General features: G+C 41.3%; 2 protein-coding genes across 2 annotated transcripts; one reads left to right on the forward strand and one right to left on the reverse strand.

Moving 5' to 3' along the window:
* Positions 1-25,881: 25,881 nt before the first annotated feature.
* Positions 25,882-26,214, forward strand: LOC124267307 (legumin B-like). Its single transcript, XM_046702226.1, has one exon. It carries the CDS (start codon positions 25,882-25,884, stop codon positions 26,212-26,214), a length of 333 nt encoding a protein of 110 aa, XP_046558182.1.
* Positions 26,215-35,555: 9,341 nt separating this feature from the next.
* On the reverse strand, positions 35,556-48,796 carry LOC124267308 (mucin-2-like). Its single transcript, XM_046702227.1, has 3 exons — positions 48,737-48,796; positions 37,128-39,188; positions 35,556-35,576 (listed from the first exon to the last, which is right to left on the reverse strand). The coding sequence occupies exons 1-3, from the start codon at positions 48,794-48,796 to the stop codon at positions 35,556-35,558; spliced, it is 2,142 nt and encodes a 713-aa protein (XP_046558183.1).
* Positions 48,797-72,089: the final 23,293 nt, after the last annotated feature.

Below are 72,089 nucleotides of genomic sequence, written 5' to 3' on the forward strand. Positions count from 1 at the left end.
GCTGACCTGGTAGTGTGCATAGAACACCACGATGACCTGGTAGTGTATAGAACACAAAGATGACCAAATAGTGTGTATAGAACACCAAGATGATCTGGTAGTGTATAGAACATCAAGCATCATTCAATGTATCAACAGTATTTCATTACAACATGCTCAACGAGCGTGGTAAGCCGGACCAGTTCCTCAAGTCGAGATGATTACCATTCAACAGTATGTCAAAATTAACAAAATACTATTATTTATCCGCACTGTTTAAAGGTGATTCATTTACACCCTCACTGTATGTTTCTGTGGTAGTGAAATGACAACGTCTATGTCCAAACCTAACCCTCCTCCCTCCCGAGTATTCCACAATAGGCAGTGTCCATCAATCACCTCAAACTTTATATGTAAAACAACAGGTTGTTGACGTTAGTAACACAATGTCCATTTGACCTCTGACCTGTCTCAAATTTGGTCAAGACGTGTTATTGTCGAGCAAACACCCTTGCCTTCCGGCGTTATAACGTCCGTCTCATAGAATATGCTTTTTTACAGGCATTTGCCTCATAAAACTGCTTGTAAATAAACATATTGTTGAATAATTTAACACCGAGATCAACAGCACGATAACACCTGCAGTACACGTAGAGACACTAAGTCACGCGATCAAACCGCCTGGTGCAATGTCTGACATTTATCGTCTGCTGGTATTGTCGATGACGTCAGACGTCAAAACATAACCTGTAAACAATGAACGACTCACGACCTCAGTCTACCCTTCGTTGTAACCTCCCATCACCATGGACAATATGACCATTAGTCACCTATGTTTCATCTGTCCGAACTAGGTGGTGGATGACCTCTGGTGGACAAAGACCTTGGCGTGAGGAGATAATGTTTAACTGTGCAGGAACCAACTTGTCCAGCCTGTCTGCAATCATACGAAGTGTTTTATATTAGACCTGGGGCAGTTTTTATTAATTTCGATATCTGTGGTAACTATGTCCCGGGGATTATTGTCTGTACAATCGCTGTCATTGACATTAAACCACTGGCCCCGGGATAACCTGGAGGGAATCATCGGTGGGGAATAAAGCAAGAGAACAAGTCGATCAGTCATGTGTTTTAATATCACTGACATTTTTAATTGTGTCAACGCATGAAGGTATACATACTGCCTTGTCGTTTTGAGAACTCTGTAAATGTCAGTACCATTCGCTGAGAATGTCAATGATGAACTCAATTATCTCCTTATGCAATAAAGTATTTTTATGCCATGACCCAGAACACATCAGTGCAAGTCAGCTGTGTTACTCAGTATGTATGCCAGAGTCTAATACACAGTAAAATATATACATCTAGTCAACTACGGTTGTATCGAACTCAAGGTAACACAAACCAGTGTTTCCCAAAGACTTCCTACGGAAGCGTCCTAGTGCCACAGTCTGAACTTTTTTATCGCCTAATTAGGACTTAGCTATCTCCCAATTAGGTGATACTATCTAATTAGGAGATAGCTAAGTCCTAATTAGGAGATAACAAAATTCAGACTGTGGCACTAAGACGCTTCCGTAACTTCCATAGTAACGTTATATACTCTTTCAAAATATTCAGGTCTTTAAAATACATTACATTTGCATTTCTGCACAGTTTGGCCTTAAAGGTGCAATGAAAACACACAAATTTGAGCTAGGTTAAACAAATCCTTTTCCGAGTACAAGATGCTGAAGGCACCAACCCCAGTTCCGCACCGAATGTCACCTATTTGAAAATATCGTTTAGCATAGATTATCATATTAAAAGACAGAACCAAATATTGAAAAATATGGTCAGTTCAATTACACGTTTAAAAAACACAAATCTTACCAAAAGAATCATCCAGTCACAGTTGTCAGATGATTCTGTCTGCACTGCAATAACATTGCTTGTTATACTTTGGAATCTGATTTGGTGTAGTATAACTTTAAAGGGGCCACTAAGGTTAGTTTGTTTTAAGCGTAGTTCTTCATATGCTTTTCGGATAAAACATACAGGTGGCCTGGACAGAAAACCCCAGTTCGTTATAACTATCAGTTAGTTATAAGCATGTCTGTAAGTTATGAAACACGTACTTCACTGTACATTTTAAATTTTGCATCACTATGCAAAATGGATGGTTAATCATGCTAGAGAGTGTGTATTCAGTTTCCACCATAAAACATTACAAGACGGAGAATTTGTATCCAATTTCAGCCACAAAACATTACAAGACGTAGAATGCGTATTCCGTTTCCACCACAAAACATTACAAGACGGAGAACGCGTATTCCATTTCCACCACACAAAAATCATTACAAGACAGAGAATGCGTATCCAATTTCAACCACAAAACATTACAAGACTATGCAAAATGGATGGTTAATCATGCTAGAGAGTGCGCATTTAATTTCAACCACAAAACATTACAAGACGCAGAATGCGTATTCCGTTTCCACCACAAAAGAAATCATTACAAGACAGATAGTGAGTATTCCGTTTCCAACACAAAACATTACAAGACGGAGAGTGCGTATTCATTTTAAACCACAAAACATTACAAGACAAAGAGTGCGCATTTAATTTCAACCACAAAATATTACAAGACAGAGAATGCGTATTCCGTTTCCACCACAAAAAATCATTACAAGACAGATAGTGCGTATTCCGTTTCTAACACAAAACATTACAAGACGGAGAGTGCGTATTCAATTTCCACCACAAAACATGACAGAGAGTGTCATTCCCCATTACAAAACACAGAGTGCCTATACGCTTTCTACCAAAACAAATTTACAGAAAAAATGGCATAATATAATTTTTGTTTTACTACAAACATCAGAATAGAAAATATGTTAACCTATTCTTCAAGACATAGAAGAAAGCGGAGCAGTAAGTGTCTACACAGTTCCCATATATTCGATAAGTATTGTACTCAACAGACTTGTAACTTCGTTAAATAGTAGCGGTTACTTGTGTAGGATTGTTCATATGTGACTTGATACATGACATTATTTTAGGGACTATATGTTAGCCTACAGTTATTCCGCCAGTTCACCTGGGGTAGGATACATAGATGACACAATACAAGAATACGGTAAGCCAAGTAAACCCCTCGTCCAAATTGCTTTCTGACCTTGGAATGCATTAACCGCATTCCAACGACATGCGCAATAATGTGTAAGAGGGCGTTGCCGACGGTATCTCGTGGGATTCTGACCGCTCGAAGCAGCTACCAACCCATCCACGGCAGTGTCAACAGCTAACACCATCGTCTACGACGTGCAACAAGTAACGTTGCATCATCCGCCATCCGTTGAAATCGTTGAAAGTGCAGAAGCATGGCGTACTGACGACTGTGACACACTGCTTTGGGGAAGTCATGGAGTGTTTCCTGTATGACTGGTCGTGCTCGATGGGGGCCACACAGTCAACAGCATTAGCCCTGTCGGGGCATCACAAGGATATATCATTGCCTGCTTTTGTTACTCTTCTTGACCGCAAAACCTGGCCCGGTTTTCTTGCTAGAATACCAGGCATAAACGTCGAATTAGTGATGCAAGCTGCAATAAAGAAAGAAAGAAAGGAAGAAAGAAACATTGTAGTGGATGTTGACATTTACAGGGCTGTGCATTCTGAACATAACACGTATTTCTAATTACCTAGTCTGTCTCACGGTCCCTGAACAACATCATTTTCCTACAGCCTAGAGAGAGAGAGAGAGAGAGAGAGAGAGAGAGAGAGAGAGAGAGAGAGAGAGAGGGGGGAGAGCGTAAGAGAGAGAGAGAGAGAGGGGAGAGTATAAGAGAGAGAGGGGGAAGAGTGTAAGAGAGAGAGAGGGGAGAGTAAGAGAGAGAGAGAGAGAGAGAGAGAGAGAGAGAGGGAGAGGTAAGAGAGAGAGAGAGAGGGGGAGAGGTGTAAGAGAGAGAGAGAGAGAGAGAGAGAGAGAGAGAGAGAGAGAGAGAGAGAGAGAGTGTGTTAGTTACAAGCTAATGTCAAACAGTTTCAGGTGTTTTACGGAACCAACAGCAATTGAAGTTTTAGTTTAATAATTTGTGTCAACGTTGAAGTTATTTGAGTCAGCATCCAAACGTTTGTGCCTATTTTGGTCGCTGTTTACGTCACGATGTGTAAAAACAAGGCACGGCAAAAAGCTCAGGGATTGCTGAGTGTATTTCAGCTTCGTTAGGGCCTCGCCATGTCAAGAGAACCATATACCTACCTATTAATATGTCCATCTAGTTACGGTGTGGCCTAGTGGTTAAAGCGTACAATGGGTACAATGTGTGAAACCCATTTCTTGTGTCTTGTGTCATATTGCTGGAATATTGCTAAAAGCGGCGTTAAACTAAACTCACTCACTCATTCTGCCTATCTACTCTGTTCTACCCGGTGTCCTCCCATGTGGGTATGTTATGCCTGGATGATTGTTTAGGATAAGGTGATGTGGGTATGTTATGCCTGGATGATTGTTTAGGATTAGGTGATATGGGTATGTTATGCCTGGATGATTGTTTAGGATTAGGTGATGTGGGTATGTTATGCCTGGATGATTGTTTAGGATAAGGTGATGTGGGTATGTTATGCCTGGATGATTGTTTAGGATTAGGTGATGTGGGTATGTTATGCCTGGATGATTGTTTAGGATTAGGTGATATGGGTATGTTATGCCTGGATGATTGTTTCGGATTAGGTGATATGGGTATGTTATGCCTGGATGATTGTTTTAGGATTAGGTGATATGGGTATGTTATGCCTGGATGATTGTTTAGGATTAGGTGATGTGGGTATGTTATGCCTGGATGATTGTTTAGGATTAGGTGATATGGGTATGTTATGCCTGGATGATTGTTTAAGATTAGGTGATATGGGTATGTTATGCCTGGATGATTGTTTAGGATTAGGTGATGTGGGTATGTTATGCCTGGATGATTGTTTAGGATTAGGTGATGTGGGTATGTTATGCCTGGATGATTGTTTAGGATTAGGTGATATGGGTATGTTATGCCTGGATGATTGTTCGGGATTAGGTGATGTGGGTATGTTATGCCTGGATGATTGTTTAGGATTAGGTGATATGGGTATGTTATGCCTGGATGATTGTTTAAGATTAGGTGATATGGGTATGTTATGCCTGGATGATTGTTTAGGATTAGGTGATGTGGGTATGTTATGCCTGGATGATTGTTTAGGATTAGGTGATGTGGGTATGTTATGCCTGGATGATTGTTTAGGATTAGCTGATGTGGGTATGTTATGCCTGGATGATTGTTTAGGATTAGGTGATGTGGGTATGTTATGCCTGGATGATTGTTTAGGATTAGGTGATATGGGTATGTTATGCCTGGATGATTGTTTAGGATTAGGTGATGTGGGTATGTTATGCCTGGATGATTGTTTAGGATTAGGTGATGTGGGTATGTTATGCCTGGATGATTGTTTAGGATTAGGTGATATGGGTATGTTATGCCTGGATGATTGTTTAGGATTAGCTGATGTGGGTATGTTATGCCTGGATGATTGTTTAGGATAAGGTGATGTGGGTATGTTATGCCTGGATGATTGTTTAGGATTAGGTGATATGGGTATGTTATGCCTGGATGATTGTTTAGGATTAGGTGATGTGGGTATGTTATGCCTGGATGATTGTTTAGGATTAGGTGATGTGGGTATGTTATGCCTGGATGATTGTTTAGGATAAGGTGATGTGGGTATGTTATGCCTGGATGATTGTTTAGGATTAGGTGATATGGGTATGTTATGCCAGGATGATTGTTTCGGATTAGGTGATATGGGTATGTTATGCCTGGATGATTGTTCGGGATTAGGTGATATGGGTATGTTATGCCTGGATGATTGTTTAGGATTAGGTGATGTGGGTATGTTATGCCTGGATGATTGTTTAGGATAAGGTGATATGGATATGTTATGCCTGGATGATTGTTTAGGATTAGGTGATATGGGTATGTTATGCCAGGATGATTGTTTCGGATTAGGTGATATGGGTATGTTATGCCTGGATGATTGTTCGGGATTAGGTGATATGGGTATGTTATGCCTGGATGATTGTTTAGGATTAGGTGATGTGGGTATGTTATGCCTGGATGATTGTTTAGGATAAGGTGATGTGGGTATGTTATGCCTGGATGATTGTTTAGGATTAGGTGATATGGGTATGTTATGCCAGGATGATTGTTTCGGATTAGGTGATATGGGTATGTTATGCCCTGGATGATTGTTCAGGATTAGAGTGATATGGGTATGTTATGCCTGGATGATTGTTTAGGATTAGGTGATGTGGGTATGTTATGCCCTGGATGATTGTTTAGGATTAGGTGATGTGGGTATGTTATACCTGGATGATTGTTCAGGATTAGGTGATATATAGGTATGTTATGCCTGGATGATTGTTTAGGATTAGGTGATATGGGTATGTTATGCCTGGATGATTGTTTAGGATAAGGTGATATGGGTATGTTATGCCTGGATGATTGTTTAGGATTAGGTGATATGGGTATGTTATGCCAGGATGATTGTTTAGGATTAGGTGATATGGGTATGTTATGCCTGGATGATTGTTCAGGATTAGGTGATATGGGTATGTTATGCCCTGGATGATTGTTTAGGATTAGGTGATGTGGGTATGTTATACCCTGGATGATTGTTTAGGATTAGGTGATGTGGGTATGTTATGCCTGGATGATTGTTTAGGATTAGGTGATGTGGGTATGTTATGCCTGGATGATTGTTTAGGATAAGGTGATGTGGGTATGTTATGCCTGGATGATTGTTTAGGATTAGGTGATATGGGTATGTTATGCCTGGATGATTGTTTAGGATTAGGTGATGTGGGTATGTTATGCCTGGATGATTGTTTAGGATTAGGTGATATTGGTATGTTATGCCTGGATGATTGTTTAGGATAAGGTGATGTGGGTATGTTATGCCTGGATGATTGTTTAGGATTAGGTGATATGGGTATGTTATGCCAGGATGATTGTTTCGGATTAGGTGATATGGGTATGTTATGCCTGGATGATTGTTCAGGATTAAAGTGATATGGGTATGTTATGCCTGGATGATTGTTTAGGATTAGGTGATGTGGGTATATTATGCCTGGATGATTGTTTAGGATAAGGTGATATGGATATGTTATGCCTGGATGATTGTTTAAGATTAGGTGATATGGGTATGTTATACCTGGATGATTGTTTTAGGATTAGGTGATGTAAGGTATGTTATGCCTGGATGATTGCTTTAGGATTAGTGATGTGGGTATGTTATGCCCTGGATGATTGTTTAGGATTAGCTGATGTGGGTATGCTATGCCTGGATGATTGTTTAGGATTAGGTGATATGGGTATGTTATGCCTGGATGATTGTTTAGGATTAGGTGATGTGGGTATGTTATGCCTGGATGATTGTTCGAGATTAGGTGATATGGGTATGTTATGCCTGGATGATTGTTTAGGATTAGGTGATATGGGTATGTTATGCCTGGATGATTGTTCGAGATTAGGTGATATGGGTATGTTATGCCTGGATGATTGTTTAGGATTAGGTGATGTGGGTATGTTATGCCTGGATGATTGTTTAGGATTAGCTGATGTGGGTATGCTATGCCTGGATGATTGTTTAGGATTAGAGTGATAATGGGTATGTTATGCCAGGATGATTGTTTAAGTTAAGAGATGTGGGTATGTTATACCCTGGATGATTGTTTAGGATTAGGTGATATGGGTATGTTATGCCTGGATGATTGTTTAGGATAAGGTGATGTGGGTATGTTATGCCCTGGATGATTGATTTAGGATAAGGTGATATGGGTATGTTATGCCTGGATGATTATTTAGGATTAGGTGATATGGGTATGTTATGCCCTGGATGATTGTTTAGAGATTAGGTTGATATGGGTATGTTATGCCTGGATGATTGTTTAGGATAAAGGTGATAGGGTATGTTATGCCTGGATGATTGTTTAGGATTAAATTGATATGGGTATGTTATGCCTGGATGATTGTTTAGGATTAGGTGATGTGGGTATGTTATGCCCTGGATGATTGTTTCGAGATTAGGTGATATGGGTATGTTATGCCCCTGGATGATTGTTTAGGATTAGGTGATATTAGTATGTTATGCCTAGTTGGTTCATTTAGAGATTAGAGTGATGTGGGGTATGTTATGCCCTGGATGATTGTTTAGGATTAGAGTGATATTGGTATGTTATGCCTGGATGATTATTTCCAGATTAGGTGATGTGGGTATGTTATGCCCTGGATGATTGTTTAGGATTAGGTGATATGGGTATGTTATGCCTGGATGATTATTTCAGATAAGGTGATATGGGTATGTTATGCCTGGATGATTGTTTAGATTAAGAGTGATATGGGTATGTTATGCCTGGATGATTGTTTAGGGATAAGGTGATATGGGTATGTTATGCCTGGATGATTGTTTAGAGATTAGGTGATATGGGTATGTTATGCCTGGATGATTGTTTAGGATAAGGTGATATGGGTATGTTATGCCTGGATGATTGTTTAGGATTAGGTGATATGGGTATGTTATGCCTGGATGATTGTTTAGGATTAGGTGATATGGGTATGTTATGCCTGGATGATTGTTTTAGGATTAGGTGATGTGGGTATGTTATGCCAGGATGATTGTTTAGAGATTAGGTGATATGGGTATGTTATGCCTGGATGATTGTTTAGAGATTAAAATTGATGTGGGTATGTTATGCCTGGATGATTATTTAGGATTAGGTGATATGGGTATGTTATGCCTGGATGATTATTAGGAGAGATTAGGTGATATGGGTATGTTATGCCTGGATGATTATTTAGGATTAGGTGATATGGGTATGTATGCCTGGATGATTGTTTAGAGATTAAGTGATAGTATGTTATATTGGATATTTGTTTAGGATTGAGGTGATGTGGGTATGTTATGCCTGGATGATTATTTAGAATTAGGTGATATTGGTATGTTATACCTGGATGATTATTTAGGATAAGGATGTGGCATGTTATGCCTGGATGATTATTTAGGATTAGGTGATATGGGTATGTTATGCCTGGATGATTGTTTAGATGGAGTGATATGGGTATATTATGCCTGGATGATTGTTTAGAGATGAGGTGATATGGGTATGTTATACCCTGGATGATTGTTTAGGATTAAAGTGATATGGGTATGTTATACCAAGATGATTATTTCAGATTAAGGTGATATGGGTATGTTATGCCTGGATGATTGTTTAGGGTATGTTATAGGTATATTATGCCTGGATGATTGTTTAGGATTAGGTGATATGGGTATGTTATGCCTGGATGATTGTTTAGGATTAGGTGATATGGGTATGTTATGCCTGGATGATTGTTTAGATTAGGTGATATGGGTATGTTATGCCTGGATGATTATTTAGGATTAGGTGATATGGTATGTTATGCCTGGATGATTGTTTAGGATTAGAATGATGTGGGTATGTTATACCTGGATGATTATTTAGGATTAGGTGATATGGGTATTCTATGCCTGGATGATTGTTTAGGATTAGGTGATGTGGGTATGTTATGCCTGGATGATTGTTTAGGATTAGGTGATATGGGTATGTATGCCTGGATGATTGTTTAGGATTAGGTGATGATGGGTATGTATGGAATGATTATTTAGAGATTAGGTGATATGGGTATATTATGCCTGGATGATTGTTTAGAGATTAAGTGATATGGTATGTTATGCCTGGATGATTATTTAGGATTAGAAGTGATATATTATGTTATACCCTGGATGATTATTTAGGATTAGGTGATATGGGTATGTTATGCCTGGATGATTGTTTAGGATTAGGTGATGTGGGTATGTTATACCTGGATGATTGTTTAGGATTAGGTGATATGGGTATGTTATGCCTGGATGATTGTTTAGGATTAGGTGATGTGGGTATGTTATGCCTGGATGATTGTTTAGGATTAGGTGATGTGGGTATGTTATGCCTGGATGATTGTTTAGGATTAGGTGATATGGGTATGTTATGCCTGGATGATTGTTTAGGATATTAGGTGATGTGGGTATGTTATGCCTGGATGATTGTTTAGGATGGAGTGATATGGTATGTTATACCTGGATGATTATTTAGGATGGTGATGTGTTATGTTATACCTGGATGGTTCATTTAGGATGTGAGGATGATGTGGGTATGTTATGCCTGGATGATTATTTAGGATAAGATGATATGGGTATGTTATGCCTGGATGATTCATTTCGGATAAGGTGATAAGGTGGATTATGTTATGCCTGGATGATTGTTTAGATTAGGTGATATGGGTATGTTATGCCTGGATGATTGTTTAGGATTAGGTGATATGGGTATGTTATGCCTATGGATGATTGTTTAGAATTAGGTGATATGGGTATGTTATACCCTGGATGATTCATTTAGGATTAGAATGATATGGGTATGTTATGCCCCTGGATGATTGTTTAGGATTAGGTGATATGGGGTATGTTATGCCTGGATGATTGTTTAGATTAAGTGATGTAGGTATGTTATGCCTGGATGATTGTTTAGGATTAGGTGATATGGGTATGTTATGCCTGGATGATTGTTTAGGATAAGGTGATATGGGTATGTTATGCCTGGATGATTATTTAGGATTAGGTGATATGGGTATGTTATGCCTGGATGATTGTTTATTTAGGATTAGAGTGATATGGGTATGTTATGCCTGGATGATTGTTTAGGATTAGGTGATATGGGTATGTTATGCCTGGATGATTGTTCAGGATTAGGTGATATGGTATGTTATGCCTGGATGATTGTTTAGGATTAGAGTGATAATAGGTATGTTATACCCTGGATGATTATTTAGGATTAAAATTGATATATGGTATGTTATACCTGGATGATTGTTTAGATTAAGTGATATGGTATATGTTATGCCTGGATGATTGTTTAGGATTAGGTGATATGGGTATGTTATGCCTGGATGATTGTTTAGGATTAGGTTGATATTAGGGTATGTTATGCCTGGATGATTGTTTAGGTTAGGTGATGTGGGTATGTTATGCCCGGATGATTGTTTAGGATTAAAGTGATATGGGTATGTTATGCCTGGATGATTGTTTAGGATTAGGTGATATGGGTATGTTATGCCTGGATGATTGTTTAGGGATTAAGTGATGTGGGTATGTTATGCCTGGATGATTATTTAGGATTAAAGTGATGTGGGTATGTTATGCCTGGATGATTATTTAGGAATTAGGTGATATGGGTATGTTATGCCCGGATGATTGTTTAGGATTAGGTGATATGGGTATGTTATGCCTGGATGATTGTTTAGGATTAGGTGATGTGGGTATGTTATGCCTGGATGATTGTTTAGGATTAGAGTGATATGGGTATGTTATGCCTGGATGATTGTTTAGGATTAGGTGATGTGGGTATGTTATGCCTGGATGATTGTTTAGGATTAGGTGATGTGGGTATGTTATGCCTGGATGATTGTTTAGGATTAGGTGATATAGATTATTTAGGATGGTGATGTGGGTATGTTATGCCTGGATGATTATTTAGGATTAGGTGATGTGGGTATGTTATGCCTGGATGATTGTTTAGGATAGAAATTGATGTGGGTATGTTATGCCTATGGATGATTGTTTAGGATTAGGTGATATGGGTATGTTATGCCCTGGATGATTGTTTAGGATTAGGTGATATGGGTATGTTATGCCTGGATGATTGTTTAGGATTAGGTGATATGGGTATGTTATGCCTGGATGATTGTTTAGGATTAGGTGATATGGGTATGTTATGCCCTGGATGATTGTTTTTCAGGATTAGGTGATATGGGTATGTTATGCCTGGATGATTGTTTAGGATTAGAGTGATATGGGTATGTTATGCCTGGATGATTGTTTAGGATTAGGTGATGTGGGTATGTTATGCCTGGATGATTGTTTAGGATTAAGGTGATATGATGGGTATGTTATGCCTGGATGATTGTTTAGGATTAGGTGATGTGGGTATGTTATGCCTGGATGATTGTTTAGGATTAGGTGATGTGGGTATGTTATGCCTGGATGATTGTTTAGGATTAGGTGATGTGGGTATGTTATGCCTGGATGATTGTTTAGGATTAGGTGATATGGGTATGTTATGCCTGGATGATTGTTTAGGATTAGGTGATGTGGGTATGTTATGCCTGGATGATTGTTTAGGATTAGGTGATATGGGTATGTTATGCCTGGATGATTGTTTAGGATTAGGTGATGTGGGTATGTTATGCCTGGATGATTGTTTAGGATTAGGTGATGTGGGTATGTTATGCCTGGATGATTTGTTTAGGATTAGGTGATGTGGGTATGTTATGCCTGGATGATTGTTTAGGATTAGGTGATGTGGGTATGTTATGCCCTGGATGATTGTTTAGGATTAGGTGATGTGGGTATGTTATGCCTGGATGATTGTTTAGGATTAGGTGATATGGGTATGTTATGCCTGGATGATTGTTTAGGATTAGGTGATGTGGGTATGTTATGCCTGGATGATTGTTTAGGATTAGGTGATATGGGTATGTTATGCCTGGATGATTGTTTAGGATTAGGTGATGTGGGTATGTTATGCCTGGATGATTGTTTAGGATTAGGTGATATGGGTATGTTATGCCTGGATGATTGTTTAGGATTAGGTGATGTGGGTATGGTATGCCTGGGTGATTGTTTAGGATTAGGTGATATGGGTATGTTACGCCTGGATGATTGTTTAGGATTAGGTGATGTGGATATGTTATGCCTGGATGATTGTTTAGGATAAGGTGATGTGGGTATGTTATGCCTGGATGACTGTTTAGGATTAGGTGTTGTGGGTATGTTATGCCTGGATGATTGTTTAGGATAAGGTGATGTGGGTATGTTATGCCTGGATGATTGTTTAGGATTAGGTGATATGGGTATGTTATGCCTGGATGATTGTTTAGGATTAGATGATGTGGGTATGTTATGCCAGGATGATTGTTTAGGATAAGGTGATGTGGGTATGTTATGCCTGGATGATTGTTCGGGATTAGGTGATATGGGTATGTTATGCCTGGATGATTGTTTAGGATTAGGTGATGTGGGTATGTTATGCCTGGATGATTGTTTAGGATTAGGTGATATGGGTATGTTATGCCTGGATGATTGTTTAGGATTAGGTGATATGGGTATGTTATGCCTGGATGATTGTTTAGGATTAGGTGATGCGGGTATGTTATGCCTGGATGATTGTTTAGGATTAGGTGATGTGGGTATGTTATGCCTGGATGATTGGTGCGGGTTATGGTAGAGTCCATACAGTTTGTTTAAACACAATGATGGTAAAATTCACATATCAGTAACAATACTCGTACTTCCAACTATGACGGGCAGGGTGCACTGCTGGTCTTCTGGTAATATAAGATGTAAGAGTCTGGATAGTATCTACCTACCTACCTACCTATTTTCTGTTGCTGTTATGCGGTCATCAAAAAGATCCATTTCTACTGACTATTGACAATGCATAATTTTAACAGGTCATGGTAGATTCAAGTGAGAGCTAGGATTGTAGTTTAAGAGCTGAGTACTCTTTGTGAACACACTAAGGGTTCAGTGCTATTCTAAGTCTGACCAACTTAACCAATTTAAGTGACATCTGCCCTTAACTATTAGGATATAGAGAGCCTATATTCCTGACTGGAATAACGACCAGGCAAGCCAGTGCACTTGAAGTGGAAACGAGCTGTTTGATGTGCTCAGGGTTCAATGTAACCCGCGGTTGTTGCATATTTGTAGTAAGGTTTAGACTGGGAGACATCAGCTCTTGACAAAGTGTTCCTTCATTAGGCTGCGGTAAGCGATTGACGCCTACAGCATATGTGCTGCGCTGAAGGCGGCCTGCGTCGCCTAAGTCTGTTGTGTTTGAATTGTGATCAGTGTATAGTGCGTGACATCTCCGGCCCATTTATCATCATCATCATCATCATCATCATCATCTAGAAGGCTGTAATTATGCAACCAGAATTATCACTAGTTAGACCAACATCTAGCCTCTGAAAAGAACACATTTGACAGAAAATATATTATATCCTAAATTATATTAATAGTGAGCCCAGACACTTTCTTCATTTTCAGAATCTAGACTTGGCACACATTCTAGACTTGCATGAGGTGTATTGGTATATATGTTTCGGGGTCTGTACGAGTGGGTTTAGTTTTACGCCGCTTTCAGCAATATTCCGGCAATATCACGGCGGGGGACACCAGAAATGGGCTTCACACATTGTACCCATGTGGGGAATCGAACCCGGGTCTTCGGCGTGACGAGCGAACGCTTTAACCACTAGGCTACCCCACCGCCCCGCATCGCAAGTCGTTAGAAGCAGTAGTAGTATTTGTAGTAACAGTAGAATTACAGGGAGGAAACAAGTCACGTTGTGCGTATTATTTATAATAAAACATATCCATTTTCAAGTCAGATGTCAGTCAAGTCAGGTACAAGGAATGTGCCGTTTTGTCACGAAGCCGCGGGCTACAAGCGCCTTGTGTAAGGATTGCAAGGGTGCTTCGCTCAACTCGTGGTCCTCAGCGAATGATTTGTATTGTATCGATTTAAGAGAGAAGTCAGACTTTCGTGAAAATGTTACATAGATAACAATAAAACTTTTATCCTTATACATTCCCATTGTAGCGCCTTGAGCAGGCATATCTGTCTGGATTGCGCGCATTATAAATGCACATTTATTATTTATTTATTATTATTAAAATGAAGTGGCATCTTTACACCTCAAACCATGTTCTGAAATAGAGATAACAACTTTTTATCTGTTGAGATATATAGTTCTAACATTATATCTTATTATGGATAGGGGCGGTGGGGTAGCCTAGTGGTTAAAGCGTTCGCTCGTCACGCCGAAGACCCGGGTTCGATTCCCTACATGAGTACAATGTGTGAAGCCCATTTCTGGTGTCCCCCGCCGTGATATTGCTGGAATATTGCTAAAAGCGGCGTAAAACTAAACTCACTCACTAATGTGTGACCTGTCTAATTGGCGTCAGAAATCATATTTTCGTGTGGAACGGTGGTCACTGAATGAGTTTATTCACAGTTTAAATATGAACTTCGCCTGGAGCCCTACATAACAGAATTAAAATATAAACACCTAATCCGTGCACTTATCAATTTTGTATTTCGAATAACAACTTTAAAGTGAACATGTACAGACTTAATGAGGGATGCCCCAAGTACGAACTACTTGTGTTCACTATGATGCTGCAGAAACAGAAAATCATTTATTCTTCCGATGTGACAAATATCAGCAGAGACAATTACTTCTAGCAACTACAACATATTTACAACGACACACTAACCCAATGCCTACAGCTGTTGCCATGATGTTGCACCAGGATATCTGAAAGAACTTCTCCAGAAATATACTTCATGCAAAAACCTGAGATCCAATGATCAACTTTTATTTACCATCCCCAGGACCAATCTCAAATCCTTCGGCCAGAGATCATTCTCATTCTGTGCTCCTTCTCTCTGGAACTGTCTTCCTTTTGATGTCAAAACCTCCCCATCTTTAGCTGTCTTCAAGTCCAAACTTAAAACCCATCTCTTCTCCAAGTACTATCCTTGATACCTGCGCTTTGAGCAACCGCAACGGATGGAAAATAGCGCAATATAAATGCACTTATTATTATTATTATTATTATTATTAATGCAATCCAAACAAAAAGAAGTTTATACTGCACCGCATTATTTTTACATTATGTTTTCAAAGTAAGATCCCAATACAAATTATTGTTGCTCCAAAGATTGGGCAAGCCCTCAAAACTATTTAAATATAAAGCTTTGCAACCTATCGGGCTTACACGAAAAAACTGGCTTGCTACACACATGCATGAGGCCTATGTTACGAAATGAAACTTCTGTCTGTCTGCCAATGTTTGCCGTAAGATGCGACAAACAGAATTGGGTGGTCAAGCTCTCTGGTTGATCGAGGTCATCTATCCAGATTTCGTCTATCAATGCTCATGATATCAGTCACTAGATAACCTTGTCTAGGTTCAATAATTTACAGACCGCCCTCATATAGCTGGGATATTTCACACAGCAACTCAAAAAACAAAACAAATCGAATCACGCCTTTGCAAAATCTAAAAATAGAATCCCACTTCTCCTGAGGAACTCCGGAGACACGTTGCCCTAATCTCATTAGAGAATAATAACAGCTTTGTCAGTATAGTATGTTGGCGAGCTTGCGTTCATCAAACGTGGTTTCGTTTGAATAACATGGCCGAAATCGAAGTTTTGATTCGCGCTGATCAATATACGACCAGCGCACATGAAATACGCACGTGGTCCACTTCTCGGGAAACACCTGATAAGATTTAATCAGCGACGATGATTGGCTAAGATGTTTGATTGACGTGATCATAGCTCCTCCCTATGACATCAACAGTTCTGATTCAGCGTGCTCGGCTCGTGGGTGACGTTGGATTTTAAGCACTGTCCATTGGCTGACGAAGAGACTGGGTTATAAAAGCAGACGAACTGTTTGGGTTTGTCAGACTTGACATTCGCTACGAGATATACTAACTTGACAGGAACAGTCAAAGCTTAGTTACAGACAACAACTTCGATGGTTTTAAATCTTACCAAACAGCCAGTCATGGACGATGAAACATTCACAGACATGAAGAGGTCCAGGAGGAACGGAATGGCGAACATATTTGATGGTATCGATCAGGAAATCCTCGAGCGGCTGGGATGGACCCACGAAGCTATTGAAAAAGCCGAGAAAAGTTTCGGAAGGCAAATATCCAACATGTCAACATCATCAACAGAAAGTGATGGTGTAGAAAGTTCGAACGAGTCTCTCAGTGGTTCGGACACGGACACGCACATGGACTTAGTGGACAATTTCCAAGAATTACTCCCTAATGCCCCATCTTTACACATGAAGACTCAGAATATCAGCCTGTTCTCCTACACTACCAACATGGAACTGACCAACTGCTTATCCAACAGGAGACGGAGAAATGGCCTTGCCGATCTTTTCGAAGCCCTCTCCTGTGCACCAAAAGCAAGTTTTTGTGAAGCTGATCCAGACGTCGCCACCCACCCGATCTGTTACCAGGGTGAAGAGATGTCTGTATAACTGAAAAAATGCGGAACTGATGAACCGATGGTGAAATGTGCAATAGGTGTGAGTTCACGGTAAATCCTGGAACTGTAAAGGTGTTTAAGGTGTGCGGAAAGTCGTTAAGGTAAACCAGCCCTGCTCACAGGACGCGCCTTTTCGATGAGTCGTGACGTCACGAAAGGCCATCCCAGAAATCCACACGTTTCGGTGTAAACGACAAACTAGAAGTGGCTGGCAGATTTACAACGTGTGATTCAACAACGAATCCAAGGCACTTACCAGCGCAAACATTTCTCTACTGAAGTGTGCCCATATCGTGGAGACATCTTCCGCAGATGATACAGACATTTTTGACAATGAACATTTTGGATTTCAAGTGTTACAAAGCAGTGGAATCTTGTTCATGTAACTATAAACCTTCTGTTCAAAATGTCAAGTTGCTGTTGAGAGAGTCCTTTGTGACGCAATGCCTGTGTGCCTAGATGAAATCCAGTGACATTTAATTGCTCAATTGATAGCGTGAGTAGCTTATAAGGACAGTATTATTATTCAAAGCAGAGACCAAGCCTGTTCTTTTGGGTAATTGTTTGTGTCACATGACATCTGACACGTCTATACATAACTTATTCCTGAGATATATTTTTGGTTACTTTTACTACCATGTAATATATCACAAAATATGTATTTTAAAATACACAAAATAAACGTATGAAATGTATTTTTAGTTGAATGTTTTTTATCACAATGGATTAGTAGGGTGATGTGAAATGCGCTTCACGTTGCCTTCAAGATTATTGTACTAAGATAGTTAAGATGCTGGTTGATGTCCACACGAATGCTAGCTTTACCGTGCGGGCTCAATGAAATATGGGCGGTGGGTAGCCTAGTGGTTGAAGTGTTCGCTCGTCACACCTAAGACCCGGGTTCGATTCCCCATATGGGTACAATATGTGAAAGCCCATGTCTGATGTCCCCCGCCGTGATATTGATGAAATATTGCTGAAAGCGGCGTAAAACTAAACTCACCCACTCACTGAGATATCATGTCCCTGTTTCATTATACAGACCCCGTTCTACCAGTACTTGTTTTGTCCTCTTAATACCGAGCAGGAAACAACAAGTGCCATTTTACAACACCAGTTGGTGTCACGCGTCCACGGCATCGAACCAACGATTGTCCAATCTGGGGGCAGATGCACTATCCACTAAACCACGAATCCCGTAATACTAAATTATTATGATTTTTTTTTTACACACGTATATGTAAGTGAGTGAGTGAGGATGATCGTGACCTGCTCAAATCTTCCCCAGTCAGTTTTACTCGTTGATTCCCAGGATGAGTGAGTGAGTGAGTTTAGTTTTACGCCGCTTTTAGCAATATTCCTGTAATATCACGGCGCGGGACACCAGAAATGGGCTTCACACATTGTACCCATGTGAAGAATCAAACCCGGGTTTTCAGCGTGACGAACGAACGTTTTGACCACTAGGCTATCCGACCACCCCCACATTCACATTTTAAGATAGCTTTACCTCCTCGGTGAGATATTGGGTAAACGTTCATTCGTACTCTAATTGAATAATACATCAACGCCGAATCTTGCTGACATATGTATGTGTATATAAATAGTCTACACTCAAAGGAAGGGCCCTCAGCGGAACCCCGGAGCAGTGTGTAAAGCGCTGAGGATAGCTTGACATTTCCATATTCCCTTCGTCTTGCAGGCGATATTATGGGTCAGTTGCCACAAGAAATGAGAGACTTCTGAAACGGAAAACTAATTGTATAATTATACCAAAGTACCACATATTTAAAATAGCTGTTGTGTCGTTAGAAAGTATGTGAAATACCGCACTGTGTTTGGCATTCTTTGACACATATTTGGTAGTATTCAAGCGTTAGCTATTCATTCGTTGTACAGGTTAAATTCGTTGTATAGGTGATATGTCCAAATATGGCTGATTGACTGAGTATGGTTTTACGCCGCTTTTAGCAATATTCCAACAATATCACGGCGGGGACACCAGAAATGGGCTTCACACATTGTACCCATGTGAAGAATCAAACCCGGGTTTTCAGCGTGACGAACGAACGCTTTTGACCACTAGGCTATCCGACCACCCCACATTCACATTTTAAGATAGCTTTACCTCCTCGGTGAGATATTGGGTAAACGTTCATTCGTACTCTAATTGAATAATACATCAACGCCGAATCTTGCTGACATATGTATGTGTATATAAATAGTCTACACTCAAAGGAAGGGCCCTCAGCGGAACCCCGGAGCAGTGTGTAAAGCGCTGAGGATAGCTTGACATTTCCATATTCCCTTCGTCTTGCAGGCGATATTATGGGTCAGTTGCCACAAGAAATGAGAGACTTCTGAAACGGAAAACTAATTGTATAATTATACCAAAGTACCACATATTTAAAATAGCTGTTGTGTCGTTAGAAAGTATGTGAAATACCGCACTGTGTTTGGCATTCTTTGACACATATTTGGTAGTATTCAAGCGTTAGCTATTCATTCGTTGTACAGGTTAAATTCGTTGTATAGGTGATATGTCCAAATATGGCTGATTGACTGAGTATGGTTTTACGCCGCTTTTAGCAATATTCCAACAATATCACGGCGGGGGACACCAGAAATGGGCTTCAAAAGTTGTACCCATGTGGGGAATCGAACCCGGGCCTTCGGCGTGACGAGCCAACGCTTTAACCACTAGGCTACCCCACCGCCCCTCCAAAAATGGAACTTTGGCAGGGATCATTAGAATGGATGATCAGACTGTTCATATGGAATAGGAATTTTGACGATACTAAGACGAGCTGGATCGGGACTCTGTAATTAAATGACTTGACGTACAAGGTGAAGAAAGCTAATTCCACGTATACTTACATATGATGTTTTACGCCTTTGAAAGAATGAAAAGAAAACCAATATAAATGTGTACAAGGTACATATCTATTTGTAAAACGTTGAAGCACTTAACCACCAAAACGAATAATACCTTCTCCCATGTCAACATCGTCGCTAGATAGGGACGATGGGGTAGCCTAGTGGTTAAAGCGTTCCTTGGTTCGATCCTCTTCAAGAGTACAATGTGTGATATTGCTGAAATACTGCTAAAAGCGGTGTAATCCCACTCACTCACTCACTCGTCGAAGGTTCTTCCATATAATTTATTACATTTCTTTTCGAAATAGCTGATAAGGATAAGTAGTTTAAGATGATGTTTAGCTGGTTCCTATATATAAAGAGTGAGTGAGTTTAGTTTTACGCCGCACTCAGCAATATTCCAGCGATATGGCGGCGGTCTGTAAATATTTGAGCCTGGACCAGACAATCCAGTGATCAACAGCATGAACATCGATCTACTCAATTGGGAACCGATGACATGTGGCAACCAAGTCAGCGAGCCTGACCACCCGATGCCATTAGTCGCCTCTTAAGACAAGCATGAGTTACTGAAGATCAATATTCTAACCCGGATCTTCACGGGTAATAAATAAAGAACAACAACAAAAATATACAAATACGTCAGTCGCCGATCGTCATTCGTTTCAGAATGGTTTCGGATCCTGGTGCTGCTGGAGCGTTCGAAGATATTCGAAACATTTTCAATTAGCGGTGGGGTAGCCTTGTGGTTACAATGTTCGCTCGTTTCGCCGAAGAATCGGGTTCGATTCCCCATATGGGTACAATGTGTGAATCCATTTCTAGGTTCAAGCGACGAAAAATAATATTCAGCCACTATCGCTCAAATGAATGGGGTTGGTGGTTGTAGAAGTTGTTCAAATATTTAAGCCCACATTACAATAAAAGATACCTACCTTCAAACATGTAGCCTTTATACATTACCCCAAACCCTGCTTCCTCAATATCAGGGGCGGTGGGGTAACCTAGTGGTTAAAGCGTTGGCTCGTCACGCCGAGGATCCGGGTTCGATTCCCCACATGGGCACAATGTGTTAAGCCCATTTCTGGTGTCCCCCGCCGTGATATTGCTGGAATATTGCTAAAAAGCGGCATAAAACTAAACTCAGTCAGTCAGTCAGTCCTCAATATCAAAGGTTGGTTGTTAATTTTAATTGTTATAGTTGGAAGATACAGTGATCAGAGAAGTAACAGTCAACTTGAACAGTCAATCTGGAGCCACGGTCGTAGAGGCAGTGTTGCGATCAGAAATAGTGATCAGCAGTAGGGGTAGTAGTACTACTGTCAGGAATACTACTACCAACAGTACTAGAAGTTGCCGTATTAGCGGCAGGAATAGCCACCAACTGTAACAGTAGTTGCAATATTGCAGTCAGTAATAACCATCAACAGTATAGCAGTAATATTAAATTACATTTTGACGTCATTCCACTGTCGCTCAGGAATAGAGCGATGTGTACCAGTTTCAAATATAAGACTTTGATACTTCGTTTCATTTGACATTTTCACATTTAATTTTGATATTAGAAAATATTATCAATACTTTGAATGTAATTGAAGTAGTTTATATCCTCGTAACTCCCCATGAATGGAGAGTTACTCGGAGATTACCCTCTACGTATTACTTTCAGGAAAAGTCATCAACAGTAGAAGTAGTAGCAATATTACAGTCAGGAATAACCATCAGCAATTACAGTAGTAATAGTATTACTTTCAGGGAAAAAACAGCAGTAAAAGCAACAGGTCATGCCAACATTTACGTCGACCTAACTATACCTCATCAGTATATTGCCATTTTGACTTTGAATTTGCTTTTCGCAAAGATTTGTTATGAATATGGAAAGGGTTTTGTCGCTTCTATTTAATTAGATGATTACAAAGAAGCATTACGGGGAAAAAAACAAGTCATCATGTACGTGTACCTAAGTATAGTTCATTAAAACATCTCCATTTTCAACGGGCGGTGGGGTAGTCTAATGGTTAAAGCGTTGGCTCGTCACGCCGAAGACCCGGGTTCGAATCCCCACATGGGCACAATGTGTGAAGCCCATTTCTGGTGTCCCCCGCCGTGATGTTGCTGGAATATTGCTAAAAGCGGCGTAAAACCAAATTCAGTCAGTCAGTCTCCATTTTCAAGATGATGTGGCCCGGGTTCGATCCCCACATGGGTACAATGTTTGAAGCCCATTTAGGGTGTCCCCCGCCGTGATATTGCTGGAATATTTCTAAAAGAGGCGTAAAAATAAACTCTCTCACTCACTCTAGATGACGTACTATTTCACTGACAGGAATCCAGAAATAAACTGTTTAATCATTACTTGAAGCCGTGGGATACAAGCGCTGTGTGTAAGGATTGCACGGGTGCTTCGTCCAACTCTTGCTCCACGTTGACTCACGTATTGATTGCTATGAGTCAAGTATGATCTAAGACATACGGGTGTGGCAATGTTACACATATATAAGCAATAAAATGAAGTGGTTTCTTTAAAACTCAAACTATCTACTGAAATAGAGAAAATTCTTTGTATCTGTTGTGATATATATTTCTAACATTATTACATTCAGTGATTCTGTTTAAACATTACCATTCTAATTATACCATAAAATTGTGTTTAAAAATGATATTGCTTGGCGTCATACGGGGGGTTTTCCGGGTGGAAAAACAATCAAAATAAGGTAGGGCACATACGCAAAACGAACGGTAGATTACACACTTGTTCCACGTTGCGGCAAAATCTAAAAATAGAATCTTGCGCAGCCTGACGAAATCCGGATAAAGTTGACACCGATTTTCAACGAATGCTAAGCAGCTAGGTAAATATTCTGACAGTGTAGGGGCGTATGTCGATTAGCATGCATTCAACGTAGAGGTATTTGTTTGGAGGTGCAGTAGAAATCAAATTTCTGCTTTGTATTGATTGTGAGCTGAGGCGGAGCATAAAGGATATCCACGTGGTCTTCTAGGGGAAAACCCGGATCAGATTTAACCAACCGCGTTGATTGGCTGACAGGTTCTGATCGACATCAATAGAGCTCCGCCCAATGACGCAAACAGTACTGATTCAATGTGCTCCGCTCGTGTGTGACGTCAGCTGTTGAAGCACTGCCCATTGGCTGACGAAGAGACTGGGTTATAAAACCAGACGAACTGTTTGGGTTTGTCAGACTTGAGTCATTCGCTACGAGATATACTAACTTGACAGGAACAGTCAAAGCTTAGTTACAGACAACAACTTCGATGGTTTTAAATCTTACCAAACAGCCAGTCATGGACGATGAAACATTCACAGACATGAAGAGGTCCAGGAGGAACGGAATGGCGAACATATTTGATGGTATCGATCAGGAAATCCTCGAACGGCTGGGATGGACCCACGAAGCTATTGAAAGAGTCGAGAAAAGTTTCGGAAGGCAAATATCCAACATGTCAACATCATCAACAGAGAGTGATTGTTTTGAAAGTTCGAACGAGTCTCTCAGTGGTTCGGAAGTAGGCACTCAATTGGACTTAGTGGACAATTACCAAGAATTACTCCTTAATGCTTCATCTTTACACAAGGATCAGATCAGTCCATTCTCCTGCACTACCAACATGGAAGTGGCTAACTGCTTATCCAACAGGAGACGGAGAAATGGCCTTGCCGATCTTTTCGAAGCCCTCTCCGTGCACCAAAAGCAAATTTTTGTGAAGCTGATCCAGACGTCGCCACCCACCCGATCTGTTACCAGGGTGACGGGGTGCCTGTATAACTGAAATGCAAGGCTATCAATAACACCGATGGTGAAATGTGCAATCTGTGTGAACAGACTCTAAATCCTGGAACTGTTAAGAAACGGATTCAAAGGTGTGAGGCATGCTGAACGTTGAAACAAAGAACCAGCTCGGCTCACCTGACGCACCTGTCTTGACGTCACGAGGGGCCATTCCGAAATCCACACGTTCCGCTGGGACATTCACGGGCAGATTTACAACGTGTCTCAACAAAGAGTCGAAGACAATTACAAGCGCAAACACGGCTATATTGAACTGTGACCTTTGCAGTAACTTTCAAATATCGACCAAGCGTACAAAGGGCGATGGAATGTTTTTTTCTCTATATAAACAATGATCATTGTGATCAAGAAGATAACTGAGAGTGCCCTGTGACGCAATGTCTGTGCCAAGAAGAAATCCAGCGACCAGTGACATTTAATTGCTCAATTGACAGAGTGAGTAACTTGAAAGGACAGTATTATTTCCAAAGCAGAGACCGAGACTTAGCTTGTTCTTGGGTTCCTGCTTGTGTACGTGACATGTGACACTTCTCAGCATGACCTGTCCCTCATATATATATTTTTGTTACTTTTACTACCATGTAAAATGTTTATACTATTTATTGCATTTTGAAATACACACAAATAAATGTTTGAAAAGTATTTTATCTCAGTGTTTTTGTAACATATGTCTATGCTATGGCGAACTGTTCATGTGTTATAGATTTGTACACACATATATGGACTTCCAGCAAGATTCGGGTTTAATTAGAGTTCTATTTCCTTGGTGTGATGTTGGGTAAACATTTAATCTGTCATTTTCTCTGCAAAAATGATAACCTAATCTTGCTGACATATATGTGTATATAAATAGTCTACACTCAAAGGAAGGGTCCTCAGCCGAACCCCGGAGCAGTGTGTAAAGCGCTGAGGATAGCTTGACATTTACTTTTTCTTCATCTTGGAGGCGATGTAAAGGGTCAGATGTCACAAGAAATGAGACATTTCTGAGACGGAACTATTAATTGTATTATTAGACCAAAGTGACACAATTGTGCCAGTTAAATCTATGAGATATGGTACAGGTTCTTTTTCTCAAATATGTCAGTATATGTAGTGTCTTGCACTACACAGACCACACACACGTACACAGAGACAGAGAGAGAGTCACAAATGGAATGTGTGACTCAGTTTTGTAGTGAGATAACGAGGGACACTGGAGGTGAAGGAAAGGTTAAGAGAAAGGAGGTATACCAAACTATTACAAAACATTACTTACTTTACACTTTCCAAACAGGCAGAGAGACACAGAGATTAATATATACATTACTGTGGTTAAATGAGTTTACGCGCTCACTGTCTTGTGTAAAAGTTTTGTACAGAGAGAGAGCGAGAGCGAGAAAGAGGAACAATGCTCTATATCTAAGAATGACTTGTAATTTCCTGGTTGTCACGGTCCACTAGATGCGAACTTAGCCACGGTCTATTAGATGGGAATATAACCTGGTAGCGTGGGAGACCGGGTTGAGTTAAGACTCCACTGTGTGGCATGCAGAGTACGGGGATCAAGGTAGTGTGTGCGTGTGTGAGAGAGAGAGAGAGAGAGAGAAATGAGACACAGGACGGACGAGAGCCGGAGAAGACGAAATGAGACACAAGGCGGGGGAGACAAATGAGACACAAGACGGTGAGGAGGGAGAAAAATGAGACACAAGACGGGGGAGGAGGGAGACAAATGAGACACAAGACGGGGGAGGAGGGAGACAAATGAGACACAAGACGGGGGAGGAGGGAGACAAATGAGACACAAGACGGTGGAGACAAATGAGACACAAGACGGGGGAGACAAATGAGACACAAGACGGGGGAGGAGGGAGACAAATGAGACACAAGACGGGGAGGAGGGAGACGAATGAGACATAAGACGGCGGAGACAAATGAGACTGAAGACGGGGGAGGAGGGAGACAAATGACAGACAAGACTGGGAAGGAGGGAGACAAATGGGACAAGACGGGGGGAGGCAAATGAGACACAAGACGGGGGAGACAAATGAGACACAGATGACAGACGAGAGACGGTGGAGACACATGAGACACAGACGAGAGACGGGAGACACACATGGGACACAGAAGACAGACGAGAGACGGAGGAGACACATGAGACACAGAAAACAAACCGGAGAGACGGAAGAGACACGTGAGACACAGAAGACAGGTGAGAGACGGAAGAGACACAGAAGACAGACGAGAGACGGAGGAGACACAGAAGACAGATCGGAGAGACGGAGGAGACACATGAGACACAGAAGACAGACCGGAGAGACGGAAGAGACAGAGACAAGTGAGAAACAGAAATGACTGGAGATACACGGAAAATGAGTGAGATACGATTGAGATGGGAGCGAGACACTGATATGTAGGGCGAGATAAAGAGGAGACGAGAGAGATACAGAAGAGCGAGATAATAGAGGGGAAGAGTAAGAGACAGAGGAGACGAGTGAGACACAGAAGAGCGAGATAATAGCTGGGACGAGCAAGAGACGGAGCAGACAAGTGAGACACAGAAGAGCGAGATAATAGAGGGGACGAGCAAGAGACGGAGCAGACAAGTGAGACACAGAAGAGCGAGATAATAGAGGGGACGAGCAAGAGACGGAGGAGACAAGTGAGGCACAGAAGAGCGAGATAATAGAGGGGACGAGAAAGAGACGGAGGAGACAAGTGAGACACAGAAGAGCGAGATAATGAAGGGGACGAGCAAGAGACGGAGGAGACAAGTGAGACATAGAGACGTAGAGACAAAGCAGAGGGATATCAAGTGAGACACAAGTCTAGAGAAATGAGCGAGATAATGAAGGGGACGAGCAAGAGACGGAGGAGACAAGTGAGACACAGAAGAGCGAGATAACAGAGGGGACGAGCAATCTTGAGACAGAGGAGACGAGCGAGTGATACAATGAGTGAGATACGATTGAGAACGGTGAGACATTGAAATGAAGGCCGGGATGAAGAGGAGACGATACGTAGAAGACGAATGAAATAATGGGGACACTCTCGTTGCCATTTATAAAAAAATAGCTATCTGATATTTCTGCAAAGTCTATTGTTTTGCTTTGCAGAGGGAGAGATGAATCGTATATACGTTAAATTTGATTTATCGCAGATTGCAGCAAACCTTTCGACGAGTTTATCTTCCGCTCCTCCGTCAAGCGTCTTGTGGATGCATCAGATCGATATTCTCCAGGCACTTGGTGTATTTTTAACAGCCCGGGAAAGAACCCGATAACCTACAGCAACAGCCTGCTTAACCACGGACATGTCATCGGTTTACGTCCACACAAACCAGAAATTGTGTGATGTTGCATTTTCAAAATTCAACACTAACGAAAGGTACAGTTGTCTCTTTGTTACAAGGGGCGGTAGGGTAGCCTGGTGATTAAAGCGTTCGCTCGTCACGCCGATGACCGGGTTCGATTCCCCGCATGGATACAATGTGTGAAGCCCATTCTGGTGTCCCTCGTCGTGATATTGCCGAAACTAAACTCACTCACTCACTCACTCGCTTTGTTACACGTGTCTCGAATCGGTAAAAGCGCAGCAAACAGTACTCCAGCAGTAACAATTTAAGCATTTGCTTCACAAACAGGTGATTGATATCATGAACAACGAATCTTATCGTGGAGATACACGGACAAGCGATCAATGTAATCGAAACAGATCACTAAATCAGTTAAAAAGGTCCACTTTTACTGACCGATCTAGTTGTCATAACAACCGGTTTATCCCAAACATTGTCCAGAGACTATTACTGAGTAATGACGTCTATTAGTCTCGAATCGCTTTATAACCTTAACGTACATAAGACGCTTATCCCTATTGTTAATCCTTATGGCCATAGCATTACCGTCAATCAGCCAGAATGAACTTTGTACCTCTGTCACACAACGGTTCCAATGTTAATGCAGAAGAAGAAGAAGAAGAAGAAGAAGAAGAATTTATTCTAGTATCTAGCGATATATGATGTCTTTGCGTACATACATACAAGTAAAACAGCACGGCCAACTAGGGCCTATTAGACACCATAGTCATTACATTCAATATCTGGTAAAAGCACTATGAGTGCTAAAATAAAACATGCATAAAATTACTAAATATACATTCTTAAAATATCAGATAAACACATCACGTTGAAAAATCAATTGAGGTAGGAATGGTGAATGATAGTCTACATTAATACAACTCATATGATAACAGTGAGATATATATTGCATATACTTCTCTCAATAACTGCACATGTTCAAAGAGAAAAGCGTTCTACATTTATACATATTCGGATTATGACAATACATTTTAGGCAGATAGAAGTGTCTTATGTTCTTATAGTAATTACATGTTAAGATAAAATCATATTCATCTTCTATCGCCCATTTCTGGTGTCCCCCGCCGTGATATTGCTGGAATATTGCTAAGAGCGGCGTAAAACCAAACTCAGTCAGTCAGTCATCTTCTATCCCCAAATTACAAAAAAGACAGAAACGTAAGCTCAAATCTAACCCCATCCATTTTCCTTCATTAATTTTCACCCGTTCTCAGTCTTACCAACATATTGTGCTGTTTTCTATCTGTTAGAAGGGTGATGAACGTCTCAGGCTCGATAAGGCTTTTACACTGTCTAAATGTGCTGTTTCTCGAGCTATTTTCTATAGAACTGTTCCACGATTGCAATTGTTGATTGTTGAATATTATATATATTGGGGTGTAGGCTGGGATATATGTATATCAACTGCAACTTGCTTAAACAGTTCTTAAAAGACGAATGTATCGGCAACACACTGGGCAAAACTCTTAATCATTCAAATTCTTTTGTCTCTGATGTTCTTACTCAGTGCCGATAAAGCCCCACTGTATTCTACCTATATAATTTGAAATGCCGCTTTCCCGGCTATATAATTAATCCATCCGTACGATTCCAAATACATGTACGTGGATGGGCAGAAAGAGGAAGATCGCCATACTGTCGTTGTTGATGATACTGACTGACTGACTAAGTTTGGTTTTACGCCGCTTTTAGCAATATTCCAGCAACATCACGGCGGGGGACACCAGAAATGGGCTTCACACATTGTACCCATGTGGGGAATCGAACCCGGGTCTTCGGCGTGACGAGCCAACGCTTTAACCATTAAGCTACCCCACCGCCCCTTGTTGATGATAGCTTAACGAGTTCGATATTAAAATTCTCCTGAATAAAAGAATATCATTTTCTTATTTTATTCTGTAAACTGGACGCATTATGTCCTTTCACCGATTTCCATATAGCCCTTCAGAAAGGCAGCCATACGAGTGGGCAGAAATTACACAGGCAAAAACAAGCAAACATAAAACTGTTTAATGAGCTCCAACAAAACAAAAACATATTTTCATAGAAACCCACGCAATCGATGTTTAAAACTGATAATAAGCACCTACACTTCCACGCAGCAATAAAGTGTTACATCCGCATATTAATTTCACCACCATCCTACAGGTAACTCAGACTTCCCTTCAACGTAAACCTGAGTCACACCCCATACTTCACACATGACGCACGTCACGCCGTGGTACAACTTGTGCGGCTCAAGCGATTCTCATTACTCTGTTATGAGTTCCCGTCGGCTCTGTGGGTCACTAGCACACATTTGTAGCCTCGGGTAGAAACACGGTTGAACAATGTTGAAGTAATTACGACCACATTGATTGCATCGCGAGGCTTGGTACCCGTTGGAGCGTGTTACGATAATATTGTATGTAATCTGAAAACCAGATTGTAAACACCATTTGCAAGCTATCGCTGTGTCAGATTCTATCGTTCCATATATTTGTTGTTCCCTGAGATTGAATGACGTCAATGGTTGTGTGCAGTGTCCTATCTGCCGTACCCTATTATATAATGGTGGAACATCTTACGTCTTATCTTCAGGGCACAGCTCGTGTATTCGTCAGCGTCATTAATCTAACAACTTTCCTTTGATGCATGCAACTGCAGTTACTGAGTCATATCCGTTCTTGATTTAATGCATGAACAATGTTTTTCTTTTTGGATTTATGGATAAATATTGGTTTCTGTTCAGAACTTTGTTTATACTGTTCTACCTGCATGTTGATTACATCTGTACGTAGGTGTACCATAAGAAAGGTGTACCACCAGCTCATTTGACATTTACATGTTTATTTTTTCAAAGCGATAACGCCTCTTATGCAAGTTGTATATGTCTTACTGGGGGGGGGGGGGGGTGGTGGTGGTGGTGTGTGTGTGTGTGTGTGTGTGTGTGTGTGTGTGTAAAGCGTTCGCTCGTCAGACCGAAAACCAGGATTCGATACCCGACATGGGTACAATATCTGAAGCCAATTTCTGGTGTCCCCCGCCTTGATATTGCTTTAATATTGCTAAAAGCGCCGTAAAACCATACTCACCCCTCATTCACTCACTCACTTAATGGGGTGGGAGTAGACAAGTGGTTAAAGCAGTGGATGGCGACGGAAAAACCTGGTTTGAAGCTACAAATGAACAGGTGTAATTGTATTGCCCTTACATGTCTTTACTTTCTTGTGTCCCTACTGATAACAGTGAGTGAGTGAGTTTAGTTTTACGCCGCACTCAACAATATTCCAGCTATATGGCGGCGGTCTGTAACTAATCGAATCTGGACCAGATAATCCAGTGATCAACAGCATGAACATCGATCTGCGCAATTGGGAACCGATGACATGTGTCAACCAAGTCAGCGAGCCTGACCACCCGATCCCGTTAGTCGCCTCTTACGACAAGCATGGGTTACTGAAGGCTCATTCTAACCCGGAACTTCACGGGTCACTGATAACAGTGCATGGCATGAACACATCTATTGACATGTACATCGTATGTACAACATTGTTCAGGGTGTCGGGTAGACATAGTGTACAATGCAACCTTCACGGTCATTTATTGACATGTACATCGTATGTACAACATTGGTCAGATTGTTTGTTGCTTAACGCCTCACTCAGCAATATTCCAACTACACGACGGCGGTCTTAGTAAATAATCGAATCTGGATCAGACAATCCAGTGATGAACATCGATCAACTGGGATACGATGGCATGTGTCAACCAAGTCAGCGAGCCTGACCACCCGATCCCGTTAGTCGCCTCTTTTGGACAAGCATGGGTTACAGAAGACCAATTCTAACCCGGATCTTCACGGGTGCACTGGTCAGTGTTTTGTTAGTGTTGGAACATTGGTAAATCTTCACGACGCCCTTGTATCATTGTAGCGCAGTTGGCCTCCGGTTCAAAATTGATAAAGGGGCCGAGTTGAAACACATTCAGTGTGAATTTCTTGAGATTGCCGGCTGTTAACAATCTGATTATATTATCTTGCAAAGAGTTTGCATTTTCCGAAAAATAAATTTATATTCATGTAAAAAAATTCAGTTTCATATACGAAATATACACATGACTTTCAGTCGCCAGACTTTTGATGATATTATTGCTAATTTTCAGGAAATTTTGAAACCTACTCATTTCCGCGTTGAACTCATTTCCGTGTCATAGATGTGTCACAATAGTCTTCTTTCATCGCCACAGCATATAACGGTAAAACACATGACCAATAGGCCTGTCATAGTTGTTTACCGTTACTGCAGTTCCGATGAGTTGGAGTGCATGACTCATTGATTAGTTAAATTCTCTTATGAGAACAAAAAGAAACATATCTTTATCAAAGAACAAATAAAGATTATTAAATTAATTGTAACAGATTATAGGGGTTTAACGGTTGGTGTGTGTGGACAACTTTGATTATTTCTGTTTAAGATATTTCAGTGGAAACGATCCCAGAACTGCTTGAAGATATATTCTCCTGTCCAGACAAAACATATCCACAGGCTGCCAACGACGGAAACGTATAGTACCCAATCAATGAATTTTTTTAAAAACACACTGGTTACCGAATTACATCGCAACCTAGGTTGTAGACTAATGTTTAGTCTCTAAATATATATAATTTTGATAGTAACAAACAAACCCATTTATATTGAAAAGGAGCCCTAGAGAGGCCAGAGATTCAGAACCTGAGGAAATCTAGACTTGCTTTATTTAGTGCTTTAGCACTGCAGAGAGGGCTTGGCAGTAGGGAAAATGATGTGGTTCAGGGACTGTGAGACAGACTACCTACGTTGTTACAGATGACGGTCTGCGTACTCAAGATGACGCAGGCCTGTGCACTATCAACTACTGGCGAAAGCTATTTTTCCAAGGCGAAGGAAAGGGTAGTCATTAAACTATTAAAAACATATAAGTCTGTCTGGAATATTTGAAATAATGAAATCGATATTGAAATGACATTTATTAATATTGCGAAACACATGTTAGAGCTTGTAAACAGTATTTGAAAACTTTCTATATTTGGTTCATTTATAGCCTGAGTTCGTAAAGTATTCGACCGGTTTATTATACGGTCCCCGTTCCTTTACTGAGTTATGTAAAATAAGAAATGTCAAGTGAAGTAAAAGCTGAGACAACAACACTGAACTAAATATCAAAGGCCATTGAATATTAAAATTAAATGTTTGGGTCACAGCGAAACCAAGAAGGGATGTATAAAAAACTCAGATTACAATGAACAAATTGTGTTATCGAAATTTCGAATAAAGTAATCATAGTCATGTATAAATATCCCTTTAATCTTCTAGAACTCTCCGACATTAATCGCTCAGTCGTGACGGCTAAACCGGTTGCGGATTATCGAGGTTCAAAACACAATGAAACCTCGTTTTTCCGACAGGGATTATTAAGGCCTTCCATTAGAAATGTCAGCCATTTTCTGTAGTTAGGGCTGGTCACCCAGAATGCTTTTTATTTATCCAGATTGTTTCTCTTTGTTATAATCTTGATTTAGGGTGTTTCACTAAACACCTGGGACCGTGGCCTAGTGGTTTAAGCGTTCGCTCGTCACATCGAACACCCGGGTTCGATTCCCAACATGGGTACAATGTGTGAAGCCCATTTCCCCCGCCGTCATATTGCTGGAATATTGCTAAAAGCGGCGTAAAACTAAACGCACTCACTCACTCACTAAAAATCTGAAAAATATTAACGTATAAATATAAATGCCGAATTAAAGGTAAGGAAGGTGTTGACAAGAAATAAATTGTCTAGACGGAAGTATTCAACAACACACGCTGAAGGTTTTTATAAAACGGCATGCTGTGTTTCGGATTTGTTTTTCGAGGAAAGTGGTATTAGGTTCCTGTTTGGGTTTTCTGTATGGCACACTTCCTTCTTCCTGAATTTTGACAGTTAATCGTGGCATAATTCATGGTCGGGTCATTGAAATAGCAGAATCGTTAATAGTGGCATGATTTATGATGGGACCATTGAAATATACTGAACTCAATGCAAAATATCATAAAGAAACAGGGACTATACTTTGATAGACTACATTGAAACACATGAACGAGGATATATCTCTACTACAGTGTCTCTCATGTATTAGACCTATTCTGGAGCTCGTAAATCACGGCTTTAATAACAATTGTAAAGATCTTTACCATTTTTGGAGAACATTAACAAACGAATGTCTTCTCATTTCTTCTGAGTGGTTGGGTAACCTAGTGTATAAAGCGTTCGCTCGTCACGCCGAAGACCCGGGTTCGATTCCCCACATGGGTACAATTTGTGAAGCCTATTTCAGGTTCCCCCGCCGTGATATTGCTGGAATATTGCTAATAGCGGCGTAAAACCATACTCTCTCGCCCTCTCTCCTTCTTTCTCTGTGTTGTCCCGGTTTGGTGACAATGGCGGAGTCGTGTTTGGGTCATGCGACAACTGGGTGAGTCATGTGACTATCGAATGAGTCATGTGACCTGAACGTCTTTCATCTGCTTTGATGAAGTGGTTTAGTCACAACACGACAAATAGAACGCTGTACTGTTGTACCTGTATGTGTGTATTGATCTGTACCTGTGTACTCGTTAGTCCTTCTTTGTACCAGTGCGTCCGTGTATCTGTATTCCTGTATCTCTGCATATGTCTGCCCGTGTGCCAGAGTACCTGTATTTGAGTAATATCTACCAGAGTTCAAGAGCTAGTGTATATTTCTACCCGTCTACCTGTATGTACACATGTGCCCACCCGTCTACCCGTGTCTAGATCTACCAATATACCCCAGCAACTGTACCAATGTCTCTGACCTTGGGAGTAAACACACACCTATTCAGAGTTGATTTACATATAATAGAATGTCATGCTTATGTATACAACACTTACCACCCCATGCTTAACAAAGAAACTGCGTGAACTGATAATTACAAGAAGAAACCGTGTTAATGTCACAACCACAGGGCAGATTATAATGTGTTTCTGTCATATGCATGAAGTTATACGTATGCTGTGTTTTTTTGTCTGTCTGTTGTTTAACGCCGCACTCAACAATATTCCAGCTATATGGCGGCGGTCTGTATATAATAGAGTCTGGGCCAGACAATCCAGTGAGCAACAGCATGAGCATCGTTCAACGAAGTTATGATACGATGACATGTGTCAACCAAGTCAGCGAGCCCAACCACCCGATCCCGTTAGTCGCCTCTTACCACAAGCATGGGTTGATGAAGATAAACATGTAATACCAAACATGTAAAAGTCGGTACTTGTTGTTTCCCTGTCCGAGTGGCTTTAAAAACAATCCAGTGATCAAAGCATGAGTCGGTTATGCTATACTTGTTTCCCCTGACCACCCTATCCCGTTAGTCGCCTCTTACGAGCATGGGTTGATGAAGATAAACATGTATCCAAACAGTGATCAGTGGCTTTAAAACAATCCAGTGATCAACAGCATGAGAATCGATTTATGCAACTGATATACTATGACAAGTGTCAGCCAAGTCAGCGAACCTGACCACCCTATCCCGTTAGTCGCCTCTTACGACAAGCATGGGTTGATGAAGATAAACATGTAATACCAAACATGTAAAAGACGGTGCTTGTTGTTTCCCTGTCCGAGTGGCTTTAAAAGGGTGAAACATGGACTGTCCAAATTTGAGTCAGTAAAATGTATCTGAGAGGGGTATCAATAATAAACATATGTTGTTTATGGAGTAGCATATTATGAAATTGACATTTATTTGGACCACTTTAACAAACAGACCACTCATAAACACACATTCACACAAACGCACACTAACACGCACATAAATATACATTCACACATACATAAACACACATTTACACACATATACACATACATTCTCACACATACATAACACATATTTACACATACATAAACACACATTTACACATATATAACACACATTTACACATACATAAACACTCGTTTACGCATACATAACACACATTTACACATCCATAAACACGTTTACACATACATAAACACACATTTACACATACATAAACACACATTTACACATGCATTAACACACATTTACACATGCATAAACACACATTTACACATGCATAAACACACATTTACACATGCATAAACACACATTTACACATGCATAAACACACATTTACACATGCATAACATACATTTACACATGCATAAACACATTTACGAATCCATAAACACACTTTCACACACACATACACACTCATTTACACACTTTCACATGCATAAACAACACATTCACACACAGAAAGATACATCCAGACACAAACTCGTTCACACACGGACATAAACACACTGTCAAATGCACAGAAACACATATTCACGCACACAAACACACACACACACACACACACACACATAAACACGTCGCTATGGGTGTAAAACATCATGATTTTGAGACAGTGTCAACTTTCATTCACAACGATTTTGCCTCATTTTATACATACACACCAGTTGGTTACTGGAGAGATTCCCCTCCCACAGCAGGAGAAGGGTCGACATGTGTAGAACACAGAGTCGAAACGCCCTACACACAATCGTAGCAGTGAGTCATCCCGCGATACTCAGAAACGACAATGAATAATGTACAAGCACCTGTCATTAGTGGAATTTGACATGCACATGCTGAAGACACGTCAGCGCTTATTCAGGTCGGGGAATTCCACATTTTGGGGGAAACGTGACACCGGGAAGTGAACTCATCTGTGACCTATAAAGTTTTATCTAAAGGGGAAATAGACAATACATGCATGGCAGTTGGCGATACTTCCCTGGCGACAAGGACTCAGTTCTCGATGTATGTTATTGATGGGGACAGTATAACGGGGAAATGCAATTTTGGGGAAGTGTAATACGATAACAACGAGTGCATGTAGACGTGACACTGCCTGGTGTAGACAGGACGTGGTAATGAGACACTGGTGGCTTCGTAGAGATTGTGATGTAACGGTATTAACAGACACATGCGTAGTTTTCGTATTGTAATGTAGTTATGTTATGGTAAGTGTATGGTGGTGGTGACGGTGATGTGGTGGTGACGGTGATGTGGTGGTGATGGTGATGTGGTAGTGACGGTGATGTGGTAGTGGCGGTGATGTGGTAGTGACGGTGATGTGGTAGTGACGGTGATGTGGTGGTGACGGTGATGTGGTAGTGACGGTGATGTGGTAGTGGCTGTGATGTGGTAGTGACGGTGATGTGATGGTTACAGTGATGTGGTAGTGACGGTGATGTGGTGGTGGTGGTGATGTGGTCGTGGTGGTGATGTCGTGGTGATGTGGAGGTAGCGGTGATGTGGTGGTGACGGTGATGTGGTGGTGATGGTGATGTGGTAGTGACGGTGATGTGGTAGTGACGATGATGTGGGTGGCGACGGTGATGTGGTGGCGACGGTGATGTGATGATGATGGTGATGTGATGATGACGGTGATGATGATGGTACGGTGATGTGGTGACGGTGATGTGATGGTGACGGTGATGTGTGGTGATGTGGTAGACGGTGATGTGACGGTGATGTGGTGGTGGTGGTGGTGATGTGGTAGTGACGGTGATGTGATGATGTGACGGTGATGTAGTAGTGACGGTGATGTGGTGATGTGCCTGACTGACTGACTGGGGTTAGGTAGTGGTTTTACGTTTTTTGAGTTTGATGTAATTTACGGATGGTGGTGATGGTTGGGCGGTGACTGGTAGCGGTGGGGTTTTACGCCGCTTTTGGTGACGTTCCAGCAATATCACGGCGGGGGTGACGACCAGAAACGGGCTTCACTCATTGTACCCATGTGGGGATTGATGAACCCACGGTCTGGGGTGACGAGCCAACGCTTTAACCACTAGATGTGGTACCGACGGAGATGTGGTAGTGACGGTGATGAGGTGGTGACGGTGATGTGGTATCGGTGGTGATGTGGTATCGGTGGTGATGTGGTAATCGGTGACGGTGATGTGGTAGTGACGGTGATGTGGTAGTGGTGGTGATGTGGTGGTGACGGTGATGTGGTGGTGACGGTGATGTGGTAGTGACGGTGTTGTGATGATGACGGTGATGTGATGATGACGGTGATGTGGTAGTGACGGTGATGTGGTAGTGACGGTGATGTTGTAGTGACGGTGATGTGGTAATGACGGTGATGTGATGGTGGTGGTGATGTGGTAGTGACGGGGATGTGGTAGTGACGGTGATGTGATGGTGACAGTGATGTGGTAGTGACGGTGATGTGGTGGTGACGGTGATCTGGTAGTGGTGGTGATGTGGTAATGTGTGAGCGCTGTGGTTGCGGTAGTGGTGGTGGTCGTTGTGGTGATGTGGTAGTGATGATGTGTTAGGGTTGTGGTGGTGGTGGCGGTGATGCGGTGGTATTGTGGCGGTGGTGACGTGGTAGCGGTGGGTAGTGTGGTTGTGGTAGTGATGTGCATGGTGACGTTCCGGTGATATTGTGGGGGTGTTTGTGGTGGAATGGTGATGATGTGTTGTTGTGCTGGTGACGATGATGTGGTGGTGACGGTGATGTGGTAGTGGCGGTGATCTGGTAGTGACGGTGATGTGGTGGTGACGGTGATGTGGTAGTGATGGTGATGTGGTTGTGACGGTGATGTGGTGGTGACAGTGATGTTGTACTGACGGTGATGTGGTAGTGATGGTGATGTGGTGGCGACAGTGATGTAGTAGTGACGGTGATGTGGTGGTGGCGGTGATGTGGTGGTGACGGTGATGTGGTAGTGACGGTGATGTGATGGTGACAGTGATGTTGTAGTCACTTTGATGTTGTAGTGACGGTGATGTGGTGGTGACGGTGATGTGATGGTGACAGTGATGTTGTAGTCACGGTGATGTGGTAGTGGCGGTGATGTGGTGGTGACGGTGGTGTTGTAGTGACGGTGATGTGGTAGTGATGGTGATGTGATGATGACGGTGATGTGATGATGACCGTGATGTGGTAGTGACGGTGATGTGGTAGTGACGGTGATGTGGTATCGGTGGTGATGTTGTCGTGACGGTGATGTTGTAGTGACGGTGATGTGGTAGTGGCGGTGATGTGGTAGTGGCGGTGATCTTGTAGTGACGGTGATGTGATGGTGACAGTGATCTGGTAGTGACGGTGATGTGGTGGTGACGGTGATGTGATGGTGACGGTGATGTGGTGGTGATGGTGATTGGTAGTTGCGGTGATGTGGTAATGTGTGAGCGCTGTGGTTGTGGTAATGGTGGTGGTAGTTGCGGTGATGTGGTGGTAATGATGTGTTAGGGTTGCTGTGGTGGTGGCGACGATGCGGTGGTGTTGTGACGGCGGTGATGTGGTGGCGGTGGGTGGTGTGGTGGTGATGTGGTGACGTTATGGTGATATTGTGGGGTTGGAATGGTGATGATGTGGGGGTGGAATGGTGATGATGTGTCGTGGTGGTGGTGGCGGTGATGCCGAGGTAGTGGTGGTTTTGTAACGATGGTGATGATGTGGTTGTGTTGGCGGTGTGGTTGTGGTAGTGATGTTGTGGTGATATTGTGGTGGTGTTGTTGTGATGGTGGCGGTGATGCCGAGGTAGTGGTTGTGGTGTTGTAACGGTGGTGATGATGTGGTTGTGTTGGTGGTGTGGTTGTGGCAGTGATGTTGTTGTGATATTGTGGTTCTCTTGTTGTGGTGGCGGCGCTGATGCCGAGGTAGTGGTGGTGTTGTAACGGTGGTGATGATGTGGTTGTGTTGGTGGTGTGGTTGTGGTAGTGATGTTGTGGTGATATTGTGGTGGTGGTGTTGTGGTGGCGGCGGCGGTGATGCCGTGGTAGTGGTTGTGATGATGTGGTTGTGTTGGTGGTGCGGCTGTGATAGTGATGTGGTGGTGTTTGTGGTGGGATGGCGGGGAGTTGATGCCGTGGTAGTGGTTGATGATGATGTGGTTGTGTTGGTGGTGCGTCTGTGATAGTGATGTGGTGGTGTTTGTGGTGGGATGGTGGTGACGTGACGGGGAGTTGTGGTAGTGGTGATGTGGTTGTGATGAAAGTGATGTGGTGATGGTGTGGTGATGGTGTGGTGATGTGGTAGTGGCGGTGATGTGGTGGTGTTTGTGGTGGGATGGTGGTGATGTGACGGGGAGTTGTGGTAGTGGTGATGTGGTTGTGATGAAAGTGATGCGGTGATGGTGTGGTGATGGTGTGGTGATGTGGTAGTGGCGGTGATGTGGTGGTGTTTGTGGTGGGATGGTGGTGATGTGACGGGGAGTTGTGGTAGTGGTGATGTGGTAAGTGTGGGGCAGTAGTAGTTGATTTTTTATGTACAAATGTAATTCCCCGTTTTTAACTTAAACCGTTTGTTCCCCTTCTGTCAGTTGAAAAACGATTTGTGACTAGTGCCACCGATGAGGAAAGATACGCCCCCGACCCCCGACCCCATTTTCTGGAATATCTGGTACCACCACTGTTTGATAGTGGTTCATCAACGTATGGTTTGGTTTTACCAAAGATTCCTTGTGAAGATTGAAAGGATGTTGTTGCTTCATAGTAAGAAAGAACTGGAGAAAGGCAGCATAAGAGTGTGAAAAAGTAGGGAGAAAGAGAGAGCAGAGAGTAAGATTTTCGAGAGAGGAGAGAGAAAAAGAGAGGAGAGAGAAAGATTGTGTGAGAGTGAGTGAGTGAATTTGATTTCAAGCTGCTTTTTGCAATATTCCAGCAATATCGCGGCGGGGGACACCAGATATGGGCTTCACACATTTTACCCATGTGGGGAATTGAACCCGGGTCTTCAGCGTGACGAGCGAACGCTTTACCCACTATGCTACCCCATGCCACCGCCCCTGTGTGAGAGAGGAGAGAGAGAGGAGAAAGAGATATTGGGTGAGAGAAGAGGGAGAAAGAGAGTAGGAGAGGAGAGATATATTGTGAGGAGGGAGAAAGAGGGAGTAGGTGAGGAGAGAGAAAGATTGTGTGAGGGAGGCTAGAGAAAGAGTAAGAAAACGATGGATACTGAGATTGAGAGAGAGGGGAAAAGAGAGAGAGGGGGTAAAAAAGGATAAAGAGTAAGAGAGCGTGTGAGAGAAATGAGAAGAAAGGTGTGAGGGATTTATGTCTGTATATATATATATATATACTGAACCGCAAAAGAAACGCAAGTTGATTTAGAAATGTCAATATTTCTGAATCTGTGGAACAAACAATCTTAACTCTACGAAAAAACAACAGACAAGTGATTGTTGAAGAAATGAGTCGTGATCTCTGGTGAAAACAACACTCAAGTTTACTGTAAAAGCATATGTTATCACTCCACCCTCACACACCAAAAATGTCATGAAACAGTGTGTCAATCAGTAGCGCGTGTGACCACCATTGGCTGCAATGCAGGCAGCACAACGACGTCTCATCGAGTCAACAAGTGTCTGAAAGAAGGCTTGGGGAATTTGATTCCATTCCCTGACCAATCTGGCTTCCAAATCTCTAAGGTTTTGAGGTTGAGCAGCTGTCTGTATCCGTCTACCAATTTCATCCCACACATGCTCGATTGGTGCCATATCCAGGGACAGAGAGGGCCAGGGCAGTACAGCAATGTTGTTCCCTCTGAGGAAGTCCATAGAGACCCGTGCAGTGTGAGAACTAGACTAAGGCTTAGTCTCTGAATATATATAATTTTGATAGTAACAAACAAGCCTATTTATATTGAAAAGGAGCCCTAGAAGGACCAGAGATTCAGAACCTGAGGAAATCTAGACTTGCTTTATTTAGGGCTTTAGCGCGGCAGAGAGGGCTTGGCAGTAGGGAAATTAATGTGGTTCAGGGACTGTGAGACAGACTATGTGAGAACGAGCATTGTCCTGCTGGAACGTCTGGAGCTGAGGTTGGGCCTGGAATAGCGGTACAACGTGGTGTTGAAAGACCTGGTCTCTGTAGACTACAGCAGTCACACGTTGACGAAACACGTGTAAACGTGTTCTGTGGTGGTAGCTGAAGCCACCCCATACCATGAGTCTTCCACCTCCTCAGCGGTTAGCTTCCACAACACAACAGTTGGCGTAACGTTCATTACGTCGTCTCCATACACGTAATCGGCCATCGGCGTGGGACAAGTTGAATCTGGACTCATCAGAAAACAATACTTGTTGCCATTGTTGACGTCGCCAACGCTGGTGTTGTTCCGCCCGCTGTAAACGATTTTGGCGGTGACGTTACGTCAGAATCGGTCCGACGTAAGGACGGCGACATCTGATCCCTGCTGCCCTCAGACGACGACGAACAGTGTCTGCAGAGATGTGACGTTGTGGCCCTTGAATGGTTGCAGCTGTCTGTGTTGCTCGTTGCTGTCGGTTACGCAGATGAGTAACCCGGATGTGACGATCTTGCGCTGGCGTTGTTACCCTGGGACGTCCTGAACGTGGTCGGTCTGGAACATTACCGGTTTGACGATACCTTGCGGATAGTCTTGTGATTGTTGTCACGTGACATCTGAAGTGCCTGGCCACTTTAGTTGGTGTGGATCCTGTCTGCTACATTCCAACGGCGATTCATCGTTGCTGTTCAGTTAGACGTGGCATGTTTTCTCCGCGTTGTCACAGTCAATTTTGTATTCTATGGTGTTTTTGAATGACCTGCCTTATAAAGCTTCAAACTGGAGTGAAATGCACGCATTTTTGTGTGAAACACAAAAACTTCATGCAAAAAACACGAAAAACATGAAAATGATTGCGTTTGGGCAACTCACACACACCCTCCCCCTTTCACTCTCACTTACACATTCTCTCTCTCTCTCTCTCTCTCTCTCTCTCTCTCTCTCTCTCTCTTACTCTCTCTCTCTGTCTCACTCACCCTCTCTACTCTCTCTCTCTCTCTCTCTCTCTCTCTTCTCTCTCTCTCTCTCTCTCTCTACTCTCTCTCTCTCTCTCTCTTACTCTCTCTCTCTGCTCTCTCTCTCTCTCTCTCTCTCTCTCTCTCTCTCTCTCTTACTCTCTCTCTCTTCTCTCTCTCACTCTTCTCTTATTCTCTCTCTCTATTCTCTCTCTCTCTCTTTCTCTCTCTCTCTCTCTTACTCTCCCTCTCTCTTACTCTCTCTCTCTCTCACTCACTCTCTCTCTTACTCTCTCTGTCTCTGTCTCACTCACTCTCTCCTACTCTCTCTCTTTCTCTCTCTCATTCTCACTCTCTCTTACTTTCCCTCACTCTCTCTTTCTTTCTCACCCACTCTCTCTTACTCTCCCGCACTCTTACTTTCTCACTCATTATCTCTTACTCTCTCTCTCTCTCAGACTCATTCAATCTTCCTCTCACTCTCTCTCACTTGTATGTGTGTGTGTGTGTGTGTGTGTGTGTGTGTGTGTGTGTGTGTGTATGTGTGTGCGTATGTATGTTTCACACTTTCTCTCTTACATCCCTTCTCTCACTGCCTATACCTCTATTACTTATGTTTTAACTCTCAAACAATCTCAAATAATAACCGTTTAACTCTCAAACCCTCTCAAAGAATAACCGTTTGAACTTTTACTCAATATCTATTACTGCTTCACGGAATTGCGAAACATTATACAGCTTTAAACAGACATATACTATTTTCAAAAACATCCTTCAATATTAGGTACCGGTTGGTATTTGTTTTCATTTCTCCACAAGACCCCAAGCGAATGTAATCGTATTTCTATGAAAATGTAATTATTTTGAGACGTACATGAAATGAGAGAGGGGTATATTGTTACAAGAGTTCAGGGAATGCGATAAGCAAGGACCCTCTCAGAAGAGGCTGTAACGCAGCTAAGGAGAGCTATGTAGTTTCATGACGTCACTGGCTGCATAATAGAGCAGTGGGAGATTTCGACACGCAACTCGCCTCACGGAATTCAAAATCACCTGAGATCGACGTGCGTGGCTACAACAACGCGTCCTGTATACATCCAAGATGATTTATATGAGAAAAATGAATAAAAATCCATCGCCAGGCGAACATGGATCGAATAGATTCGTGGGCATGTCTGCAGTAAATGTTCAACTCATGTTTCATTCGGAGCATTGACGCAAATGATTCAAAGATGCGTGATGGGAATAGTCATGTGAAAATGAAATATAAACATCGAATGAGCAAATTTTCTTGAAATAATGCAAAAGGTTACAATGGCAAATGTGAAACGGATTTGGTTTCATGGAACCCGTGTTTTGTGGAAAGACTTCCAAACAGAAATGGAACATATTCACGTCCGTCACTAACAGTATGGTATTGTTTTGTTTAATTTTTTTGTTAATCAACTGTCATGAAAATGAACTTATACATCTGTTTTTGACGTTAGCTGAATTCAACTGTTATTCGTTGATTCTGTATTTATTTGACACGAGAATAGTGATAAGGGAGTGAGTGAGAGAGTGACTCTAATTTTACGCCGCTTTAACAATGTTCCAGCAATATCACGGCGGGGGCTTCACACATTGTACAAATGTGGGGAATGGAACCCGGCTTCAAGGTGTTTCGTGCGAACGCATTAACCAATAGGCTACCCCACCGCTCTTTGCAATAAGGGACTCGTTGTTGTCATTTTTAAAATTACGTGTGCAGTGTTTTACCAACTAAAGCAAAATGAAAGAATCGTGTTGCTCTGAACAGCTTAACGCAGTATATGTGAGCAGGTGTGTGTATGTAAAATATATTGACAATAATATCGCAATGGTTGTATCACAGATCCTGTTGAGATTTATCTTCGGCAACCCATGTTTGACGTGAGAGGCGACTTACGTGACAGGGAGGTCAGACCCGTTGAGTGAGTGAGTTTAGTTTTACGCCGCACTCAGCAATATTCCACCTATATGGCGGCGGTCTGTAAATAAATGTGTCTGGACCAGACAATCCAGTGATCAACAGCATGAGCATCGACCTGGACAATTGGGAACCGATGACATGTGTCAACCATGCCAGCGAGCCTGACCACCCGATCCCGTTAGTCGTCTCAAGCATGGGATTCAGAAGGCTCATTCTAACCCGGATCTTCACGGGTCCCAGACCCGTTGACTTGGTTGATGTATATCACAGTGTCCTATAAGCCTAGATTAATGTTCATGATCTCAATCACTGGATTGTCTGAACCAAATTCGATTATTCACATAAAGGTGACATATAACTGGAATAACACTGACTGCGGTGTCAGACAAGACTGGGTCTTAAGCATTGGTTGCTGAAGATCAATTCAAGATGAAATCAGGATGGTTAGATTAACGTTTAACAGTTACTGACGAGTACGAGCATCTTGAATTATTGTTTCAAAGCAGCTTCAGGGCGGTGGTGTAGCCTAGTGGTTAGAGCGTTCGCTCTTCACGCCGAAGACCCTGGTTCTATGACCCTGGACAATGTCTGAAGCCAATTCTCGTGTTCCATATATTCAACATTTTGCCTTTTTTTTATTTTACAAAATTTACAAAAATGTGTATGATTCATGTTAGGAATAAAGTTACAGATATACAAAAATAAATAAATTATACATATATAACTTATAGTAACCAGTAATGGGCTTCACACATTGTACCCATGTGGGGAATCGAACCCGGGTCTTCGGCATAACGAGCGAACGCTTTAACCACCAGGCTACCCCAACGCCCCGGCGTACATGGAAACTGTTTTGACTTGGATTCAACACATGGTCAAACGGTCAAAATAGCTTTAATCGCGTCAGTGCGTATTTGTATTCAAAAGTAATGCATTGTTAACTTTAGTTTAGGGGAAAATTACCGAAAGAAATTGTTATAATTTTTTTGTTATGAGAAAATTATTTTCAAAAAAGTAATATGTTCACAATCTATTCCACACTGACGCAACACATGTTGTCGAAATATTCAGTGTTGACTTGCCATATGATCTCGTCATTTCAATTCACCCACATATGAATAAAAGTTCAATTAGAAGAAAAATATATTACGAAGGAATGGGAGCTAATAGGTAGCTTGGTAAACATTCAGTTGTGCCGTCATCGTGGAATTGAAAACAAGATTCGTACCAACCCTGTTTCCTTAGTCATGAAATGAAGCAAATTACAGTCATGCCGCATTGAAATGTACACGATACGTGCTAATAACGCACCATCTAACTTGATTTCATATCTGAGAATCAATAACCTGCCCCAGATAGTCGACGATGTCGTTCAGCTTGTTTTCCCCGTGCGTAGCCACGCACAATTTCCGTTCTCTTCCTGGCGTAGTTTGGCGTCATGTTTACAACATTACTGAGTGCCTGTCAATCAAAGTTGGCAAAATAGGATCTTCCTTTACAACTCGTATAGTAGTATGGCTAACACCGCAAGTTGTTGGGAAATAGTTTGATTTGGGGAAATGGGGTTTCTCTCAGATAACAGGCTACTTTTGTGTGTGTTTACACTATTAGAATAAACACTATACTTCTGTCATCACACTACGCTGCACTACACTGCACTACACTACACTACACTACACTACACTACACTACACTACACTGCACTGCACTGCACTGCACTACACTGCACTGCGCCGCACCGCACCGCACTACACTACACTACACTACACTACACTACACTACACTACACTACACTACACTACACTACACTACACTACACTACATTACACTGCGCCGTACCGCACCGCACCGCACCGCACCGCACCGCACCGCACCGCGCTACGCTGCACAGCAATACACTACACTACACTACACTACACTACACTACACTACACTACACTACACTACACTACACTACACTACACTACACTACACTACACTACACTACACTACACTACACTACACCGCACCGCACCCCACCGCACCGCACTGCACTACTACTCAACACTACTCTACACGACACTACTACACTATTCAAACACTGTTTGTGTCCTAGTTAGTTAATTTGATGTCTATTTGGTAAATATGTTATGTGTGTGAGCGTGTGTGTGCATCTGTGTCGGTCACCAGTGTAAACATGACGTTTTCATATAACAAGATGACAACCAAGTTAACCAAGTCATGTCAACAGAACATTTGAACTATTAGTTCTACCAGAATTTAAAATTTTATAATAATATATTGTTATTATCTTGAAAAACGTTGTAGCAGGTATACAACAGGGGGGATACAGCTTTTTGAGAAAGGGGGTACACAGTTCATTTTCACGCGTTTTCACGAGAGTTTCAATGGTCATTTAATAAACTTTCAGGACAAAGGGGGGTGCAGTGGTGCGCCTATGGATCCGCCTAGGTACAACAGGATCTCTCTCTCTCTCTCACACACACACACACACACTCTCTCTCTCTCTCTCTTGGCGGACATCAACAGAATCCATAATGTGTACTCATATCACACGGTGAAGCCGGACCTCTGTAGTGATGTGGTCAGGTTATATTTGTGGACAGCCCCATCGCTACGTCAAACACTGAAGATCCGTCACATTACACGTGGTCAGTCATGTGAAGAGATAGGCGGAAATACGGCATCTCCGAGCAGGCGAACACTCAATAGTCCTCAGACAGGCTTAGGTTTCGTGGCTGTTTATATGCAGGGCTTGTTACAAGTATTCTCGACTTTTTCTCCTCTCGATATAGACTCATCGAATTTCTTTTTAATCATGACATGGATCTATATGCTTTAGCTTGGTTGGTTGGTTGTTGTTCAACGCCGCACTCAGCAGTATTCAAGCTATATGGCGGCGGTCTGTAAATAACCCAGTCATCAACAGCATGACCATCGATCTACGCGATTGGGATAAGATGACATGTGTCAACCAAGTCAGCGAACCTGACCACCCGATCCCGTTAGTAGACATTCTAACGAAGAGACACGCTGTATTGAGAGTGCGATATTTGAGGTGCCGGAAGCGCCCTTCAAATCTTAAACAAAACTGACGTGCATTTAGATAGTAAGATCTGGTTACAATTAACCGACGACAACAAATATTACTGATCCTAGTCAGCTACGCTTGTGGAGAGTGTATCAAAAGTGCATAAGAAAACCTATTTTTCAAGGTAACACATCTTGAGTGGACTGGAGACTTACTGGACAATAGAAAATTGTATATGTACCCCTCAAAACAAGTTGAAGAACACTAACTTGTTTTAATGTGCTAGTTACTCTAGTTACGACGGATTAAATATAGTCATATTTTCTACTCTTGCATTCTTTAACTTCATTTAAGTTTATATTATTATGTTCCGCGTAAACAGGTTAACCTGTGTGTTTATTGACTCGGCGTGTCATTATTCAATATTCATTTCATAAAGGGCCAAATGCTGGCAGCGACGTAACCATCAAAACCTGGGTTAGAATTGGTCTTCAGAAACCCATGCTTGGCGTAAGTGGCAACTAACTGTATCGGGTGTCATCTTATCCCAATTGCGTAGATCGATGCTCATGCTCTTGATCACTGGGTTGTCTGGTCCGCCATATAGCCGGCATGTTGCTGATCGTTAAAAAACAAACAGACAGATCAGCGAAAAGTATTTTCAATGAACAGTTCACACAAGACATATCTGGCTGTTTATAATCCTTTGGCAAATCAGCAACCAAAACTCTACTATCCAAAAGTTCTAATCTACAAATCAGTAGTTTTGTTGTGTATACATATGATAGGACGCGAATAACATAAGACAGAATTCCATTTATTGACACCAATACGGTACCATTTATCGGAACCCTCGCAGAGCTATGTCTCGTTGAGTTATAGGCGTGTATTTAGTACATTTTCTGACACACCTCCGCTTTGATTAGTAAGTTTACATGTATATTTTCGAAATATGACACAAGTACTTGTTATCCAGTTTAATGAAGCAATTAAATACAAACTTTATCTATGGACAAAGGCATTAAGGAGTTATTCTTCAACCAAAGCACTTACAAGATACACTTAGGGATTGTATTTCTCTTACAAAGTTTTCATTGAAAGGTCATGAGTCATCTTGCAAGTTACGAAATGAGGCGAATGGTGACAAAATTTCCAGGGTTTAGGTACAGCTCTTTTTGTCTAAGTTCAGACCGACTCACCTTCAAAGAGAATATTAATTTCACGTTCAAAGCACATTCTGTTCATGTACAAAGCACACATTGTCCATGTACAAAGCACATTAAGTTTATTTTCAAAGCAGATTCTGTTCATGTACAAAGCACATATTGTTCATGTACAAAGCACATTATGTTTATGTTCAAAGCAGATCCCGTTCATGTACAAAGCACATATTGTTCATATACAAAACACATCCAGTTTATGTTCAAAGCAAATTCTGTTCATGTTCAATGGACAATCTGCTCATGTTAAAAAAAGGCAGAACACCCCTTGGTATCACCTTAACGTGCATCATCAGAGCTTCTGAGCATATGTACACTGCCGACATAATTCTGTTTATATAACTGATGAATTTCGTTTTCTGTCCATCCCACTAGTCTAAGAAACGCGGGGTCGACCCCAGTAAATATATTCCCCTGTCCATTCCTTCTCCTTCGCGAATCAGCTTCAGAAGCACCTTGAATCATTGAAGCACCTTGAATCATTGTACATACCACTTGAGCCCTGGAGAACCTGTCAGGAACAGTGGGTCTTGGTTCGATGCCGATGCACATATCGACTACTCCAAATTTCCTTTTACCTGAGCTCACTGGTGAATGAGAAGCCGGTTCAATAGATCCAGCCGTGTTACTTTCCGCTGTACTGACGTTAGATGTATGGTAGTCAGGTGTATTGGATCCATGTGTATTGGGTCCAGATGCACTGCACAGAGGTGTATTCAATCCAGATGCGCTGTAATCAAGTGTGTGGGACCTAGATGTACTGTACTCAGGTCTGTTGAATCCAGATGTACTGCGCTCAGTTCTATTGAATCCAGATGTACTGTGCTCAGGTCTATTGAATCCAGATGTACTGTGCTCAGGTCTATTAAATCCAGATGTACTGTGCTCAGATCTATTGAATCCAGATGTACTGTACTCAGGTGTATTCAATCCAGATGATATGCAGCTAGTTGGTACTTTGCATTGAAGCGTTTTGCAATCAGTTGTATTGACTCCAGGTGAATTGATTCCAGGTGTATTGACTCCAGGTGCATTGATTTCAGGTGTATTGACTCCAGGTGTATTCCAGGTGTATTGCACACAGGTGCATGCGAATCAAGAGAACTGCATCCTTGGGAATTGTTGCCATGTGTAAAAAAATACTTTTCTGATTCAAGGACAGATAAAGTGCATCCTCCAAGGAGGTCTCCCATCCCCCTTCTTCTTTTTCGTCGCACATCATGAACCATGCTTCCCTTCCTTTAAGCTATTCTACCGCGGAGCAAACAAGCCGTGCCTGGTAAGTGTAATCTCGGAGAATGCGTATGTTGCCGAATGCCTGTGTTTTATATCAACAGGTTTATTCAGTTACCACGCTGTATCTGCTTTAGCCTGACCCTTTGTTAGACACCTCATGTGTCATGATACGTCAATCACTTGCCAATCTCACACATCAACGATGTCGATTACAGAACACATAGAAATGTAACTCATAACCAACAGGGGGTTATCAACGATAGAGACCTGACCTATTCACTTATAAAACAAATACAAAACATTACCTGTACGACAATATACTCAAGTAATAATATATCTGAAACAATCGATATGTTAAGATATGGTATCTCATTGTTACACTCCGTACACGTGTGTTTAGGAAGTAATCGCTGCGTCAGGTGTTTCATTCGCTATGTAGTGAGTAAGTGAGTGAGTTTAGTTTTACGCCGCACTCAGCAATATTCCAGCTATATGGCGGCGGTCTGTAAATAATCGAGTCTGGACCAGACAATCCAGTGATCAACAGCATGAGCATCGATATGCGCAATTAGGAACCGATGACATGTGTCAACCAAGTCAGCGAGCCTGACCACCCGATGCCGTCAGTCGCCTTTTACGACACGCATAGTCGCCTTTTATGACAAGAATGGGTTGCTGAAGACCTATTCTACCCCGGATCTTCACGGGTCCATTCGCTATGTAAGCTATACAGGGTCATATACAACATATACATATGTATATAATTTCCCAATTTCCCGTTATATTTGTTAACATATTTATGAACTAAAGAACTGCTCCCCTTTCACCTATGCGTGCCATAAGTGGTTACACAAATTTCTTAATTCATTGTTTTGAACATAAAAGGACGTAAGCTTGACATGTTTCCAAATGACTTTAAAAAGATGTGTACATTTCTAAACGGAACAGAGCTTTATCAGTGTAGGAAAGATAGCCCGTGTAGACGGGTGAATTTCTAAAGGACGGAACAGAGCTTTCCGTCTCATGTTTGATTTTTAGAGCTATATATATAATGATTATAACCTTTTGAATTGTAATGTTTTTATTTATATTTGGAGGACACTATTGGTATTCTGCCAGTCCTGTGACATTCATATAATTTTCCTACACTGGCTATTACCCCTGATTTGAACTGAATCCGCTTCAATGGTAATGTTCACACCAAGGTATTCTGTGAGACATTCTTGTGTCATTTCCCTTTTTCACGCTTCATCAAGACTTGTCTTTCTTAACATGCTGTCTGAACATACTCCTGAGTAAATATCGAAGACTTTGACAAAAAAGAGGGAGAACATAGCAAACACTGGCATTCATCAGTTACCTCCCTTCCATGTATCAACCGGAAGTCGTAAATGTGAGAACGTTTGCTGTCGTATCAATCGGTGCATCGTGTCCAGGAAGAGTTTTCAGTTGGCGAGACATTCGTCACCAGTCGCCCCTCTCCGTAACCTGCAAGAAGATTCTGTCACAAATGTGAATCTGGGGCGGATACAGCTTTTTGAGAAAGGTTGGGTGCGCAGTTCACTCACTCACTCACTCACTCACTCACTCCTGGTTAGCAACCCATGCTTGTCGTAAGAGGCAACTAACGGGATAGGGTGGTCAGGTTCGCTGACTTGGCTGACACTTGTCATAGTATATCAGTTGCATAAATCGATTCTCATGCTGTTGATCACTGGATTGTTTTTCAAAACTCGAATATTTACAGACCGCCACCGTAGCTGAAATATTGCTGAGTGTGGCGTTAAACAACAAACACATAGAGCAGCGGAGAGTATTTTCAACCCCAAATGAACTTGTTATGTATACATGTTTCCCACCCACAGGCCGCTTCATAGCCGGGATATTGGAACGTTTAACGAACACTAGATCAGACCTAAAAACTGTTGTGGTTCCGATTACCCGACCTACCCTTGACTCTTGAATTCAGGAGCCGACCCTAATTTTTTAAGCCGTATGAATAAAATAAGCGTTCAGATACTATTGTCTTTTCCAGGCACTGAGAGACATCGGTCATTCTAACTGAGAAAGTCGCCATGATGGTCGCAAGCTTGATTGAATAAACCGTTAAACATTGATAAACGTGTTATTAGTTTGAACTTTACTGTTTTTAAAAAACGTAAAAAACAATATATAAAATCCTACCTACCTACCTACCTACCTAAACCTACCTACCTACCTACCTACCTACCTACCTACCTACCTTCGACCGCCTCCGTGGTGTAGTGGTTAGAGCGTCCGCCCGGAGAGCGGAAGGTCGCGGGTTCGATCCCCGGCCGCGTCATACCAAAAGACGTTAAAATATGGTACTTGTTGGTCCCTGCCTGGCGCTCGGCATTAATGGGTATAACAAGGACTGGTCGGCTCGGAGTCAGTATACTGTGTCTGAGTGGGGTATTCATGCTTCACTGCGGCATGGTATCTCAGTGGGCTAGCACTTTAAAACCAGCTTGAGTCTGGGCTAGTACAAGCAGCCGCACATACACATACACACGCATGCACGTCGTCATATGAGCGAAATATTCTCAAGCACGATGTTAAACCCAATTTCACCTCACCTGACCTCACCTACCTACCTACCCTAATGTGTAAAGAGGTGTATATTATCGAAACCACAACATATTTTTCATTTGACCTCACTCACTCATCGATCTGATGAACTCTGATAGTTGTCACTGCCGAGATTACCATATATCACCTTTATCGACCAAATGTGCCACCACGGCTGCTGGAAAAGGTCAGAGCACAAACAGGGAGGCATCACCATAACCGACATGTGGATATTTATATATCCTCTTTGTATAACCGACCTTTCAATCTGCAACAACAGACAGTCAATATTAAACGATTCTTCTCGTGTAATAGATACTGACCTTTTCACATAATCAAAACATCACTCTTCATGTTTCTCAACTCTGCGTACAACGCTTCATACCTTCCCAACCAGCGATCTCCACAGAACGAAGAAAAGAAGACAACATGATACTTTTCTCAAAGAGTCGCGACCAAACACCGTGGTATTGTGATTCATTCTTGTTAAACTGTTTTAATAGCATAGATATACTCAACTCGAAAAGAAACGCAAATTTGACGGACAATATCATTCTGCTGAAGCGATACAGAATTATGAAATTATTTTCCTTTTCATTAGACAAAATTACATTAATTTCACATGGTAACATTCCACAAAACGCATCCATGATGGCACATGCGTCTCTTGTAAAATGACTAAGCGTGGTACGCCCTTCTTTGCCAGAAGCTTTGAGGAGTTTTTTTTTGTTCATTGGACACTTTTCCATCTGGGTTTAAATTATGTGACAGTCTCTTTTGTAGTTCTGGTGCAAAATCAACATGCTCCATCCAACACGTGATCGCTGCGAATAGTGAGTGAGTGAGTATATTTTTACGCCGCACTCAGCAATATTCCAGCTATATGGCGGCGGTGTGTAAATAAGCGAGTCTGGACCAGACAATCCAGTGATCAACAGTATGAGCATCTATCTGCGTACTTGGGAACCGATGACATGTGTCATCCAAGTCCGCGAGCCTGACCACCCGATCCCTTTAGTCGCCTCTTACGACAAGCATGGGTTACTGAAGATCAATATTCTAACCCGGCGTCAAACTATATTCACTCACTCACTAACACGGGAAACCTGTTCAGTCGGGCGTTATTGAATCGGGAGGAGCATACAACGAGTTGCCAAGACACCTGGGTGACCTCACACCTCGGTGACCTCACACCTGGGTGACAGAATCCTACGTGCAACCACAACTGGTCCAATGAGTTATTGGACACACCAGCGACCATTTAACGGTCAAATAGTTCGACGGTCAATCTCTTCTGACACTTTATACTCCACGTCACCTCCGCACACATCAGACTGCACAGCGTCGTCAGATTTGTCAGACCAGACACTGGAGAAGCCTTTTCGAAAGCATATTACTGTTACTACCTCCTGTGCTTAGAGAAAACCTCGCGTTTCTTTTTGAGTTGAGTTTGTTTTGCTACAACGCAGGTAGTATGTTACTGATAATGAACGTCAGTGCAAAGGGATGCCCAGCCTGACTATCCTCAGAAGCAAATTCCGTTTGGTGTAAAATACTAGCGACACTAGCGTCAGGGTTGAGAGGGGCTGAGAAGGGACAAGTAGTGACTGTCTCCCTGCTTTGGTAGACCCTTTCCACATCCGTAAGAAATCTCTGCTAATTGTGACTGTATCACGTGCTAGTTTGACGCCACATCCAGCCGCATTACACAATCGCAACTGGACCAGACAATCCAATGATCAAAAACATGAGCATCAATCTACGCAATTGGGATACGATGACATGTGTCAACCAAGTCAGCGAGTCTGGCCACTCGATACCGTTAGTCGCCTCTTACCAATTCTAACCCTGATCTTCATGGGTTCCATGTTTGTACAGTACAACCAGAAATTATTGAGAATTTAAAGATTGTAATTTTTATTTTTTTCACTCATTACTCACGTTTTAAATGTGAATATTAGCAGAACATTACTCCAGATTCATAGACAGGTAAACAGTTAGTATTTTGTCAAGTCACCATGGGCAGCAATGCAGGCTTACATGCGGCGGGACATACTACTGATCAAAGAAGTTAGAAAGTCGTGGTCCATGCTGTCCCAATATCGGACCACCTCTTCTTTCATTTCAGCAATATTTGTCAAATTTTATTTATTGACACTTTCCCTCATAAGTCCCCAAACATTTTCTATTGGATTTAGGTCAGGGCTATAGCTTGGCCAATCTAATAATGTCATATTTTGGGTCAAAAACCAGGTCTGTGAATGCTTTGAACGATGTTTTGGGTCGTTGTCCTGCTGAAAAATAAAAAAATGTCCATAGAGCACGTGAGCAGATGTAAATAAATGTCCCTCGAGAATATCTGTGTACCTCTCACTGTTCATATTCCCTTCAAATACACAGACGGGCGTTGCCCCTAACACAGATATGCCACCCCACACGTTAAATTTCGGACTGTACTTTGAGCGCTGATACAAAGGTTTTTCAGTTTGTTTGGTCCAGAATTTCAGTGTATTAGGAAACAGCCACACAGAACTTTCATCTGAGAAATCACATTGCCCCAGTTAAAATTTCAATGCTGTAAGCACCAGTTCAACCTTCGCTCCTTTTGTTCAGGTTTCATGATCGGTGATGGAATTCCTCGACTTTTCTGCCAACCCCTTGCATGCAGCTCAGTTCTAATTGTCTCCTTACAGACAGCCACAGTTCCTCTATCAATCATATCCAGCCTTAAGTTTTCTAAACTCCTTCGTTTGTTTTTAGAAACAAGAATACCAAGCCACCTCCTGTCACCGACAGTCAATGTTCTTGGCCTACCTGCGCCCCCCTGGTGCTCAATGCCATATCCATTTGTAATATTTTTCAAAACACGATAAACAGTGGACAAAGGGATGCCTGTTCTACTTAAAATCACTTTAGCTGATCTGATGTCCTTGTTATAATACTCCAAAATCAACTTCCTCTTCTCTAAATCATCCATACTGAGGATCACTGAAAATGACTTCGCTAGCAAGTAAACAAAGGGGGATAACTCTTCACAAACTAATAAAGGGATTAACTGAGTTGTCTCTCTTGAATGAAACCAAGCACTTGATAGCTGGTCAAGGTTGTTTATACTAGAAATCCAATTAAACATATTCCTAAAATTCTCAATAATTTCTGGTCATACTATAAATATGTTATTTGTCCAAGCCGGAAGTCAGGTACAATATGTAGCTTACAAGACAAGGGTTTCAGAAGCTGCTAACACGATCAAAAGCAGTCGATGGAGCCCATTGTCTCTAGGAAGACAGCTTGATCTAATCACTGGCAGTTATTGGAAACCCTGTCAAATAATGTTTCTCGTGAAAGGGGTCACATCTAGGTCACGCTTAGGTCATTCTCTGGACGAGACATAAGAAACGGGCATGAATTGTGTCTCCTTGACCCGATATCGGATATAGCTGGAGACATAATCAAGTGATTGCTGTCTCACAATCTGGCATTATATTACCTTCTTCTCGACTTGTGTGTGTGGTTAGAAGGTTAATTCGATTATTCGCCTTGACTGATAATGGATGACGATTGATTTGCATTTATATGTTGCTGACCTTGATCTAAGCACATTACTCCGTATTAACATGTCTATTAATTTGATCGTTTAAAATATGATCAACAACAGTGTTACGGAATTCGTTAGTGGATGAGTGGGTATAGTTTTACGGTGCGTTTATCAATATTCCAGTGATATCACGGTTGGAGACACCAGAAATTGACTTCACAATTTGTACCCATGTGGGGAATCGAACCTGGGTCTTCGACGCGAAGAACGAAAATTTTAAATAACCACTTGGTTACCCCATATGCGTTACGGTTTTAAAAAAGAGTGCTCTGTCGATGATCGTTGCCCTAACCTGCTTTGATTTACAACGAGTACGGCGTGATGCTGACACACCAAGTGTTGGGGCTGTTCCGATGGATCCTGGCACGGCCAAGGGAGATAAGTCTTCACAGTGAGGTTGCGGCAACGTTACAACAGGGCCAGTAGAAAACATCAAAATGCTGCTGAAAAGCGATACCAATTGTCGTTAATGACATTGCTGGTATCATAAATGCTCCCATATATCCTCTGCAACAACAAAAAGAAACGCATAAACAAAAAATTGTAACCATACTGCCATGACCTTCTGCCAAAGTCTCCAGATCTAAACCCTATCGAACATAAATGGCATGCTCTAGATCAATAATGCCATAACGTCAGCCACTATTAAAGCTCCAAACGTTGAGGACAGATGACCTTCACCTTGACTCTCAATTATTTACTGTATGCATGATGAGTGAGTGAATGAGTATGGTTTTACGCCGCTTTGAGCAATATTCCAGCAATATCACGTTGAGGGATACCAGAAATGAGCTTTACAAATTGTGCCCATGTGGGGAATAGAACCCGGGTCTTCGGCCTGACCACTAAGGCTAAGCCCCGTGTGCGTGATGAACCTCAGTGGTGACAGTGGTTTGTGCCAAATGTGAACAATTCATTACAATCTGTTGATTATCTATATAATACATAGAGTACACATCTGGAAACTACTTTCGCGTCCCTTTTTACAGAGTATAATCAATACATACCGACATCACGAATTTGAAAGACATCACTGACTGCGTTATTGACGTCATGCATTGTTAACAAGTAATAATTTAACGCTGAAAGAATACAAACTCTACTTTGTTCCATTACGCCTCTACACGAAATACATGATGTATTTTATACATGCACGTTTATGGGCCTTGTGTTGTATAATATTATGTCAATTACGTTTAGCAGCCAGCAACGGTATTATGGCGTAAACTGACGTACACGCCCATGGAAGATGGCGACTACAGTATTTCCTCTAATAAGCGTTTTTTTCAACGGAGTTCCAGCAACTGCGCGTAATAGATTCCCGGCGATTTTGCGCTTACTGGGTCTAATTACCTTTATTGTTTGTGAGCTGCTTTATCCCCGGCGCTTATTAGAGGCCCGGCGCTTATTAGAGGCCCGGCGCTTATTAGAGGCTCGGCGCTTATTAGAGGAAATACGGTACATGAAGCCAACACGAAGTCGTTAGTCTACTGTGATATACTTAATACATCATGGATGATGTTTTGAAAAATTAAGTTTGTTGTGTTTCAACCTGGTCATGTTTTGATAATGTTTTCTATTTGTTGCTCTAATGCATTTTTTAAACGCATGCTTTCTTTTGCCCAGCATTTTATGAACCAGTTCAGGTTTATTTTATTCTTTAAAGACGAAAAACGCTCACATACTCACAATGGATTCATTAGAAATTGAAAAACACACCGCGACACCCCAAATATATTCATAAAGAATTATGTTTAATTTCTATGTGAATTTGGCCAGTTGTTTATTTCTTGTGTTTGTATCACCCGTGGGATATGGGTATGTGTGGTACAGCTTGTTCAGCTTGACCTGAGCTACTCTACATACGCATGACCCGGGAGATCAAATGGCACAAACGGCAGGCCGAGTTAACTTCATTAAACAGGGGAGCAGAGAATGTTCAATCAATCAATCAATCAATCTTTATTTACAGTACTGAAGAGGCCGTAGGGCTATAGTACATTTTACATACAGAAGCAGAGGGTGCAATATAAATGAATATATAGTTAATAACATCAAATCTGTAATGCAGAGGATCTCATATTCATGGCATGGTATATATACATTGCAAGGTATTTTGTGGCTGTTTGATTTTGGGATGCCATGAGGGTATAGAATTTGTCTATTCGGAGGTTCAAGTAGAAATATTTCTTTATGTATTCATTTCAGATATTTGCATACACTGGACAAAAAAACAAAAAAATGATATTCATCTTCTACCTCCTGATAAGTACAATATTTACACAATCGTTTTTCCCGTGATATCCTTAAATGCCTACCTTTTTCTATTAGAAGATCATGGGAACTACATCTGAAACGGGCTAGTGCTGTTCTGAATTTCTTAACATTAATGTCTAAAAGATATTTTTCTGTAAGAATGAATGATTTAAAACACGAGTAATGGTTTAACTTATTGTGTAGCCTTTGTGTTAAATCATATATAAAATGCTCTGGTGCTGTTACATTTTGTTCTCTCCAGATGTAATCATAGACGCAAGACTGAAGTATCTTTCTGACACCAGAGGTCCAGTTATATTTGCCTCTGTCATCGTAAAGCATCATCATGTTATAACATTTTTGGGGGAATCTGGTGCTTGGCATTTTAAGCAATCTTATCCAATATTTTATTACTTTTATGCAACTAAATATATACTTAGGGTATCTCCCACGTTCCCAATAAACTGTAACATTTGGGGTGTTGGAGTTTACTCCTAAAAATCTTTTGCACGCATATAGATGTACCTTCTCTAGTGTGTCATACACTTCCTGGCCCCATACTTCTGGACAATACAGTAGAACAGGACCAATCTTAGTGCCAAAGATTTTGAAAAAGGTGTCAAAGCTAATATTTGGATGCGGTCTTATGGTTCTTCCTATTAAAATCTTTTTAGCCTGTAGTGCGGCTTGGTTGCAGTGCAATGACCAAGTTAGTCGATTTGTTCAAAGTACAGCCAAGTATTAGTAACTTCTTACAACCTCCAATCGTTCACCTTTATAAAACCATTTTTTCCCGTTTTGATAATTTCCCTCCATTTTTGAAAACTATGACCTTTGTCTTATCGATATTGACATTCAGTTTCCATTGTTTACAGTAGTACTCAAGTTCGATGTATTAGCTTTTGAAGTCCAGGTACTGTGCTCGCGATCATAACAATATCATCAGCAAAAAGAAGTAGAAAAAGAGAATGTTGTTAAAGTTGCGTTCGTGCGAATCATGCATACATGGATTCGTTACATAACTTGTCCTGGAAAACAACACTTCTGAAAAAACAATCATTTCATGTTTTAATTGAATTGTTTATACAGTCATATGCTATCTAGTTTGGTTTACTAACTTTACAAAGTACATACGTCAATTACTTTCACAATCCGATTCACTTTCGCTATCACTCTCAACACCCAGTTCAATTATCACTTTTTCTATTTCATGTTCAACTGCAATATTTCTGTCCAAGTAGTTAGGACATTGCTGACGATTTCAGGACACTGAGATGTCAAACGGCGACAAAGGTACACCCCTTCACAGTTCACAATAATAGACCCAACCAGTTGTGACACGGTCACGCAATACATTAGTATTCACTTGATCAGGGGCTCCTTTCACGAAACAACCTTTACTAAGGTTAACCTTAACTCCCATTCTTTAACATTGCACTAAGGTTACCTTAGTAACTTACGATCACCTTAGTGCTTTGTGAAAGGAGGCCCAGGTCAAACTGAACAAGCTGTTCTTCGAAAGGGGCGGTGGAGTAGCCTAGTGGTTAAAGCGTTCGCTCGTCACGCCGAAGACACGGGTTCGATTCCCCACATGGGTACAATGTGCGAAGTCCATTTCTGGTGTCCCCCAACGTGAAATTCCTGAAATAATGCTAAACGCGGCGTAAAACTAAACTCACTCACTAGGTATCTGTTATGAAAAATATCAATAAATTCTGTAAATATATCATGCACCTACCGGCTAACTACTATTATGCTACTACCATAATATAATCATTAATTGTCATTTGTACCTCATATGTCGATATGCCGATGATTGTCGGCCTGAGCGTAATGAAGTTCTGTTCTGTTATTTATTTATTTTATGGGCCATTCCAATTTCATTAAGAGGTAGCAGGCAGGGGATTAACTGTAAATGAGTGAGTTTAGTGTTACGCCGCACTCAGCAATATTCCAGCTATATGGCGGCGGTCTGTAAATAAGCGAGTCTGGACCAGACAATCCAGTGATCAACAGCATGACCATCGATCTGCACAATTGGGAACCGATGACATTTGTCAACCAAGTCAGCGAGCCTGACCAACCGATCCCGTTAGTCGCCTCTTACGACAAGCATGGGTTACTGAAGATCAATATTCTAATTTATTAAGAAATACTGATATCTTAAATTGATGGAGTATTGCTAAGAGCGGCATAAAACATCACGCACTCACGTATGGCAAGCCGTTTTCACATTTATTAAGAAATATTAATATCTTAAATTGCTGGATTATTGCTTAAGCGGCATTAAATGTCGCGCACTCACGTATGGCAAGCCGTTTTCACATTTATTAAGAAATACTGATATCTTAAATTGATGGAGTATTGCAAAGAGCGGCATAAAACATCACGCACTCACGTATGGCAAGCCGTTTTCACATTTATTAAGAAATACTGATATCTTAAATTGAATGAAAATAGGGATATCTTGAATTGAAATGAAGATATTTTGAATTGAAATTGAAGACATCGCTAATTGCATTGAAGATATATGTAATGCATTTATGGATATGTGTAACTTATTTCAAGTTATCTTGATTAATTTCTAATACAATTATGTCTCCTATGTTCGTAATTATTTTATTGATGTCTTATTTAGAGATATCACGAAATATGTTCATTTTGAGATGTCAGCAATTCTGTTTGGATATCAGAGATTAATTAAAGATATCTTCCATTATTTACCGACATCTTTAAAACATTATTGATAGCTTTAAATAGAATACAGATATCTTTAAAACAGCTGTACTTTAATCTTTAATCTCTTAATAACCAGTTTTCTTAATAAATGTGAAAACGGCTTGCCATACTCGCGCACTCAATGGCCGTAACTCTGCAAAGCGAATTCTGCTGCTTTAGGCAACATGGCCGTCACCCTAACTGTTGGAGATCACGCCTCAAATGATGAGTGTCTGAGATATGAAACTGACGAGCACGTACATGGTGATTGCAATCCAAACATAATAATCATGGCGAATCTTGGATTCGAACCCAGGATTACATGTTCCTCCTATGGAGCTGCATCATCTTCGAGTTGGATTGGATTTAGGTTGGACTTCAACTTTTATGCATTCTACGTAACTAAGTAAAGCAGTGAGGATCCGGGTTAGAATTGATCTTAAGTAACCCATGCTTGTCGTTAGATGCGACTAACGGGATCGGGTGGTCAGGCTCGCTGACTTGGTTGACACATGTCATCGTATCCCAATCGCGATATCGATGATCATGCCGTAGAGAACTGGCTTGTCTGGTCCAAATTCGATTATTTACTGACCGCCGTCATATGGTTGGAATATTGTTGCGTTCGGCGTTAAACAACAAACAAACATACCTAAGTACATTTAAGAGTTGCAGATCAGAATCTGATATCGTTCTCCTTCAGCAAACGCTCCTAGAACATCATGTGACGATGAATGTGACTGCGTCAACTCCATCCCATCACCACCACCGCTTGACCTATATGGAGCACCCAAACAGTAAACATGCTAAGTCTGGTACACAGAGGGGTCATACGGAGAGGGTCACACGGAGAGGGTCACACGGAGAGGGTCAGCACAACTGCCTCCTAATTGAAGTACATGCTTACTCTTTCAAAAATCTCAAAACAAAGCAATTTACTCCCAGCCGTCGTAACGTTCGAACAAATTGGCCCTCTCTAAACACCTCAATACGATGTCTACTTTCAACATGTTTCATAGTCGGTGCGATCGTAAGTGTGTTGACTGATGTTGTCATTGGAGACACAGCTGAGTCTAATGAAACGAGCATATTAGGATTAAGTAGGGTGAAGTGACGTACATCTAACACTAACTTCACATGCCTCAATTGGGTGCTCTCTATCTGTCTCGCTGGCTGTTGTCCATTAGGCAGTGGTGAAACGATCGATGTTTTCTCTTGAAATTTCATGAAAGTCAATTGAAGCTTTAACTTGTGACGCAATTAAAGAAGCATGGCTACATATCTGTGTACATGTATGTTTAATATCCCTATTCTGTTTTGAAAAATATCATTGTCTCATTCGGAAGCATATCTTTTGAAATGTCAAAACTATCAAACCAGCCATTCAGAAATTGTCTAAAAGGTAAGTGACATTCTGTGCGTGGTTACGAGGAACGAGGAAGGTGATGGTAGGAAACAGTGGTGGTGAATCGGACCAGTATATCTACAGGGTGAAGATGTATTTACTCTGCATTATCGAGGATGTAAACACAGTGTATGCGCACGCGCGTGTGTGTTTGTTAGGTTTTGAGTGAGACTGTCTGTGTGTGTGCATCTGTCCATGTGTCTATGTATCATTTGGTGTTGCGTGTTCTCTGTCTCACTGCCAACGTCAGTGTCTCTCAATGTGTTTGATAGATCTGTCAGTATCCATCAATGTGTCTGTGTATCCTCTGTCTGTGTCTCTCAATGTATCTGTATCCATCTGTCAGTGTCTCTCAATGTGTCTGTATCCATCTGTCAGTGTCTTTCAATGTGCCTGTGTCCATCTGTCAGTGTCTCTCAATGTGTCTGTATCCATCTGTCAGTGTCTCTCAACGTGTCTGTATCCATCTGTCAGTGTCTCTCAATATGTCTGTATCATCTCTCTGTGTCTCTCAATGTGTCTGTATCCATCTGTCAGTGTCTCTCAATGTGTCTGTGTCCATCTGTCAGTGTCTCTCAATGTGTCTATGTTTAATCTGTCAATGACCCTCAACGTGTCTGTGTATCCATCTTTCAGTGTCTCTCAATGTGTCTGTGTATCCTCTGTCAGTGTCTCTCAATGTATCTGCATCCATCTGTAAGTGTTTCTCAATGTGTCTGTGGCAATCTGTCTGTGTCTCTCAATGTGTCTGTGTCCATCTGTCAGTGTCTCTCAATGTGTCTATGTCCATCTGTCAGTGTCTCTCAGCATGTCTGTATCATTCTTTCAGTGTTTCTCAATGTGTCTGTGTATCCTCTGTCAGTGTCTCTCAGTGTGTCTGCATCCATCTGTAAGTGTCTCTCAACGTGTCTGTGTCCATCTGTCAGTGTCTCTCAATGTGTTTGATAGACTGTATCTGTCAGTATCCATCAATGTGTCTGTGTATCCTCTGTCTGTGTCTCTCAATGTATCTGTATCCATCTGTCAGTGTCTCTCAATGTGTCTGTATCCATCTGTCAGTGTCTTTCAATGTGCCTGTGTCCATCTGTCAGTGTCTCTCAATGTGTCTGTATCCATCTGTCAGTGTCTCTCAACGTGTCTGTATCCATCTGTCAGTGTCTCTCAATGTGTCTGTGTCCATCTGTCAGTGTCTCTCAATGTGTCTGTGTTTAATCTGTTAATGACACTCAACGTGTCTGTGTGTCCATCTTTCAGTGTCTCTCAATGTGTCTGTGTATCCTCTGTCAGTGTCTCTCAATGTATCTGCATCCATCTGTAAGTGTCTCTCAATGTGTCTGTGGCAATCTGTCTGTGTCTCTCAATGTGTCTGTGTCCATCTGTCAGTGTCTCTCAATGTGTCTATGTCCATCTGTCAGTGTCTCTCAGCATGTCTGTATCCATCTTTCAGTGTTTCTTAATGTGTCTGTGTATCCTGTGTCAGTGTCTCTCAGTGTGTCTGCATCCATCTGTAAGTGTCTCTCAATGTGTCTGTGTCAATCTGTCAGTGTCTCTCAATGTGTCTGTATCCACTGTAAGTGTCTCTCAATGTGTCTGTGTCCATCTGTCAGTGTCTCTCAATGTGTCTGTATCCCCTGTAAGTGTCTCTCAACGTGTCTGTGTCCATCTGTCAGTGTCTCTCAATGTGTTTATGTCCATCTGTCAGTGTCTCTCAATGTGTCTGCATCCCCTGTAAGTGTCTCTCAACGTGTCTGTGTCCATCTGTCAGTGTCTCTCAATGTGTTTGATAGATCTGTCAGTATCCATCAATGTGTCTGTGTATCCTCTGTCAGTGTCTCTCAATGTGTCTGTATCCTCTGTAAGTGTCTCTCAATGTGTCTGTGTCCATCTGTCAGTGTCTCTCTATGTGTCTATGTCCATCTGTCAGTGTCTCCATCTCTCAGTGTGTCTATGTCCATCTGTCAGTGTCTCTCATTGTGTCTTTGTCGAGTCTGTGTCCATCTCTCAGTGTCTTTCAATGTGTCTGTGTCCATCTGTCAGTGTCTCTCAATGTGTCTTTGTCCATCTGTCACTGTCTCTCAATGTGTCTGTATCTTCTGTAACTGTCTCTCAATGTGTCTGTGTCCATCTGTCACTGTCTCTCTATGTGTCTATGTCCATCTGTCAGTGTCTCTCAACGAGTCTGTGTCCATCTCTCAGTGTCTCTCAATGTGTCTGTGTCCATCTGTCAGTGTCTCTCAATGTGTCTATGTCCATCTGTCACTGTCTCTCAATGTGTCTGTCTGTGTTTCCACATGGTGATGACAGAGAGAATGGATGGTGATGATAGAGAGAATGGATGGTGATGATAGAGAGAATGGATGGTGATGATAGAGAGAATGTATGGTGATGATAGAAAGAATGTGTGGTGGTAATAGAGAGAATGTATGGTGGTGAAAGAGAGAATGTATGGTGATGATAGAGAAAATGTATGTCGATGATAGAGAAAATGTATGGTGATGATAGAGAGAATGTATGGTGATGATAGAGAGAATGTATGGTGATGATAGAGAGAATGAATGATATGGTGGTGATGATAGAGAGAATGTATGGTGATGATAGAGAGATGTATGGTGATGGTGATGATAGAGAGAATGTATGTCGATGATATAGAGAGATGTATGGTGATGATAGAGAGAATGTGATGATAGAGAGATGATAGAGAGAATGTATGGTGATGATAGAGAGAATGTATGGTGATGATAGAGAGAATGTATGTTGATGATAGAGAGAATGTATGGTGATGATAGAGAGAATGTATGGTGATGATAGAGAGAATGTATGGTGATGATAGAGAGAATGTATGGTGATGATAGAGAGAATGTATGGTGATGATATGAGATAGAAGAATGTATGGTGATGATAGAGAAATGTATGTCGATGATAGAGAGAATGTATGGTGATGATAGAGAGAATGTATGGTGATGATAGAGAGATGGTGATGTATGAGAATGTATGATGATAGAGAGAATGTATGGTGATGATAGAGAGAATGTATGGTGATGATAGAGAGAATGTATGGTGATGATAGAGAGAATGTATGGTGATGATAGAGAGAATGTATGGTGATGATAGAGAGAATGTATGGTGATGATAGAGATGATAGAGATAGAGAATGTATGATGATGAGAGAAGAGAATGAATGTGTATGGTGATGATAGAGAGAATGTATGTTGATGATAGAGAATGTATGGTGATGATAGAGAGAATGTATGGTGATGATAGAGAGAATGTATGATGATGATAGAGAGAATGTATGGTGATGATAGAGAGAATGTATGGTGATGATAGAGAGAATGTATGTTGATGATAGAGAGAATGTATGGTGATGATAGAGAGAATGTATGGTGATGATAGAGAGAATGTATGGTGATGATAGAGAGAATGTATGGTGATGATAGAGAGAATGTATGGTGATGATAGAGAGAATGTATGGTGATGATAGAGAGAATGATGGTGATGGAGATAGAGAGAATGTATGGTGATGATAGAGAGAATGTATGGTGATGATAGAGAGAATGTATGGTGATGATAGAGAGATGTTGATGATAGATGGGTGATGATAGAGAGAATGTATTTTGATGATAGAGAATGTATGATGTGATGATGGAGATGATAGATAGAGAATGTATGGTGATGATAGAGAGAATGATGGGAGATGATAGAGAATGTGTATGGTGATGATAGAGAGAATGTATGGTGATGATAGAGAGAATGATAGAGAGAATGTATGGTGATGATGATGTATGGTGAGATAGAGAATGTATGTTGATGATGTAGATGAGAATGTATGGTGATGATAGAGAATGGATGGTGATGATAGAGAGAATGTATGGTGATGATAGATACAATGATTGATAGAGAGAATGTATGGTGATGATAGAGAGAATGTATGGTATGGTGATGATAGAGAGAATGTATGTTGATGAGAGAATGAGAATGTATGGTGATGATAGAGAAAATGTATGGTGATGATAGAGAGAATGTATGGTGATGATAGAGAGAATGTAGGGTGATGATAGAGAGAATGTATGGTGATGATAGAGAGAATGTATGGTGATGGAGGATACAATGTATTGCGATGATAAAAGAGAATGTATGGCGATGATAGAGAGAATGTATGGCGATGATAGAGAGAATGGATGGTGATGATAGAGAGATTAATTTTTATGATAGAGAATGGATGGTGATGATAGAGAGAATGGATGGTGATGATAGAGAGAATAATTTTTTATGATAGAGAGAATGAATGGTGATGATGGAGGGAATGAATTTTTAAGATGGAAAGAATGAATGGCGATGATAGAGAGATGTTGTTGGTAAATGAAATACACGGATGGTTATGATGGTAGAGAAGGTGAAGTATAATAGAGACAACGAATGAATGGTTTGAGGACTAAAGACAATGGACGAATGATGATGATAGAAAAAATGCACTGGTGTTTGAAGGGATGATGATCCAGAGAACGGACGATTATTCGGAGGTAAACTGAAAAGGAGAAGTGCGGACTTTTTGAAGGGTTGTTAGAGAGGATGGATGTCGCAGAATTGTTTATGGAGAACATGAATGATAAATGTTTGATGGATGGATAGTTAGCGTGAGGGTGTGGGAGAGCTATACATACCTGGGTCATGCAATATGGTAATATATATAATTAATTGGAATAAAGAGTGGGTATTGCAGAGGTTAAAACATAGTCGGGCCTTTCTTGGCCCCTTGCACCTCTACAGAAAATTATCACCGCAGTGACATCAGCCATGTGCACTAGTCGATCGCAGTCGCCCGGATCGAATCCGGCCGGGACCACTTAAAATCCGGATCCTTACCGGCGGTAACGAAAACAAAACCAGGATCAGTTTACCGGTAAAAACCAAATTAATTTTTATCCTTAACAGTGTGGATGTTTACGGAGAATGAATTGATAGAGTGGAATCTACCGAGAAAGACGTACAATGTATTGTAATGTTATGTACATCGCATTGCACAATAATATGGAACATGGCGTGTTTGCGACTTTCCGAGCATTTATTTTTTGTAACATTTCACATGTGACATTTGCAGAGCTATCAGTTGGCTTTACGGCATGTCTATTTTAATGCCTGTTTGCGTACAGATCCTCTGTATAAATAAGACACATTAACGTTTGTGAAATTGACATCGATTTCTATTACCCAAAAGATAAGCTTACATAGAAGGAAAACAATTTGCGTGTAAGCTTTATGTAAAGTGAAGGGACCATTAGACGGAACCTGATTCCAACAGTAATTCCAAATACGCCATAACTGTTTTGAACGACAGTGGACGAATAAACACAATCACCGGAGGGTGAATTATGCCGTTTTAAATGATTCACCCCGTCTGCACTTTGGAATTGTTGTCAACATGAGCAAGATCAAATCGCACAAACAGGCGTACTTTGATTTTTGAACCAGACACCATCAGGTACCGTCTGTGACGTCATTAAACTCCTAATTTTCTTTTAGGGACAATGTCAAACGTTCGAAGAATGTTTCAACATGTCTTTTACCGAGATTTGTTGTAACATATGATTTGAAAGATCGTGCTCTGTACCCAAATACTTAAATTATCTTAATTCATATGTAACATTACAAGTGTAGGATTTTTAAGGAAATACCAAATGTACATACTCATTAAGATCATTTTAATGTTTTAACTTTTATAATTTCATTAAGGGTTTTGACACATTCCCTACCGCTCCCCGCGATCAGAGGTTACTGAATACAAAAAGGCCAAAGTTCAACTTCAAGCGTTAGTTCAACCATTCTCCTTTAGTTCAAGTATATTTTAACAATTTGGAAGTATGGTTTGACTCTCAGCATCAAAGTCATGTACTGCCCTGTACAACTAACTGGAAGCACTCGTGAGGTTTCCAAAAAAAGAACTGGTGTGTTGAGGATCATTGCTCGGCTGTTTGATATACATTGATTCTTCGTTATCTTCCTTCGTATTTATGAGACCCGTGAAGATCCCGGTTAGAACTGAACTTAAGAGTTATTCGTGGTTATTTCTAACCCTTCGGAACCCGTTGGGGTCCGGGTTAGAATTAATCTTCACTAACCCATGCTTGTCGTAAGAGGCGACTAACGGGATCGGGTGGTCAGGCTCGCTGACTTGGTTCACACATGTCATCGTATTCCAATTGTGTAAATCGATGCTAATGCTGTTGATCACTGGACTGTCTGATCCAGACTCGATTATTTACAGACCGCCGCCATATAGCTGGAATATTGCTGAGTGCGGCGTAAAACTAAACTCACTAACTCACTCGTATTTATGAATTTGTATTGTTTACAGTCATCAGTTTTATCCTGTTGTTTCATTCGTTTCTCTCTTTTCTAGTTTCTGTCTGGTGTCTATGCCGACATCGAATGGCAGTGATGGTGTTGTCGCAACAACAATTAGATACTAAGTATGCAAACCTGTTAGAATTAGGATTATAATTAACCTTCACCAACCCATGCTTGTGGTAAGAGATGTGTCTATGGCGTCTATGCCGACATCATACCCCAGACTCATGATCCAGCACTTTATTGTCAGACTGCCGTCATATAGTCGGCATTAAACAACAAACAGACAAATAAATTAAAACCTTTTAATCAAATATTCTGTCACAGTTCATATCATTGCCATTCACTAATTTCCATACAAAACCATGTCTGTACAAGTATGTCCCTGGAATATCTAATGTTGAATCTATTGGTGAATGTGAACATTCAAAATGTCATTTTGCGTGTCTTACACGATTCAAGGTCAATACCGAGTGTAACCTCCATGTGACTGTATGACAGCCAGCACTCTCCTCCTCATACCCCCTGTCAGCCTCCTGATCCTCTGAAGGGGCAGTGTACGCCATTCCTCGTGTAAAGCAGCTTCCAAGTGAGCCAGGTTCTGTACAGGAGGATCCATTTGCTGCACACGACGACCAATCATGTCCCAGATATGCTCCAAAGGTGTAAGATTGGGCCTCATTCAATCGTGAGATATGTCATGGGTTGCTTAACTAAGTTCTTTGTGTATATAAATTCCATCAACCGGGGCCTAAATCCACAATCAAACATAAGTATGGTGCATATGTGTTTTCATTAGACATCGTTATATCTTTGATGGATAAAAAGGAATAAATATGATTTCGTGTAGCTTTCTGAAATATACAGACTTTTTATCATATAGTTTGTAACCACCGCGATAACCTAAATACAGAATATACGCGTTGTTTGTCAAAACAGCGTAAAAGCTTTGTGAGTTGCTGAGTGAGTTTGGTTTTACGCGCGGCTTTCAGCGATATTCCAGCAATATCATGGAAGGGGACACCATAAATGGGCTTCACACATTGAACCAATGGGGGGAACCGAACCCGAGTCTGAGGCATGACGAGCGAACGCTTTAACCACAAGACTACCGCTCCACGTTAAACCTAAAGCAAGCATGTGTGGCCTTGTACAAAATTAGAATCACGTCGAGAGTGAACGTTCAAATGCCAACAACAGCTATCAAGACGAATATACTATTAAAAAGTAACAAAACCTTTCGCATTATCACTGGAAATACTCTAAAAAGGATTTGAGATATATTTAGACTTGACAAGTGACATCTTTGAATTAGAATATCTCCTTTCACAATCAGTTGGGTTTTTTCAAAATACGTGTCATCGAATTCAGACTTGACAAGTGACATCTTTGCGTTGAGATAATATCTTTCTTACTGTCAAAGTATTCCAAAAAAGGTTTCGTTTAATTCAGACTTGACAAGTGAAATCTTGGAATTGAAATATCTCTTCTCACAATGAAAATGTTCTAAAATCCTTTTCACTTAATTGAGACTTGACAGGTGACGTTTTTGAAGTAAGATAATATCTCTTCTCACATTGGACGTATTCCAAACCAGCTTTTACTGAATTCAGACTTGACAGGTGACGTCTTTGAAGTAAGATAATATCTCTTCTCACATTGGACGTATTCCAAACCAGCTTTCACTGAATTCAGACTTGACAGGTGACGTCTTTGAAGTAAGATAATATCTCTTATCGCATTGGACGTATTCCAAACCAGCTTTCACGGAATTCAGACTTGACAAGTGACATCTTTGAAGTAAGATAATATCTCTTCTCGCATTGGACGTATTCCAAACCAGCTTTCACTGAATTCAGACATGACAAGTGACATTTTTGAAGTAAGATAATATCTCTTCTCGCATTGGACGTATTCCAAACCAGCTTTCACGGAATTCAGACTTGACAAGTGACATCTTTGAAGTAAGATAATATCTCTTATCGCATTGGAAGCATTCCAAACCAGCTTTCACGGAATTCAGACTTGACAGGTGACATCTTTGAAGTAAGATAATATCTCTTATCGCATTGGAAGCATTCCAAACCAGCTTTCACGGAATTCAGACTTGACAAGTGACATCTTTGAGTAAGATAATATCTCTTATCGCATTGGAAGTATTCCAAACCAGCTTTCACGGAATTCAGACTTGACAAGTGACATCTTTGAAGTAAGATAATATCTCTTCTCGCATTGTAAGATAATATCTCGTCTTTGAAGTAAGATAATATCTCTTATCGCATTGGAAGCATTCCAAACCAGCTTTCACGGAATTCAGACTTGACAAGTGACATCTTTGAAGTAAGATAATATCTCTTATCGCATTGGAAGCATTCCAAACCAGCTTTCACGGAATTCAGACTTGACAAGTGACATCTTTGAAGTAAGATAATATCTCTTCTCGCATTGGACGTATTCCAAACCAGCTTTCACGGAATTCAGACTTGACAGACATCTTTGAATAAGATAATATCTCTTCTCGCATTGGAAGCATTCCAAACCAGCTTTCACGGAATTCAGACTTGACAGGTGACATCTTTGAAGTAAGATTAAGATAATATCTCTTCTCGCATTGGACGTATTCCAAACCAGCTTTCACGGAATTCAGACTTGACAGGTGACGTCTTTGAAGTAAGATAATATCTCTTCTCGCATTGGACGTATTCCAAACCAGCTTTCACGGAATTCAGACTTGACAGGTGACGTCTTTGAAGTAAGATAATATCTCTTCTCGCATTGGAAGCATTCCAAACCAGCTTTCACGGAATTCAGACTTGACAAGTGACATCTTTGAAGTAAGATAATATCTCTTCTCTCGGATTGGACGTATTCAAACCAGCTTTCACTGAATTCAGACTTGACAGGTGACATCTTTGAAGTAAGATAATATCTCTTCTCGCATTGGACGTATTCCAAACCAGCTTTCACGGAATTCAGACTTGACATGACATCTTTGAAGTAAGATAATATCTCTTCAATTGGAAGCATTCCAAACCAGCTTTCACGGAATTCAGACTTGACAAGTGACATCTTTGAAGTAAGATAATATCTCTTCTCGCATTGGACGTATTCCAAACCAGCTTTCACGGAATTCAGACTTGACAAGTGACATCTTTGAAGTAAGATAATATCTCTTCTCGCATTGGAAGCATTCCAAACCAGCTTTCACGGAATTCAGACTTGACAAGTGACATCTTTGAAGTAAGATAATATCTCTTATCGCATTGGAAGCATTCCAAACCAGCTTTCACGGAATTCAGACTTGACAAGTGACATCTTTGAAGTAAGATAATATCTCTTATCGCATTGGAAGCATTCCAAACCAGCTTTCACTGAATTCAGACTTGACAAGTGACATCTTTGAAGTAAGATAATATCTCTTATCGCATTGGAAGCATTCCAAACCAGCTTTCACGGAATTCAGACTTGACAAGTGACATCTTTGAAGTAAGATAATATTTCTTATCGCATTGGAAGTATTCAAAACCAGCTTTCACGGAATTCAGACTTGACAAGTGACATCTTTGAAGTAAGATAATATCTCTTATCGCATTGGAAGCATTCCAAACCAGCTTTCACGGAATTCAGACTTGACAAGTGACATCATTCAAACCAGCTTTCACTGAATTCAGAGACTTGACAAGGTTTGACAAGAATTA

Source organism: Haliotis rubra, unplaced genomic scaffold (assembly GCF_003918875.1).
Source record: "Haliotis rubra isolate DU_JTF1 unplaced genomic scaffold, ASM391887v1 Scf130, whole genome shotgun sequence".
Lineage (NCBI taxonomy): Eukaryota > Metazoa > Mollusca > Gastropoda > Lepetellida > Haliotidae > Haliotis > Haliotis rubra.

Coding starts and splice junctions, on each gene's coding strand:
- LOC124267307 (XM_046702226.1), top strand. CDS start 25,882: ATGAGACACAAGACGGGGGAGACAAATGAGACACAGATGACAGACGAG.
- LOC124267308 (XM_046702227.1), bottom strand. CDS start 48,796: ATGTGCATCGGCATCGAACCAAGACCCACTGTTCCTGACAGGTTCTCC. Junction 39,189..48,736: donor GGTTCTCCAGGGCTCAAGTG/GTATGTACAATG, acceptor TCACTATCACAG/ACGCACCACCAACACAACCA. Junction 35,577..37,127: donor TCACTACCACATCTCCGTCG/GTACCACATCTA, acceptor TGCATTTGACAG/TGTGTTTATGTCCGTGTGTG.